Source organism: Tamandua tetradactyla, chromosome 7 (genome assembly GCF_023851605.1).
Source record: "Tamandua tetradactyla isolate mTamTet1 chromosome 7, mTamTet1.pri, whole genome shotgun sequence".
In the NCBI taxonomy this organism is placed as follows: Eukaryota; Metazoa; Chordata; class Mammalia; order Pilosa; family Myrmecophagidae; genus Tamandua; species Tamandua tetradactyla.
Genome location: NC_135333.1, coordinates 75473932 through 75546020, shown reverse-complemented (window position 1 = coordinate 75546020; position 72089 = coordinate 75473932). Strand labels below are relative to the sequence as shown.

Genomic DNA, 72089 nt, shown 5'->3' with positions numbered 1-72089 from the left:
AATATTTTATGTTAATTGGGAATATGAGTTTTAACACATATGTATTTTTCTTTTTCAAAAAAGGATTTGTATTTCCAAGCTCTGTCCAGGGAAAAGGCCTAGCAGTAATGACTACCCAATAGCAATGAGGACCCCTAGTGCCAGAGAGTGACCTCTAGATCCCATTTCCCACTAAGAGGAAACAGGACTCTTTGGAACACTGGATGATTTGGTGTTTGGAGCAGTAATGAGTTCAAAATACCTGGTCATACTAGAAAATGAAGAAGCTCTTAACATCCACCTGGGTCATGTCAAAAAATCATAGGAACCAATTTGAAGGAATTTTCAATGGTCAAAATTGGAACAAGATAAAGGGGCTCTCAACAGCCAAAGATGGAACACTATCGATAAAAATAATGATTGCCATGGAGTAAAACATGAAAAATGTGTTTAAATACCTAAGTTTAGAAGTTTATAATGACAGTTTTAAAAAAATCTTCATTGACCATCTTTAGAGGGTACAAAAGATCAAAATCATTTTTCTAAAAACTAGACATTTAAAGGAGTTAATAGACCATGAGACTGGTGTATTAAAGGAGTTAAAGGATAAATATTCCCTTCTTCATCTTCAAGCAGAAAATTCTTAGTTGTATTCTCCATGACTCCCCAGAGGATCCCTAGCAAGTTTAATCTCCCCACAGTGGTGATCAACTCAGTGAGGTGTCCTAGGATAATCTTTTCCACCTTTCCTGCTTCATTTCCTATGCCTTAGGGTGTCATTTACCAAAATAACTACCTTCATGTAAGCCCTTATCTCAAGCTCTACATTTTTGAAGAACTTAAGCTAATACAGTTGGTAGCAGAAGCAACTTTAAAAAGCAGACTCTCAGAATAAGAGTCTGGGATTGTGTCCAGATATATGTAAAGACCCAACTGCTGGTGATAAATGGGAAACAGATTACTATAAAGACTATAGAGTTGTCTGGCTTTTGTTCATAGTTTTAGTGGTCTTGAAGAAAAGAAAAAACAAGATAGGCTTGGATTAATCAGACAATCCAAGACACACTGTGAAAACCAGAAAGCTTCCATGTCAGTGTTTAAAGAGTTATTTATCCTTTGTAGCCACAGGACATATAGTGCTGAAAAATCAAGCCCAGGATTTAATGCCTGGCTAGCAGAGATCAAAGAATACTGAATGACAACCTCATTAGACTTATGTCAAGATCAGGGATCTGGTAGAAGAATAGTGAGAATGAGAGACATGAGTGAATATGCCTGACATGCTTAAACCCATTTTAGTTTCCTAGGCTGCTCAAAGCAAATGCCATGAAAATGGTTTGGCTTAAATAATGGGAATTTATTCACTCATGGTTAGAGTCCAACAAAATGTCCAAATCAAGACATTATCAATGCAATGCTTCTTCTGCCTGAGATCCTTGACTCCTGTGCCACATGGCAAGGCACATGGAAACATTCCCTGGTCTCTTCTCTTCTGTGTTTCATTGTTTTCAGCTTCTTGCTTCCATGGCTTTCTCTCTGCCTGAATTTCATTCTCTTATAAAGGACTCCAATAATCGGATTAAGACTCATCCTGAATGAGATGTATCATGTCTTAAAAGGCCCTACTTACAATGGGTTCACACCCACAAGAATGGATTAAATTTAATAACATGCCTCCTGGGCTTCAAACCACCACAACCCCTCAGGTACCGCTTAATCCTCCAGATTGACAGAAGCAGGTCCATCCCTCTCATTAGAGGAGAGCATCCTCCGTTCAACTGAAGAAACTGAGGTTTCACCTAAGGCAGGTGCCTTACAAAATGGATCTTGTCCTCCTCCAGATCTGGCTCCATCTTCCCTAATTGCCTCTAAACCAGTGACTAGAGAGATAGGCCACAGCACAGCCCAAGTGGAGAATTCTTCCTCTGGGAACATGTAGTTTGTAGACCCAAAGAATTTATTCTTTTTTTTTGCATGGGCAGGTACCAGGTCTCCAGCATGGCAGGTGAGAACTCTGCCACTGAGCCACCATTGCACTGCCCCAGACCCAAAGAATTTCAAGACCTGGCCAACATTTATTAGCAAGAACTGGGCATGAATGAGAAAGGAACTTAAGGATGTTAGATGAATGAGAGCAGAATAGAAGGCAGATAAGAGAGAAGTTATTGACATGGGAGCACCTTTTCATAACTTGGGGTTTAATGTCCTGTCAAGGACACCTAGAATCAGTCCTAAAATTCTGTTGGGATAACTCCTTGAAGCCTGGACACATTAATGATTTACCATGAGACAGAGATGCTGGCACTGCCTTGATAGAGTGTTGAGGAAAGTGTAAGTAGGTTTAGGGAAGTAGAAATGTTAGAATGATTTATTACATGAATCAGAGAGCCTATCACCTGAATAGGTTCTCCAGGAAGGCCCAGAGGGCACTCCCTTCACAAAAGCAATAAGAAATAAGACTAGTGATGGGGCAACAGCTTCTTTGAAAAGTTCAGCAGTAATCGTTCTCTGCAGTAAAGTTGACATCAAGAGATTCTGCCATGGAACTGAGCTCCCTATTGTTAGTGGGGATGATAGGACTCCAGAATAGCAGAGACCAGATGGTGACACCAGGCATTCTGATATTGGTGTATAATAAACCCTCCTGAAAATTAGTGGCATAAAACTACAACTATTTTATTAAGCTTAGGATTCTATGGACCAAGAATTCAGAATGGGCACAGTGAGATTGGCTTGTTTCTGCTTCATAATATCTGAGGGCCCAGTTGGACATATTTAAACATCTGGGCCCTGGAATAAGCTGTTAGCTTTTCCACTAACAATGTCTGGTACCTAGCCTGGAAAGATTCGAACACTGGGCTCAGCTGGAATTTTCAACGAGAGCTTTTTCTGTAGCCTCTCCATGTGACCTAGGCTTTCTTACAGCACGGCAGCCTCAAGTAGTCAGCCTTCTTACGTGGTGGCTCAGGGGTCCAAGAGCAAGTGTCCCACAAAACAAGACAGAAGCTGCATGCCCTCTCTGACTTAATCTCAGAAGTCCTGCACTACAATTTCTGCACATTCTATTGGTTATAAGGGATTCAGTAAGGCCAGCCCAAAATCAGAGGGGAGAATTAGACTCCACCTTTCAATAGGAAGAATATCAAAGTATGTGTGGCCGTATTTGAAATCATTACACTGAAGGAGTTTTCAAAAATGCAGATTCTAACTTTTGAATTCAAAAGAACAGAATATGGCGCACTCACCTCCCTCCAACTTGGGTTTGGTGAGCTCTGTCCGGGAGCGCAGAAATAACCACCCCTGCCCCACTTTAAATTTCCTGGTCTACCTTTTTTCTTTCTCACCCTTTTGTCTCTTAAACCTCTCAGGAATGTATTAGAGGAGGAAGAAAAAGGGGTCAAGGATGACTCCCAGACTTAACCCTAAAAAAAAAAAGAACAGGATATTAAATATATATATAATACAGCATTTTCTAATCCTCATGTAATACAGTTAGAATTTTAAAATGAGACCAATATTCAAAAATAATTTACCACTTACAAATTTTTATATTCTATCATGAATAACTTTTGGGTCACATAAGAGAAATTATAGCAGAGATTGCAGACTATCTGGACAAAAATGATGTTAAAACACTCCATTTTGGCATCTATGGCATACAGCTTTTATTTACATATAGTAAATAGTATTTTATTTACATATAGTAAATCTTGGTAGAAAATTCATAGCCTTGACTATGTATATAAGCAATAAAAACTAAAAGTAGTTCATTGGAACAGCCTATATGGGACTTCCAGTTTTAGTACCTACCTATAAAGAGTTTGGAAGTCATTACTTCCACCGTTAAAGCAAGAAAAAGCTGCACAAACTAAAAATGATTGACTTTTCTTAGACCCTTCAGAGAACTGAGTTGGCAGGATACAGTGCCACCCCAAAACCTGGAGAGAAAGGAAAATCAGAAAGTCACAATCAAGTAACAGCTCAGATCTGCTTACCTAGAGCAGAAGCTATTAGAACCATATAGTGATAGAACATTTAAACCGTAATTTTGATGAAGTGTTGGAAGCTTCAGTGTAGATTGACATGAGAGAGTGAAACTTCTCAAAGCCACAGTCTTCGGGAAGGCCTCACACTTTCATGGGTTTTATCTCTAGGAACTGCAACATGTTCAAGAAAGACAGCCTCATAATTCTGGCAGGGAAAGGGGGGGAAGTAATCATTGTGAAATATTCCTAGAGTCATCTTCATAACAAACATCTACTTTCTAGGGCTAAAGACTTTACCAGACCTTTGTACCAGAGTTAAGAAGGAAAGCCATTACTCTGGCATTCCTGTGTCACATAAGAGGGATGGGGGAGCTATACAAGAGGAAACACTTGTGAAGGTCATGGGCTAGAGACACAGGTCCACTTTAAAAACTGATATTTAATTGGAAGATTATAGAATGCCCCTCGCATATCTTACCACTACACCAAAAATGGTACAGATAATAATGATGGACTATACAGAAAGAGCTGCAAAAAGATGCTATATGAGGAGGAGTACTTGGGGAAGCCCCAAGTCAAGAGAGGAAATAAAAGCAATGACATGAGAGGAATTTGAATCCTCTGGCATCTATAGCTATAGAAAATATTAAACAGAGTTCAAATCCTAACCAGAGCTGGTACCAGAGAAGTGGGATGCTGCAGTTTGCAAATACCAAACATGTTGCAATGGCTTTTTAAATGTTGATAAGGGGAAGATTCTGGAAGAGTTATGAGGAGCTTGATAGAAAAGGCCTGAATTGCTTTAAAGAGATTGTTGGTAGAAATATGGACTCTAAAGGGACTTCTGATAAGGTCTTAGACAGAGAATTATTCATGTGTTATTGCAAACTGGAAGGAAGGAGATCCTTGTTTTAAAGTGGCAGAGAATCTGGCAAAATTGTGTACTGCTGTTGGATGGAAGTTAGAATTAAAAGGCAACAACCCTGTATATTTAGCTGAGTGAACTTCCAAACTGTGGAAAATGCAGCCTGGCTGTGCCTTGCACCTTAGAGTAAAATGTGACAGGAAACAGATAACCTGAGAACTGAACTCTTGGGTACAAAGAAAACAGAAATTGATGGTCTGGAAAATTCTAGTCTTCCAGAAAGTGAGACCCCAGTGAATAGGGCCCCATGTCAGGATTTAACAAAACATAGAACCAGTCAGTCATTACAGGACAAGTGAGGATTGAAGATGGAGTTATCCAGAAAGGATTTCTGGCAAGTCCTACTGTCTGATGGTTATGATCCCTGCGTACTGCATGGAAAACTGACAATATTATTGTGGGATTTGTATAAATGGAACCACTGCCAATCTAGACTAAAAGGGACAGAAAAGGGACATATTAAAGGAAAAATGACTTCAGAGGCAGAACCATGAAAGTTAAGGTCTGGAGCCAGGAAATCTTAGGCCAGGGAAGTAGACCCATCCATACACAGGGAGAGGGTGAATTTGGCCCAAAAGCAGAGGGCGGGCCTTCTGCTTCAGTGCTCAGGAAGAGTTTTGCTACTCCAGCCCTCAGAGACGGTGGAGTGCATAAATAAGGGATTGGGGGGAGACTGGCTGCCACCCCATTGTTCTAGATGGCTTAAGCATGTACTCCAGAGATGGCAGAGACCCAGGTGCTGCCCTGATGTTTGGAGAGGATGAAGCTGAGAAAAAGGTGGTCCTCTCAACAATCCCCAGTGTTGCAACCCTCACCCTAGCATTTGCAGAAAGCAGGTCTTCTGTGTAACCCCTGGAAAGGGAGGGACTGTCACTTTCTAAAGCCTTAATAATAAATGACTCTCAGACTTCGAAATCCAGTGGAGTTTGCCCTGTAGGATTTTGGAACTGTTTTTGTCTGGTGACCCCTGTTTACCTTTCAATTTCTCCTTATGGCAATGGAAATATGTATTCTATCACTGTTCTCCCTTGTATATTGGTAGCAGATAACTTGTTCAGAACCAGAGAAGAATTTGAACCTTTGAAATAGTTAAAGATTTTGTGATATTGTAATGGAATGAATGTATTCTATATATGGAAAGAACATGTCTTTTGGGGGGTCCAGAGGGTGGAATGTGCTAATTTGAAACTGTTGTGTACCCCAGAAAAGCCAGGTACTTTAATCACGATTCAATACTGATGGGTGGGATATTTTGATTAAGTTCTTTCCATGGAGATGTGACCCACCCAATTGTGGATGGACCTTTTGATGAGGTGGTTTCCATGCAGATGTGTCTCCACCCATTCAAGGTGGAGTTACTGGAGTCCTTTAAGAGAGAATCATTTTGGACAAAGCTTCTAGAGCCAATATGAGGCCCAGACATTTGGAGATGCAGACAGCAAGTCCCCAAGGAAGCTATTTGAAATCAAAGTACCAGCAGATGCCAGCCACATGCTTTCCCAGCTGACAGAAGTGTTCCAGACCCACTGGCCTTCTTGAGTCAAAGCATCTTTCCTTGGATGCTTAATTTGGACATTTTTACAGGCTTAGAACTGTAAACTTGCAACTTAATAACTTCCCTTTTAAAAAGCTACTCCATTTCTGGTATATTGCATTCCGGCAGCTTTAACAAACTAAAACAAATGGTCATACTAGAGTCTGATTTACTTCATTTCTGATTACACAGTACAAAATACATGGCTTTCAAGAAAAAATTAGAAAGAATTCCAAAAGATAAGAAAAATTATAATCTAGAGAGACAAAGAAAATTTCAGGCCCAGACTCAGATATAACACAGGTGTCTGAATTATCATACAGGAAATTTTAAATAACTATGATTAAAATGTTAAGGACTCTAATGAAAAAAGTAGACAACACGCAAGAATAGATGGGTATGGGGGACTTCTGGGGAAGATGACAGAGTAGGGAGCTCCAGGACTTACTCAGTCTTTCCACCAAACCAACTATCAAACAGGAAGAAACTGTCTGAAACAACTATTTTGAAACTCCAGAGGCTAGAACATTGTACAGCATCCAGAAAAGAGCAAGAGGAAGAGGCTAATAAATTATGGTAAAGCACAGTAAATTGCTCTCTCCATGTGACAGCTACCTGCACCCACCCACCCCCACTCTCACTGCAGGCCTCCCTGGAGTCAAGGCCCTGGCCAGCTGCTGGTTACAGAAAAGGACATAAAAATCCTGTTCCCCAAGAACTGGGTAGGCACAGCCAATTGTTGATCATGACTTTTGGTTAGTAAATTCAGATTACTTGGTCCCAGCTCTGAGGGCAGCTATTGTTTCAACCCCATTCCAACAAAGCTGGTGGCAGCCATTGTTTCAGCTCTCCCCAGACAGAGGCAGAGGCAGTAGAGATTTAAAGATGCAATGCTTCCTCAGGGCTCCAGGGGACAGCTGTAGGGCTGCTTTTTCCTGGGCAGGCCAGGAAAGCTCCACTTTGGGGAGCTGAAATCATAGAATATTTTAGAGTCCTTCCTGATCCCCTCTCCAGGTCACTTTGGAGCTGGTCAGTGTCCCCTTCCATGGATCCCTGGCCCTATTTTGCCTGGGAAAGACTGACTTGGGAAAGCCTCCAAAGTAGTCCCAATTAGACCTATTGCCAATTTGTCATCAGAAACTATGGAAGCAAGAAGGCAGTGGAAACTATGGAGGCAAGAAGGCACTTTTAAATACGTAAAAGAGATGAGGGAAAACAACTGCCAGTCAAGAATTTTATATCCGGTGAGACTATCTTTCTGTATAGTGTTTCTATACAGACATTAAGACATTTTCAGATAAACAAAAGCTCTGAAAGTACATCACCACTAAATCGGTCCTACAAACAACATTAAAGGGTAGTATTCAAACTGAAAGGAAAGGACACCAGACAGTGGCTTACAGTGGCATAAAGAAATAAAGAATTGAAGTAAAGGTAACCATTAGGTAATTATAAATGCTAGTATTATTGTAATGCATTGTTTGGCATGTAACTCACTTGATACTTCCTACTGATGTTAAAATGTAAATGCATAAAAAGCAATGAAAAATACAGATTTTTTGACATACAATGTACAAAGATATAAGTAAAATACAAAAAATAATGGGGTGGAGGGTGCAACGATGGCTCAGTGGCAGAATTCTTATCCGCCATGCCAGAGACCCAGGTTCAATTACTGGTGCCTGTCCATTCCAAAAAACAAAAAAAAAAGATAGTGGGGATACAGAGGGTTATAGGAAAAATATATGTGCATGCTATTGAAGTTTAGTTGATATCAAACCATTTTCTTGATAAAAACACTTAGAACACTAGGCATAGAAGGAAATTTCATCAAAGTGATAAAGAACATATACAAAAAGACCATAGCTAATATCCTATTTAATGGTGAAAGACTGAAAGTTTTCCCTCTGGCATCAGGAGCATGTCAAGATTTCCCACTGTCACCACTGTTATTCAACATTGTACTGGAAGGTCTTCCCAGAGCAATTAGGCAAGAAAAAGAAATAAAAGGCACTCAAACTGAAAAGGAAGAAGTAAAACCTTCCCTATTTGCAGATGATATGATCCTATATACAGAAAATCCTGAAAAATCCACAAAAGAGCCCCTAGAGCAAAAAAATGAATTCAGCAGTGATGGGATACAAGATCAACACCAAAAAAAAATCAATAGTGTTTTTATGCACAAGCAATTAACAATGAGAAGATGAAATCAAGAAAAAAATTTCCATTCATAATACCAAATAAAAGAATCAAATATCTAGGAATAAATCTAACCAAGAATGTAAAGGACTTGTACAGAGAAATCTATGAAACATTGCTATAAGAAATTTTAAAAGTAAGGAAATTCCATATTCATGGATTGGAAAAATAAATATTGTTAAGGTGTCAATCTTACCCAAAGCAATTTATAGATTCAATACACTCTCAGTCATAATTCCAACAACTTTTCTTGCAGAAATGGAAAAGCCAGTCATCACATTTATATGGAAGGTTAAGGGGCCCCAAATAGTTAAAGCCACCTTGAAAAGGAAGAACAAAATTGGAGGACTCACACTTATCAATCTGAAAACACATTACAAATCTACATTAATTCAAAAAAGCATGAAAAAAAAATCCAGCATGGTACTGACACAAGGACAGACATATAGATCAATGGAATAGACTTGAGACCTCAGAAATCAACCCTCATATTTATAGCCAGTTGATTTTTACAAGGTGACAAAGACCACTGAATTGTGAAAGAATACCCTCAAACAAATGTGCTGGGAAAGCTGGATCTCCATTTGCAAAGAAAAAGGAGGGAGGGAGGGAGGGAGGGAGAGAGAGAGAGAGAGAGAGAGAGAGAGAGAGAGAGAGAACCCCTACCTCACACCATATACAAAAATCAACTCAAAATGGATCAAAGACCTTAATATGAGAAGTAACTGCCAAACTCTTAGAAGAAACCAGGGATGCATCTTCAGGACCTTGTGTTGGGCAATGGTTTCTTAGACTTTACACCCAAACACAAGAAACAAACAAACAAAAAAAATAGATAAAAGGGACCTCTTCAACATTAAAAACTTTCATGCATCAAAGGATTTTATTACAAAAGTAAACAACAACCTATACAATGGGAGAAAATATTTGGAAACCACATATATGATAAAGGATTAATATCCTGGATATGTAAAGAAATCCCTCAATTTAACAACAAAAAGATAACCCAATTAAAGCATAGGCAAAAGATTTGAACAGACAACTCTCCAAATAAGACATACAAATGGCCACAAAGCATATGAAAAGATGTTCAACATCATTAGCCATCACAGAAATGCAAATTGAAACCAATGAGGTACCATTTCACACCCATTAGAATGGCTGCTAAGAAAAAAATGGAAATAAGTGTTGGAGAGGATGTGGAGAAATAGGAACACTCATTCATTGCTGGGGGCAATATAAAATGGTGAAGTCACTGTGGAAGACAGTTTGGTGGTTCCTCAGAAAGCTAAGTATAAAACTACCATATGACCTGGCAATCCCACTTGTAGGCATATAAACCAAAGAATTGAAAGCAGGGACTCTAACAGATATTTGCAAACAAATGTTCATAGTAGCATTATTCACAATTGCCAAAAGATGAAAGCAACCCAAGTGTCCATCAACTTATGAATGGATAAACAAATGTGGTATATACATTGTTCTAGTTTGCTAGCTGTCAGAACGCAACACACCAGAGACGGATTGACTTTTAATAAAAGGGGATTTATTTCATTAGTTCTTCAGAGGAAAGGCAGCTAACTTTCAACTAAGGTTCTTTCTAATGTGGGAAGGCACAGGGCGATCTCTGCTGGCCTTCTCTCCAGGCCTCTAGGTTCCAACAACTTTCCCCGGGGTGATTTCTTTCTGCATCTCCAAAGGCCTGGGCTGCGCTGCAAGTGATGAGATGAGGTACGCTGAGCTGCTTGGGCTGTGCTGTGTTGAGCTCTCTCATTTAAGCACCAGCCAATTAAATCAAGCATCACTCATTGCAGCAGGCATATGAATGATGCCTAGCCAACTGCAGATGAAATGAGCAACAGATGAGGTTCACATACCATTGGCTCATGTCCACAGCAGCAGAACTAGGTACCTTCACGTGGCCAAGTTGACAACTGAACCTAACTACTACATACATAAAATGGAATACTATTCAACTGTAAAAAAGAACAAGGTCCTGTTACATATGACAATATGAATGAACAGTGAAGACATCACATTGAGTGAAATAAGCTAGATACAAAAGGAGATATAGTGTATGATTTCACTGTTATGAAACAATTAGAGCAAGTAAACTCATAGAGTACGAATCTAGAATACAGGTTACTAGGGGATGAGGTGGGGATAGGGAATGGAAAGTTAAGACTTACAATGTACACAGTTCCTATTTGGACCGATGGAAATGTTTTGGTAATAGATGGTGTGATGGTAGCACAACATTGTGAACTCAATTAACAGCACTGAAATATATATCTGAATATAATTAAAGGGGGAAACAGTAGATTGTATATATGGTAAGAGAATAAAAATTTTAAGAAAGTCCATGGAACTAAGTCCATGGAATCATTAGGAAATGGTAACTGTCAAAACATTGTAATAGAAATGAAAAATGCCTTTTATGGGTACATCAGTAGAGCCAACACGGCCAAGGAGAGTCACTGACTTGATGATAAGTCAATAGGAACTTTCCAAATTGAATTGCAAGGAGAAAAAAAAGAATGGGAAAAGAAAAACAGAAAATATCATTCTAGGACTGTGGGATAATTTTAAAAGATAAACACATAATTGGAATACCAGAAGAGAAAGAGAGAATGGAGAAGAAATATTTGAAGTAATAATAGCCAAGAACTTTCCAAAATTAATGACAGACACCAAACCACATATCCAGGAAGCTAACAGAATAGCAAACAGAATAAATAAACACATATACTAACCCTATACATAGGCATATAATATTCAAGTTGCAGAAAATAAAGAACAAAAAGGAAATCTTGAAAGAGGCAGGGGTGGTGGTAGCAGGGGTGGTGAGGAACCTCATCTATAAACGAATACAGATAAGAATTAAAGTAGACTTTTTGTTGAAAATCATGCAAGCAAGAAAAGAGTGAAATATTCAGCGTTGAAAGAAAAAATACAAACCTAAAATTCCATATTCAGCAAAATTATCTTTCACGAGTAAAGGAGAAATAAAGACTTTCTCAAACAAACCAAAACTAAGGGAATTTATAACCCACAGATCTGCTCTACAAGAAAAGTTAAAAATTTTCTTCAGGCAGGAGAAAAATGATAGAGATTAGAAACTTGGATCTTGGAAAGGGAGCGTATCAGAGAGGAATAAATAAAGATTAAAAAATCTTATTTTTCTGATTCTTAATTGATCTAAAAGATAACTGTTAAAATTAATAATAGTAGCAATGCATTGGGAGATTATAATAAGTGGATTACATAATACTACATAATCTACAAAATAAATAACCTGAACAGCTCCGTCTCTATTAAAGAAATTGAATCAATAGTTAACAATTTTCTGAAAAAAGAAATCAACAGGGCCAGATCATCTCACTGATGGATTCTACTAATCTATATGAAAAATAACTTGGCAATATTAATCAAAATAAAAAATTTATCCTTCATGTACACTTGCACATGTGGGAAATAACATATATAGGAGATTATTCATTACAGTACTATTCCTATTATCAAGAGATTGAAAACAATGTAAATGTCTATTAATAAGTACTTGTTAAGTAAATTATAGCACATCTGTACATAACAATCTATGCGGCTATAGAAAAAAAATGGGAATATTCCTGACACACCAATATGGAATGATTTCTAAGATATACTGGCACATGAAAAAAATATGATGTAGAAACCATGAGTACATTGGTTTGCTAAAACTACCAGAATGCAATATACCAGAAATGGAGTGGCTTTTATAAAGGGAATTTAATATGTTACATGTTTACATTTCTAAGACCGTAAAAATGTCCACAGCAAGGCATCCAGAGAAAGTACCTTGACTCAATAAAGGCCCATGGGTCCAGAGCACCTCCTTCAGCAGGGTACCGCTGGTTTCAAACAGCTTCCCTGGGGGCATTTACTTTCTGCATCTCCAAATGCCTGGGTCTCTTGTTGGCTCCAAGGCAACTGTTCTCCAAGCCTCTGCATCTCTAAAATGTTGCCTTTTTTTAAAGGACTCCAGTAAACTAAACAAGACCCGCAATTAATGTGCGGGGTCACATCTCCATCTAATCAAAAGTCACACCCACAATTGGGCGTGACACATCTCCATGCAAAACGAAAAAATACTCAGGAACTCTTACAAGGCAACATACACTATTTTATCAGTTGCAAACTTATTTCACATTTAATGTCTCTAGATGCAGTCTATAATCAGTAGAGTGCAACTGTTTACTTGGTGGCGCACAAAATAACCGCGTATCATATAATCAATGGCATCTTACAGTCAAGGAAATTGGTAGGAATTAAATGGCAATTTTATAGTAACAAATCTTTTTTCATCAAAAAGCAAATATTTTGTATATATAGTTAATAAAGTTAATATCTGTTACCACAAAAACAAGAGATCTTCCGTATTGCCCTTATTGATTCCCTCTGCCTGGCTCTAGTCCGATATTCCCTTTTTTAAGGGTCAGACAAGGCATGAGAGCCTTCAGTTTTGGTTAAAAGTAGCCTTCACAAGTTAGATTATCAATTTCAAAAGACAATGTAACCAGTAGGTTAAAGTTCATAAATCATTGCCACATATGTAGAAAGAACATTAGAACAAACAAAATGGCACGAGAAGTTCAGACCAAGGACCACACAGAGGTCAGGCTGACATTGTTTGAGGCGCACTTTCGGAGAAGGAGAAAGTGAGTTTGAGGGTGAAAATGTTCTAACGAAGGAATGCGGAATGCACGTGGCACAGAGGCAGGCGCACAGTATTTGGAGAGCGGTGCTAGATGCAGGTTGTAGATAGATCTGGAAAAGGTCCGGGCGGAACAAGGTGGGACAGAAGCTTTACAGACACTAACTGACCTACAAACAAGGACTCACATCCCGGCCAAGCCGCCCATTGGCTTGTGACCCTGGAATTCTTAATTACTGTGAGTCTCGGTTTCCTCCTTTGTAAACTGGCTATAAAAATTAGCTACTTTTAGTTGTATGAGGAGTAGCGAAAATATTTGTAAAATACTTAGCACGAATCGGGCACTCATTAAATGGTAATAAAATTGATTGGTCATAAGGTTTACCATGCTTTGGAAAATTAACGCGGTATCTGTGATTAAAACGCACTGGAAGAAAATAAAGTTGTGAGTAGAAAACTAGTCAAAATGCTTTTACAATCGTCCAAATAACAGATAATGGGTTGGGGGGGTGTCAATTAGGGTATTCGTCGGTGGGGTCCCCAACCAGGAGTGTGTAAAGGTGGGGAAGGGGAGGGAATAATCGAGGAATTGGGAGACCCTGGACTAGGCAGGAACTGCCAGGGACAGAACCTCCAGGTGGAGGCCCGAGAGGCACACCCGGAATCTGGAGGCGCCGAAGTTTGGAACCAGGATACTCTAGAGGACGCAGTGGGAGACAGAAATATAAGGGGCAAAGAATTCTCGTGGGAAATTCTAAACCTTTCCGCGGCCTAAATCCTATCCGCGGAAGAATCTGTTTCACACAGAAAAGACTCGGTGTAAGGAGGCGGAGGACGGGTGCGGGCCGCCCCAGGCTGTCCTGTCCCCACCCCCGTCCTCCCTACCCGCCCGGGAACCGCAGCTGGCAGCCCGCGGGTGGCGGAGCGCGGCAGCTCCTCCCCTCCCTGCTCCCATCTCAGTGGCGGAACTCGCCCGGCCCGGGCCCGCCTCCCCGGCCCAGCCTCCCCAAGCGCGCCATTCCCGGGGCGGAGCCGGGGGCGCCCGGCCGGGCTTTCCCGCCACCCCCGCCGCGCTGCGTACTCCGGTGCGGAGCGCTGCGGTGACATCATGTTGGGTATGATCAAGAACTCGCTGTTCGGAAGCGTAGAGACGTGGCCTTGGCAGGTTCTGAGCACAGGGGGCAAGGTAGGCCGGCCAGGGACTGCCGAGAACCTGAAGGGAGAGCTGCGCCCGCCCCTACCCTGCTCCGGGCTGGACTGGGTTCCGAGGGACCGGTAGGGAAGGAATGTGCCCCCGAGGTCTGCACTGTGGTTTCCGCTTAGGATTGAGCCCTCGGGAATACAGGAAAAAGCCCTCTAATGCCCAGCACTTGGAAAGGGAAGAAGGAAAGAGGTCCGGTGCAGCGGGTCAGAGGGCACAGCTGGGAGGAGGGGGTCATAGAGGTAAAGTTGATTTAAGGGGGAAATCCCAACTTGGCGAGTTGGGCCTCACCTGTTGAATGCATTCTTTCATTTAAATATTCCAAGCATTTGTTTGCTGAGACAGTTGCAGAGTTGACTGACAAAACCCCTTGGCCTCAAGAAACTCCCAACTACTGGAGAACTGAGCATAACAGAACAAGATCTATGATGCCTTAGAGGTAAATGTGCAAAACCAGGAGCACAGAGAGAAGAAGTAAGCAACTCTATTAGGGGACGATGAGGAGGCCTTCCCAGAAGGTAGCTCTAGAGCTGAGCTTGTAGGAGGTGCACAGGTGCACAGGTGTCTTAGTTTCCTAGGGCTGTGGTAAAATGTTGCCACAAACTAGATAGCTGAGAATAACAGAAATTTATTTTCTCATAGTTCTGGATGCTAGAAGTATGAAATGATGGTGTTGTCAGGGCCATGCTCCTCTGAAGACTCAGCGAACTCTTTCTAGCTTCTGGTGGTTGCTGGCAATTCTTGGGGTCCCTTAGCTTATAGCTGCCTCGCAATAATTTCATCTTCACCTGGTCTTCCGTCTATGTCTGTGTCCAAATCTCATTCTCCTTTTTCCCTTATAAAGACCAGTCATGGGATTTAGGGCACATCATAATCTACTATGACTGCATCTTAACTCGATTCCATCTGCAAAGACCCCATTTCCATTTAAGGTCACATCCAGAAGTACTGGGGATTAGGACTTTGAACATATTTTGGGGGGGGGGACACACTTCGACCCATTGCAACAAGAAAAAAGAGCATGTACAAAAGCCCAGAGCTGGGGTGGGCCATGGTGGCTCAGTAGGCAGAGTTCTTAGAGTTCTTGCCTGCCATACTGGAGACCTGGTTCGATTCCCGGTGCCTGCCCATGCGGAAAAAAAAAAAAGTATTGGGTGGACCACGGTGGCTCAGTAGGCAAGAATGCTTGCCTGCCATGCCAGAGGACCCGGGTTTGATTCCCGGTGCCTGCCCATGTTAAAAAAAAAAAAAAAAAAATTGCTTGTTGGCCAATAGAACTCCAAGAGTGTGGTGCCTAAAATATAGGCTAAGTGAGAAGGACATATTGCTGTATTCCCCCAAAATTTACATTAGTGTTAATACTTGCAAATTGGACCACCCCCAAAAACACACTATATAGTGTGTCCCCCCCCCAAAATATGTTCAAGTCCTAATCCCCAGTACTTCTGGATGTGACCTTAAATGGAAATGGGGTTTTTGCAGGTGGAATCAAGTTAAAACGCAGTCATAGTAGATTATGGTGTGCCCTCGTCCATCCTCCTTGCTGGCAGGTCCAGTGACCATATACCTAGCTTCCACCACAGTGTCTCACTTGTGGTAAGGTCTATGTGATGGGGAGCCTAGTTCAGTGGTCCTCTGGACTCTTCCAGCAGCTGTAGCCAGAGACCTGTCACCACATCTGTCTACATCTCAGTTCCCCAGTTGTGTGTAGAATGAGCAGTTTGTCCCTGATCAGAGGTCACAAGTTCAAATGCCTACAGTGGCCAAGCAGGGAGTAGAAATGCGTGAGGCTGGCTGTTTTAGACTATAGAACCTAGTGAGGACTGAGGCAAATTGGAGAGAGAGCTCAGGTCCCCATCTCAAAAGGGCAATTCCAGCCAGGTGCCACCATGCAGCCATGTGAACCATACTGTCAGTTCTGATATTTTTAAGAAAAGCCAAAAATCCAGATTCTTCAGGGAAAATCTCCCCGTTTAATATTAATTCGTTCAACAGAAAACTTTGTTGAGTGCCAGCTATGTACTCCTCCCTATTCTAGGCAACGGGGATAAAGCAGTGGACAAAACCAACAAAAACCCCTGCCCCTGTGGCACTTACATTGTAATGGGTGATTCACAATTAAAAGGTACAACTTATCATGTATCAGATGATAATCAGAGCTGTGAAGAAAACCAAGCAGGGAAGGGAAGTAAGGAATGAAGAATGTTGGCTATGATTTTGAGTAGGGCAGCCATGTCCACTATAGTAACTGGCAGCTAACTAAAAATATTCGTAAATACTTCAGACCAAAAGGTCCTATCTTGGGTCCAGATCACACTTCTGTGCTGTGCCAGTCTGTGACCTCCCACCTGGATGAACTCTAGGGTCCCTGTCCACTCCAGCACTTTCATAATCCACCTGTTGTTACTGGCAGCTCCCGGAGAGCTTTCCTTTCTGCAGTGGAATTGGGCTCAACTAGTCTTTGGGTAAATGACGATTGTGAATGCAGGCCAAGGGTCTGGGTTGGTCCATGGCCTCTTTGCTCTCAGATCCCTCCCTCACCCACCCGCTGTTCTGCCTCTATCCTGGGGGGTGGGAGAGAGCTGGGAGGTATGGAAGGATGCCTCCTGTCATCTCTGTTTCCCAGGCTCCCACATCAACTGGCTCCCAGCTAGGTTTAACCAAGGCACTGGTGGCAGGAGGACAGGAGGTAGGCAGAACCCAGGCTATTTCTCTCCCTCCTTCTCCATCCCTATCCACTTCTCTTCTGTGGTTACAACTCCTGTTGGACAAGCCACATGGTTCTGTTTCTACCAGGTGACCAGGTACCTGAACCCAGGTAATGAGTAATCCTTCCTCCATCCTTCCTAGGGTCCTTACTAACCTCTGGGTTGCCTCACCGACCCCTGTTTGACTTCTTAGATCTTCTATTATCTGTGTAACCAATTCCTTGCACTAAGATGCCTCTGTTCTAAATGCTCTGATGGTTTCTGTTTCCTGTTAGACATTTATTGATACAGTGTTAGCTGCCACTGATTTGGTGCCTCTAGGGATAGATGCAGCTCCCTGATAAACATCTTCTCTCAACGGTTGATGGGATTATGGGGGTCATATGAGATCTTGTTTCTAAACTGGAGCAAACCATTTAACCTGAATGAACCCCAGCTGTAGAATAGGTATAAAAATATCTTACCTGTCTACTCCCAGAATTACTGTAAATTTCAAAGTTTAAAAAAACAGGAAAAGTTTTTATAAACTGTAATACGCTCTACAAATGTATTAATATCATTATGCCAGAACTCGTCTCAGCTCCACTCTTGCTCTCTCTATGGCTACAGGCAACTTATTTAACCTCTCTGAGGCTAATCATGAGAGCAGATAATAATTTGTACTTTATAAGATGGTTTTGAGGTTTAAATGAGATAACAAATTATAAATTGTTCAACAGAATGCATAGTGCTTGGCTTGTCATAGTAATTGTTAGCTCCTTTCCCCTTTGTTTTGCAGGTTACTTTGGTTAATTTACTTACCCTCTCAGCCACTCTGAACCCTCAAATTCTTCAACTGGAAAATGAGAATCATAGTACCTAAGTGACAATTTTATATAGTCAAAGATAATTGTACACCCTTTTTAAAAATATACAAATTCAGAGTGTTAACTATTTTGAAGAAAGTCTCAGAAATTGTCTCTTACCCTAGAAAAAGTCTGGGTCAGAAGCCAGTGCCCACTCTCCTGGGAAAATGAATGCCCTATGGTGTGCCCCACGTGGCTTTGGGGTCACCAGGTGTTCAGGACTGATTCCATGTACTCGGCAGGGAGCCCAGGCTGCTGCTGACCTTATCAAGTACCCTCTGCATTGCTCAGAGAGGGAGAAGGATATCCAGCTCTCTTGGGGTGGGTCTTGCTGATGCTCAAAGCAGGACTGATATTAATAGCTGACATGCTTATGGGATTTGTGTCCAGCCTGTGTATATTAACTAGGACCTGACTGCCTGGGTTTGAATCCTGGCTCCAATGCCTTACCTGCACACATCTTAACCTTTTGTGCTTCATCTGAGAATGGAGATAAAAGCAATCACGTCCTCATAGGGATATTGAATGAATTGAATGATTGAATGCATGTACAGTGATTAAAATAATGCCTAACATATAGGAAGTACTCAGGTTGATTATTATTGATAGGATTTTCTTGTCATGAGAAAACTGGCATTCAGAATCAGCAAGGAGTTCCACCACATGAGGTGTTAGTGGCCAGAGGCCCAAATCCCCATCCTAGCTGACTAGGAGAATGGGGAGAATGAGCTGGCTGGATTTGGGGATGAGGACCCCCATTATCATGTTCCATGTAATAAGCAGGTACGCTGAGGACATTAATTTTTAAAATCAAGACTGTTTTCATTGAGGTGTCTTATTCACTGCAGAAATAGAGAAAACTCTTATTTAAATCCAGCTCCTTAAAGAACTAGGATAGTTTTATAATAACCATCTCTAAAACCTAAATTTTCACAGTGGTTCAAATGAGAGGTTATGGATGTAGATGCTGTGAAAAAGAGATGATGCCTGCAATAGAACTGGTTTAAGACATTTTTACCCAGCTTTTCTCTAGGATAGATGAAAATAGACTAGGTTCTCAGCTCTCTACCCAGCTATGGCTATTGTATTCCTTGTCATTAGAGTTATACCAGGTTTCACTCCCCAGCCCACTTTCCCACTGTATCCAACCATTCAACAAAAAAACTTGAGAGAGTTCCTATTATATGCAAGACAATGCTAGAAGCTGAGAGATGGGTAGGAAAAAAAAAAAAAAACACCCGTCCCTATGCCCTGGGACTTAGGGTTAGGACTGGGGTGGGGATGGGTAAACACATCATTGTTTAATTATAATTGCAGTAAATATTGTTGTGAAAGTGCAAGGGCCTATAAAAAAAATATGGGGAAGCTGTTTTAAATTAGGATCCTCTCTGAGGCAGTGTCTTTAGGGTTTGGACCTATGAAATGAGTAGGAGTTAATCAGTCAAAAACAGGAGACTACTCCAGACAGAGGAAACAGCAGGCGCAGAGGCCTCCATGTGAAAATGACCATGGGTCTTGAAGGAAATAGCAGAAGGCCAGTGGGGAGGTGCTGCAAACCTGGCTAGCAAGGTAGGTAGCTAGCTGCTAGGTAGTGCCTGATCATCTGGGACAGGTTAGAAACATAGCAAATGAAGACTCTTAGGAAGGGGGTTGGTTATGATCAGATTTATATAGAATGCTCTGTGTGTGTTGTCTGGGCAATCTCAGCCTGATTCACAGCTTTAGTCACTCCTTATATTGATGACTCCCAACTTTATAGCTCCTGCTGAGCTCCAGATCCAGGTGGCCAACAGTCCAATGCACAGTTTGCCCATCCGTAACAGGAGGTGGATGAAATGATGGATCTGTAAGGGCCCCTCTGGCTTGAGAGCTCAATGTGATTTTTGGCAATTACTGGAGGGAGTGGGGAGGGGGAGGGGGAGTTGAGCAAAGCCTTAAAGGATGGGAGACTTATCATGGAGGCCTTGGCTGTCTGGATCAAACAGTGCAGCCTTTCCTTACTGTGGACTTTGCTGAGAGCACAGACCGCCTGTACATCTCCCCAGAGCTCTTTTCTGCCCCCGGGGCCATCCCCCTCAGGACTCAGACATACTCTGAAATCCTGTGTTCAGATCACAAAAGTCAGCTGAGCTAATAGAGGATGGATGAAACTGGCCTGCTATTAGATCATCTCCATTAGACTGTACGTCACAAAATCCACCTCCCTATGACAGCTTGTGAGTTTCTCTGGGGTCTGGCCTTTACCAGGCTCTCTGGCCTCCTCTCTTGCTGTGCCTTGCCTGGCAGTCTTCACTTTAGCACTGTGAAGTGCTTGTTTCTTCACCCACCTAGTACTGTTCACCTCTCTTCTTTTACTCCTGTTGTGCATGCAACCTGGAACCCCTTCCGTATACTATCAGTGTATTATATAATAATTTTATTTATGTGGTTCTTCTCATCACCCAACTAGACTGACTTTATCATATTAATCTTCAAAACTTTAGTACTTGGCAGAGGCTTACAAAAAATATTTATTCAATGAATCAATGCATCAGCGGCTGAGTGTCCAGTTGGGTGATCCATAAGCACCCCAAAGCCAGTTTAACCTAACCACACACCTGAGCACTCACACCTGTCCTCCCCAGACCAGCCTGCGTATCCCTCCTCTGTGTTTCCATGCCATCATGGTGCTCATCACCCCTTAAACATATCAAATTATAACCTGCTTTCCTGGCTGCTTCTCCTGTTAGCCATGCACCCCTTCATGCTGGAGACCACATCTTTCGTCTCTATATTGTAGCACCTAGGCACAGCGCTCAGCTTTGAGTAGGTGCTCAGGAGTTATTGCCTGAATGAATAAAAGGAAGAAAAAAGAACCAGCCAACTGAGTAACCTCCATTCTTATTGTTCTTTTTTCCATTTCTCAAGGAAGTAGCTGAATAAAATGATTTCTTACCCCCCTGTTCTGAGTTTGACATGCGCATACCATGTCTGCCCAAAATAAGTAACTCATTGGCTAAAGAGAGATGCTAAAATGTTCACCTCTTCCTCGCTGGCAGTATAATGTCTTGTGAAGAATGAAGGCTGAAGTCATGGGACTTGAATTGTCATTACAACTTCTCTGTTCAGTCACTGTGTGATCTTGGGCAACTCTGTCGCTCTGGGTCTTAGTTCCCTCTTTGATGAAGTCAATTGGAGGACATGAAATCCAATGATTCTGGGTAGCATTTTTAGAATTTAAAACAATACAACTGGCAAAAGACTCAAGGGGGCCTCTGATAAAAAGCAAGTTCTAGAATTCTCTGCTGTGGCACAGCCAGAAAGAGCCAGAAAGAGCAAACCACCCCAAGTTTACATAGCACATTTTACTCTTTGGAAGTGTCAGACTCATGGAATGGAGGACCTCACAGCAGTTCTTGGAATTAGTAGGCACAGTGCCCCGAACTCACATGGCTGAGCTTTATTCTTGGTCTGTTGCAATTTCCCCTACACCACATACGCGGGTGTGTACGGAATTTGCACTCAGGCTTTGCATTCAGATTTCCCTGGCCTCTTTCTCATGCCAGCCTGTTTTGTTTTTATATGGACATGTGTGAATATTAAAAAATTGAAGGATGTTTACAAGTTTCTTAAACCCATGTCCCTTTTTATAAATAAAATCCATTACTCTCCTTTAATTTTGCATTGTAAAAACAATAGGTATATTTGCCTTCCAGATATAAAAGTATAATATGAAATATGCTTTTCCAGACTACATAGACTATTCACATCTCCACAGTCTTACCCTCCTGCAGAGATTCGTTATGGCCGCCTGGGGCAAGGATGTTGGCAGGCGGGGTGGGTGGCACAACCCTATTTGAGAATCCTCAGGATAGAATGTCATAGGAAACTCTGTTTGTCCAGCCTGGCATAGTTAGATCCTCCATTATGTGTCTATTTTCCATAATCATTAGTACAAGAGGCAACTCCTCAACCAATAAATAAATATCTATTAAGGATCTAACATGTATAGCTCTGTGGGATTAGTTCCTGTCCTCAAAGACTTCAGAGTAGATTTTTTTCGAAATGCAGTAGTGTTCCTGTACCGGATTGGAAAATTGGTATAGACAAAACTTTTCTTCTTTTAGTGGGATAGAATAAAATTGACTAGAGTGGAGTAGAAATATAATTAAGTAGGATAGAAGGGAAAGGAAAAGTCATAGAATTCAGCTCAGCCAAAAGGGTAAAGTATTATTTCATGAAACGTAATTTCAGTCATGATGGGTCATGATATTTAAAAAAATGTGTTTCTTGTTGTAGATTGCGGTTTTTTAGAAACTTTTAAAACCACTGCCCAGAACTTCTCGGAATACAGAGTTATTTCATATGAGGTGTCTGATGGCAAGGAGGAGGAATGGGGTGGGGGTGGGAGTCTGTAATAAGTTATTACCTGGGAAAGGATAATGACCTTGGGACAGAGACCCAGAGAGTTGTGATGAAGGAATGGGATCACGGCCAGGGAGGGAGGTTTGTGTAGGAGGAGTAGAGCTGAGCATTAAGGGAACAGGGGATATGATTTGGTGAGTTAAGAGATGGGCACTTAGCATAAACAAAATTATTGCTTCTCGAAGCTCAGCCCTGCTACTAGAATGAGGCTAGTCTTGGAGGCCTTTGAGTTTTATGGGACTTTGTTGTTTTATTTCTTTATTTCCTCCTTACAATTTTTTTCTCTTTTTCTGGAGCTCCTGTTATTCTGATGTTGGCTCTCCCGGCCTGATCCTCTCATGTTCTTTTTCTTTTTCACCCCTTTGTCTTTTTTGATTTTCTGGGAGATTTCCTGCAACTTTCTCTCCCAGCCTGTCTTCAGAACTTTTCATTCTTGCTATCATATTTTTGATTTCCAAGATCACCTTTGATCTCTTGAATGTTCCCTTTTTATAGCATTTTGTTGTTTTGTGGATACAATATCCTCTTTTATTTCTCTGAGCATAATAGTCATATGGAGTTTTCTTCTGCTTCCAATAGGGTCTTTACATTTATAGAAATCCAAGAATCTATTTCTTGGACCCTTCATACTGTACCTGGGTTCTTCCTGGAAGTTCTTTAGCTCTTTGTGCCTCATGTATCTGGAGTCCTCTACCTTCTGGAGACTGCCAGGTTGCTACTTTGTGTCCCTCAAGCACTGCATATTCTCTGTTTCTAGGAAAACGTCTCCTACGAAGAAAGGGCCTGTGAAGGTGGGAAGTTTGCCACAGTAGAAGTGACAGATAAGCCTGTGGACGAGGCCCTGCGGGAAGCAATGCCCAAAGTCATGAAGTATGTGGGAGGTACTAATGACAAGGGTGAGTATCCCTGAAGGATTGGCTTTGGTCTCAGAGGCAAGCGTTGCATGTTTTCCTTCATCAGTAGGGAACCCAAGGGCAGGACCGCAGGCATCCGTCACTACCCATTGCAGTGGCCCATGAAATCCCTGTGCTGGGTGTGCCAGGAGTTCATCACAGTAAGTGCTGGGAACACCATACTGACATCAGCCGGCTCACCCCCTGCTTTGTCGTACCCCTATTCGAACTTTCAAAATGCATACTTCTACCTACTATATTGATATTGCTTTTAGTCTCCAGTGTCTTGGAGCAGCTAGAAGGAAACACCTAAAATTGTTTAATTGTTACCCATTTAAAAAAAAAGCATGCTTCCCGGGAATGGAGCCAAATGCTCTAAACCCTACAGTACTTACTGTGTCTTTGGATTGGTTGACTAGGTGAGGGGTACCACAGTGCACCGAACAGCAGGGCAAAGCCAGCATCCGCCCTGAGACCTCTGCACCCAGGCCGGAAGCCCCCACCGCCAGCCCATCATAGCTCAGATTCTGCCAGGTGTGGGGGCTCAGCGAGCCATGCATGTGGCAGGCCCCAGGCTCTGTTCTGGCAAATGGTCAACAGGAGGGCTCTGAGAGTTCTTAGACTGCCCCTCCCTCAGAGACTTGGCAGTCCATGCTGGCTGCCTCCCCTTTTTAGAAATGATCGGCCTGAAGTTTCATGTAGGTGTGCCTGTTAGCATGTAAACCATATTTAAATATGAGCTTGACTCTTAAGAAGCTCTCTAATTTGGATGGCAGTTTTGGAATCATTACAAACCAAAACTGGGTCAAAAAATAAGGTGACAGAATAGGTGTCATGTGTAATTTTTAGAATATTTCTCGAGCTGATAACGTAGAGAATTAAAAACTGACATTAACCTTAAGAATATATTCTAGCGCCAAAGTAATCAGGCTTTAGTTGACCAGTAGGAGGTCAAAAAGAAATCTTTTCCTTCTCAACTCTTTGTAATAAGATCTTTTTAAGAAAATAAATATAACATATATGATAAAACTCATTAAAGGAAATCTTGAAAATAACAAAACAGTACCTCTAAAGCCCTTCATTCTAATGTAGTCATTGTTGTCTGTTGAATGTATTTCTTTATGGCTTTTTTAATAGCCTTTTTTAATAGCCTTTTTAATTGTTTTTAATAGTTTTTGTTTTTGTTTAATTGTTTTTAATATTTTTTGTGCAATTGTATATCCTGCTTCTGTTATTATTTTATAATAATTTTCTACTGTTGCTAAATAGTATTCTGAAGGATAATTATTTTAATGCAATTTTATTGATATATATTATATATTCACACACCGCATAATCATCCAACATGTACAACCAGTGTTTCACTGTATCATCCTATAGCTGCGTATTCATCATCACAGTTTTTGAACATTTTCATTACTCCAAAAAAATAAAAATAAAATAAAATTTAAAATAAAAGTAAAGAAAGAATACCCAAAACATCCCATACTTTCCATACCCCCCCCATTATTTATATATGTTTTGTCTTTATTTTCTTACTCATCTGACTATACACTGCATAAAGAGTGTCCATCACAAGGTTTTCACAATCACATGGTCACACCTTAAAAGCTCTATAGTTATTCAGTGATCTTCAAGAATCAAGGCTATTGAATTGCAGTTCAACAGTGTCAGGTATTTCCCTCTAGCTACTCCAATATACCAAAAGCTGAAAAGGGATGTCTGTATACTGCATGAGAATAACTTTCAGAGTGACCGCTCAGCTCTGTTTGAAATCTCTCAGCCACTGAAACTTTATTTTGTTTCATTTCTCTTCCTTCTTTTGGTCAAGAAGGCTTTCTCAATCTTACAATACCAGGGCCAGGCCTGTGCCAGGAGTCATGTCCCACGTTGCCAGGGAAATTTAGACCTCTGGGGGTCATAACCCATGTAGGGAGAAGGGCAGTGAGTTCACCTGCGGAGTTGGCTTAGAGAAAGAGGCCACATCTGAGCAACAAAAAGAGGTTCTCTGGGGTGATTCGTAAGCCTAATTATAAATAAGCTTAGCTTGTCCTTTGCTAAGAGGAATAAGTTTCATAAGGGCAAGCCCCAAGATCGAGGGTCTGGCGCATCATATTGGCAGTCCTCAATGATTGTGAGAGTATCAGGTCTTCCCCAGGTGGGGAAGTTTAGTATTTCTTCCTTTCTCCCCAGTCCCTCAAGGGGACTTTGCAAATGCTTTTTTATCTTCTGCCCAAATTACTCTCCAATGTATCAGGGCATTACACTAACCAAGCATAATTATTAATAACTATATTATATTATATCATGTGACTTGATCTTAAATATTCCTATTTTGAACATTTTTGTGACCCCCAGTTTTTCACAATTAAGAATTTTGCTGCAATGAATATCCTTATATCTGTGGCCTTTTCATATTTCATATTATTCCTTTCCAATTGATTTTTAGACATGAGATTTTTGGATACACGTATATACAGTCTTGGTATATATTGCTAAGAATTTTTCCAAAAGAGTTGTGCCATTCCACTTATATCTCTGAAGTTATAAAACTAGAAAGTGTTTGTGTTCTTTCTAGAGAGAACTATATATTCTCTCTAGAAAGAATATATATTCTATACCTGACTATATATTCTATACCTAAAATGTTTATCATTGATTTTAAGAACAAAAAATACTGTCTTGGAAAAAGAGTGAGACTATTAGATATTCCACAGGAAAGTTCTATTGCAAGCACCTCACTCACTCTCTGTGTTTTCATGTTTTCAGGAATTGGAATGGGGATGACAGTCCCTATTTCCTTTGCTGTGTTCCCCAGTGAAGATGGTTCCCTACAGAAGAAATTAAAAGTCTGGTTCCGGATTCCAAACCAGTTTCAGAGCAACCCTCCAGTTCCCACTGATGAAAGCATTAAGATCGAGGAGAGGGAAGGCATCACTGTCTACTCCATGTAAGGAAATGATTTTTTAAGCATCCAAGGGTAGGACTCGATTCCCATAAACATCTCCTGAACCATCTCCAACAAGTTCTGGCCTTGAATGTCTATCATTGATAATTTAATTTAAATCAGAAATACATGTCCTGACAATTTCTCACTTTCATTTCTTTAGGCTTCAGCACATGCAAAAAATGCAAAATTTTTTTTTGCAAAAATTTTCTAAATATTAATGCAAAAAATTTGCATTTTATCTGAATAAATGCTTTTGATAGTTGCCATAGTGACATGGGTAGAGAAAGTATCCCCTCAGCATAAGCGAGCACCTGCATTAGCCACAGCAGGGTTCCAGGAGGCTCAGAGAATATTGAAGTCAAGCTGTGGTTTAGGGCCACAGACACATGGGAAGCCTAAAGGCTGAGAATACCTTTTTCCACCCCCATATTTCCCTTGGATGCCAGAAGAGGGTTCATGGTGTACATTCCCCGGAGCCGAGCACACATCTACCCTGTCGTCGCATCCTGTGTCCAGGCCCTTTTGTGGGGTCACGTTCCCTTGATTGTATGACTGGCAGGTGCAGATGGTCACATGTGTTTATCCTCTGGGGCCTGCCTCCCCTCAGACACCAGGCCTCTCCTAGATGATGGATGACTTCCCATTTGTTAAAAACCTATTATGTGACAGGCACCAGACCACATACTGGGGGCAACCAGGAACGTAACCATTCGTGACCATAGCTGAGGATTTGGTTCCGCTCTCGGACGACCTTGTGAAGAATTTGTATCCAAATGATCTTGCGCAGGAAAAGTGTTGGTCCCCTCCCAGGGTCCTCCAGACTTAAGTATTTGGCTGCCCTTCTCCCTCTCTGCCCCTGAGGGTGGGGCAGCTTCCCCCGGAGCTGAATAGGAGTATTTAGAATAGAGTAGACTAAGAGCTCGGCTACTCTGGCACCTCTCCACTGACCAGGCTTATGTAAAGGCCAGGCCACCGCGGGACCCACAGCTGAGCGACCAGCGCCAGAGCTGCCAGCCCTGTGTCTCTGTCTCCAGTCCTCATTCAGTCTTTCTAATCTTCACTGCAGAGGCACAGAGAAAGCGAAGTATCATTAAAGAACATCTTTTTCCAGGGCAGAGACCAGGAAGAAAATTTAGGGAGGTACTCACTCTCGGGTATTGATCCTGCATTTGCATGATCCTTAAATTCTGTACCCTAGGAGCCTTCCTTGTCTCATCCTAATCTTTTCATTCTCTTTCCTGTTTTGTAAGGCAGCCTGGTGTAATGCAATGACCAAGTGTCTTATAGTTTGAATCCCAGCTCTATGCCAACTAGCAGGGTGATGCTGGGAAAGTGACTCTGCCTCACTGTGACTTAGTTTCCCCATCTAAGTGCTGATAATAAAACTTACCTTAGAAGGTTATTGATCAAGTATCTTTTACTATTTACTAAGATACCATTTATAAGTTAATTAATGATATGACATGTAATAGGTTTCGGTAATTATTCTTTTCCTTTGTGTCTTCTTCATTCACAAGGAGTTAGATTGATATGATTATATCAATTTGCATGAGGCTCCAACCAGATATGGCTAGTTTCTAGTTTATTTTTCCAGAGCTAGAGTAATAAACATGTACATTTTTTCTTTTGTCTTTAACTTTTTATTACGAAAATTTTAAAACTTATAAAAAGATAGGATAAGATCATGAACCCCTATGTACCTGTCATTCACCTTCAACAATGATCAAACTCAAGGGCAATTTTGTGTCATCTGTGCCCTCACTACCCAACCCCACCCCTGGATTATTTTTATGCCAACTCCAGACATTTTATTATCTTATTCATAATTATTTCAGTGTGATTATTGAGTACTTTTTAAAAATATATATAACCATGATGCTTCATACTCCTAAAATATCAATAATTTATTAGCATTATACAATTTCTAGTGTTCACATTTCCCCATTATCTCACGATTTGTTTTTTGTTGTTGTTGGTTTGAGTCTAGATTCAAATAAGGCCCATCTATTGCCATTGGTTGATAAATCTTTTAAGCTTTTGTTAATCTGTACCTTGCCTCACCACCACAACTTTTCAGTTTTCCTTGCCATTCAGGAATCATGTGTCCTGTTGTTCCCACAGCATAGTTTGTTGATTGTATCTCAGTGGAATTTTAATTGGGTCTTCTGTCCCCTGCATTGTCAGTAAATTAGTACCTAGAACTAAAGGCATGATCAGATTCCGGTTTGAGTTTTCAGCAAGAATGCTTTAACATAGCTGGTTTGTGAACTTCCATCAGGATTCATAATTTCTCGTTTCTCTGTTTCTGTGATGTTAGAGACCACAGATCAACATGGCTTAAATGCCTTATTTCCTTAAGGGTTATAAAATGGTGATATTCTCTATTTTTCCTTCTTCATTTATTAACTAGAACATTTCATGAAGAGAAACTTCCCTTCATCTACTATTTGATTTCCTTGAGGTTAAAGGCTCGTGGGAAAGTCAAGATAACTGCTTAAGAATTTCTTTTTATTTACCAGTCTTCAGAATAGCTGCTTTCCTGACATCCTTTAAAGATGGTCTTTGCTTTTCTTTTTTTAAGTATATTATAAACATATGAATTTAAGTACATTTCAGATGTTTTAGCCCTTTACAGTTATTCTTATTGATGCTCAAATTGTTCTATCTTTGGCCAACAGCAGCCTCTTCAAGTTGGCTTTTTAATCCTTTTGACATGTCTCTATCTTTGGTAACTTCTTGCTTTCTGGTATATTCCAAGCACATCTTGACATTTCTTTCCCTAGAGTTGAAATCAGCCATTTCTTTAAGGAACCCTCGTTCCTTATGGTAGGAAAGAGTATCTATTAAAAAGGAATCTATTCCAGAGACCCAGGTTCAATTCCCAGTGCCTGCCCATGCAAAAAAAGGAATCTATTAAGAGCCAGGTCTGTGCCTTTAATTCTGCTTTTTATTCCCTGCAATCTAAACAGATGAAAGTGCTTAATATGGTGTCTAGCCTGGCTCCGTGAATATATTTTTGAGCTTAACATATGGTCCTAATTAGCATATGATCATTCCTCAGGTAGCCACTAGGTGTCACTGCATAGTCAAATGTACATTTAAAAGTTCTCTACAGTACTTTGTGTTTTTCTAATTCTGTCCCAGGCAGAATTAATGAGATGGTAGAAGGCAAAGTATGATTTAAAATATACAGTTAGTGCATTAGATGACAGAATTAATTCTAGAATAAAAACCTTGCCTTTGAAACTTTAATTCATGTACCTTTTTTATGATCTTGTGAAGGGTCAGCCCCAAAAGATAATAAATTAATACATTTTTTAGCAATATTAATTACCATTGCTTTTTAGGTGAATACAATGCTATAGGGGAAAAAATCCTTTCCCCATGCTAAATACTATCAGAATATTTTTAGTATTTTCAAGAAACAAAAGACTTACCTTCATACCTTCATCCTCCCTCTTTGTTCTGTAGAGGCCAGAGCACTGCCTCCTCAGCCCATTTCAACACTGCATTCTCAACAGAGACCAGAGAAGAGGTTTGATGGTTTTAATGAAAACGTCTGGGTATGAAGGAAAGAACAAGGGCTTCCTACTCGGGTGGACCTGTGCTCCAATCCCAGCTCTACCACTTAATGGCCTTAGGATGTTTTATATGGTACAGAGCCTCTTTGTGCCTCAGTTTCCCCATCTGTAAGATGGGGGCAAGAGTACCTAGCTCATGGGATTGTTGTGAGGATGAAATATGATAATATTTGTAGACTGTCTACAATACTGTTAGACATGAGGTAGACACTCAAGAAATGTGATCTCATTCTCCTCTCTTGACCCCACCTCCTCCAAGTATGGGATCACGCTTTAGTGGAGTTAACAAAAAATAAAGTTACTGTAGGTGCACACAAGTTCAAATTTTAACCCTAATAGTTATAAGCTTTATAGCTTTGGGCAAGTTGTTTAATCTTTCTGAGCCTCAGTTTCCTCATCTATAAAATGGGACTTAAATAAGGGGTCCAAGGAGGTTGTGTATATGAAAGGACTTTGTCAACTGTAAGTCACCTAGGATTGCAGCTGTCATTTCTCTCTCTAGATGACCATGCCCCGACTGAAGCCACTAGCAGCTTCGGAAGTTTGGCATTGAGATGGAAAAATTGGGAGGAAGGAGCCCAACCACTAACCCTCTAGGGTGGAAACCTACAGACCACTCGTAGCCCAAGTTTCTAGATAATTACAACACTCATCTGTAATAACTGGAGGTTTGGGCTTAGGATTGATGTGGGACTGCTTTACCTCCTCAGCCTGCTTAGCACCCACTTGTTTTACTCCCTCATTTCAATTTAGGTCCCCATTCAAAAGGTCATCTCCTTACAGTAGGCTTACCTGGCCATTCCATCAAAAGTAGCAGCAGTTCTTTCCTATCCCCTTACCTTGCTTTATTTTTCTTTGCACCACTTGTCAGCACTTACATTATATATCTATTTGTTCATTTATTCATTGTCCTCTTTCCCATTAAAATATAAACTTCCTGGGGCAGGGCCTTTGTCTGGAGTCTAATCATGCTGAATAAGAAGTTGGTAAATGGATAAATGAATGAAAACTTTGCACCTCTCTTTTTCTGCTCTCTTCCCTGAAGACCTTAGTCTCCTATCACAGCTTTAGCTGTCACCTTCCTGTCAGGAACTCTCCAACCAGACCTCAGTCCAACTCCTTTGAATGTCCTTTCTTCCCATGAGACTCATCATGGGCACAAGGCAAGGCCATTCACCCATCCATTCATACATTAAATATATGTATATAGTCATTGTTCCCTTAATACTATACCAGGAGCTATTTTAAATGCTGAACATATAGCAAGGAAAGAGAAAAGTCCCTGTCCTTGGGAGTGAGAGAAATAAACAAAAAACAAATATCTGAAGCTATTTAAGGACTGCCATTGCTGAAAGATTATGATTTTTCATCTCCTTGGACCAAACCCCTTCCTCTGTTAGCCTTGCTCGCTGACAAATGCATCAGCTTCCAGTCCTTTCTGACTCTTCCAGTTCCTTTTAGTCAGTTCCTTTTGTGTTTCTGGAATCCGGGCCACATGTGTCATTCCACAGTTGCCATGGTAACCAAATTCTTTTTTTTTTTTTTTTTTTTTTTTTTGCCGATGCTGGGCTCTGACGTTGGGGGAGACGAAATACAGTGCCCTAGAGGAAAGCTTCTTTGAAGTTGTTGATTTATAGACTTGTTAACAAGCTTACAAAAATAATGTATATACTTCCTGTTTATTTCCTCTGAGATGCTCAGAACACTTTACAAGCATTACTGAACTCGCCCTCAGACACGCTCCTGAATTGGGAGCGCTGCGGGCCCTAGGCTCTTATGCTGGGTGCACAGCCTGGGAGCTGAGGCAGGGAGGAATGCGACGGGTCTGTGAAGAGAAGCCGCACCAGGCCGAGCTGGGCTTCCTTCTCAGTCCAGGGCTGTGTGCCTGGAATGGGTTTTCCAGCTCCAGGCCGAGCTGGAATGGGTTTTCCAGCGTGTTTGTGGGATTCTGTGGTTGGGCATGGGGTGAAGGGTTAAATTGGCAATAAGCGCATGTGTCCGTTTCCACAGCCATCCCTGCTTTGCTTGTTTTCTAGTAGAGTGCTTCCAGGGTGAAGCACTGGGGGAAGTCATATCCTCATTACAAGCATCTCAGTCAACCTGGGAATAAACATAAATAGTGAATTTAAGCATCTCCAGTTGATTGCAGAGGCCCCCACGTGGCTTCCCACCGCTACCTTCTGGTCTCCTTCTTCTCTGAGAGCTGTCAGTGACCTTTGCTGAATCCCCCTCCTCCACTTAAGTTCGTTAATATCGCTGGGAGCAACCTTTGTTCGACATCCATGTCTCACCAGCCTCCTTCCCATGGCATTCACCAGTACCTCCTCATGGGGGCTCCCAATTTCTGTCAGTAGACCCTTCTCTTTCCCAGATTACTCTCTCTGACTCCCATACTTTCCTGAGTCTAAGGAGCCTTTGGCAGTGCCAGACATGCCTGTAGGCCCTCAGCGTTGTATGAATGTATGTCTCAGAGACACCTGGATAGCAGCATGCTCCAATCAAATGATGAACTCTTCCCGCCTTTCCTGTCCACAGGGACTCTGCAGCCTGTATGCCCAGCCGGAATTCCCTGCCAGAGCCTTCACGGGAGCCCTGGAGAAGCCTCCCTCCTCCCTCTCCCCCATCCAGTCCCTTCTCCAATCTGCCTTGGTCCGGGTTCGTCATCTCCCCCTTGGTAAACCGGACCTCCAGCCCCGTTCCCCTGCCCCCACCCTCCACCCTCCACCCCCACTGCCAACCGAGGGTTCTCTCTGGTAGTCCCATCAGGTCGGCCCCATACTTTATAATCCGTTCCCAGGCCCCCTTTGCATCAGGTCTGAGCTCCTTAGTGCAACCTTCAGGGCCCTTGCCCGCCTGGCTCTGGTCAGTCCCCTCTTCTGTTTTGATTCTCACCACTGGCCCCTTAGTTTGTGGTTAGGTGTTTATTATGTGAATGAGTGAGTGAAATGGGGGTAAATAGACTTATTTAAATACCTAACTTGCTGTTAGGTCATCAACCTGAAGACAGTAACTTTTATTGCTTATCCCAGAATTGCTTATTTATTCTAGGGGTCTCTCAGGGTCAGGCATTGTCTTAGGTGCTCAGGATGCATCAGTGGACAAAAAGTGACATAGAAATATAGGAATTTTTTATTTTTATAATAAAAAATGTATAAGCTCCACCCTTCCCTTATGAAACTTACGTTCTAACAGAGGACACAGTCATAAACAATATGCATAATAGGAGAATTATATAGTATGTTAGAAGGTGATAAGTTTTGTTTAAGAAAAAAAAGGAAAGAAAAATCCAAACAAAGGAAGAAGTTGGGAATGGGAGGGGGCGTAGGAAGTGGAGTGGTATTCAGGTTGCAGTATTAAAACAAATAGGTCAGGTGGGCAATGGTGGCTCAGGGGCAGAGTTCTAGCCTGCCATACTGGAGACCCAGGTTTGTTTCCCAGAACCTGCGCATGTAAAAAGTAAAATAAATAGGTTTTGAGATTACACTTAATGGGGAAGTGAGAATTGTTCATTAAGCAGATTCATTATTATTAGACTGTCTTCCTGAACTTTAGTTTATTCCTTTAGTTTTTCACCACGTTCCTCTCCTTGGTAGTCAAGGAATTGATAGGCTTTTCAGGGTGAATTGCAAAGGGTCAATAATAGCTACTGCTTGTGAGTTTACTGCATGGCAGGGGTGGGGCTGAGCATTGGGTGTCACCTTTTCTCCTTTCATCTTTGCAATGCCTTCTGCTCTTGATGCAATCATCCCTGTTTAACAGATGAAGGACCTGAAGCTGAAAGCATGTAAAGAATTTGCCCAAGACCATGAACTAGAAAGTGGCAGAGCTAGAGTTTGAGCACACCCACTAGCATTTTTACCTCCAGCTGGTGAATGAAGGCATTTGAAAGCCATTCTTTTGGACCTTTCCCAAACTAATAATGTAAGGAGCCAACACCATCCATTTTCACCGAGAACAATTAGCATCAAAGCATTAGCAAGCTGTGAGCCATTGATTGTATACTTTGGATGGATTCTATGGTGTGTGACTCTATCTCAAAATTGCATTAAAAAAAAAAAAGCATTAGCAAGGGCTGCCGAGAGGACCCAGCACCTGCTCCCACATCCAGCTTCTCATTCATTTCACGCAGGTGGTTTTCAAGAAGTTCCTGGTAAATAATTCCTTTTATTGCCAGAAAAATCCTCCCTTAATGTTCGTCTTCTGCCTATTAATCTGGCTTCCTCTCCTTTGATGCTCAGTGAAGCTAGAGCTCAACTTTTTTTTATCTGCCTTATAATTTTTCTTCAGTATTTTTGAAGAAATGAGCCTCCTCTACTCCAAATAGGTCTCAGTTTTGTCAGTATTCAGTAACTGTTGTCTAGACATTAGGACAACCAAGTACTTTAAATATGAAACCCTGGGTGTTTTCATGCCAGTAACCCTGTAATCAATGTGCAGAATGCTTGCTGAGCATGACTAACCACTTATAAAAGAGCCAAGCATGATTCAGAGAACCCCACCAAAAATAATACATTTGGCCTAAAACTGGTCTAGTGCAAATTGAGACTTTTGAGTCATAAAGCTCATTAGAAATAAGGATATATTTGACTCTAATAAAACTTCTAGTGCCAACAGATCCGGAGTGCTGTGTTTAGGGTGGGCCTCACAATGAGTTTTGGAGCAAAGGCTGATGACCTAAGGGAGAAAATAATAATCTTGAGAACTTTCTTGCTTCTCTAGCCCTACCTTCTACCATGAAGAGAAAAGCCTGATCTAGGAAGTCTCTTCACTAGAAAAAGAGAAGGCTCTTGTGATTCAAACAGAAGAGATTTATTAGAAGTAATTTCATTACTGGGGGCATGCTTACAGCCTGCACAGAGCCCTTTCCTGAGACTCCCTGAGCCCTGCCTTTGGTACCTGTTGTTGTTTTTTTTCTTTTTTCTTTTTTTCTTTGTTAGAGAAGTTGTATGTTTACAGAATAATCAGGCATAAAAGTACGGGATTTCTGTATGCCACCCTACCACCAACCTTGCATTGGTGTGAAGCATTTGTTACAATTGATGATGGCACATTTTTATAATTGTACTGTTAACTAAAGGCTGTGGTTTAACTTAGGGTTCAATGTTTGTAGTTCCGTGGGCTTTTTTAAAAAGCTTTATTGTTACTATTTATATAATCTAAAATTTCCCCTATTAATCATATTCATATATATATATATATATATATATACATATTTCAATACTATTAATTGCATTCACAATGCTGTGCTACCATCACCACCATCCATTACAAAAACATTTCCATCAGTCCAAATAGGAACCCTGTAAATTTTAAGCCTTAACTTCCCATTCCATTTCCCCAACCCATCCCTTGGTAACCTATGTTCAAGATTCTGACTTATTCTAGTGGTTTCAAATCAGTAGGATGGCAGCTTTTTTTAACAAAACTGCTGCATGTCACTGCTGTGGTGTGCTCAGTCATTAGAGCCTCAGCTCTGGGAGAAACGTTAGCTTCCAAACTCAGAGCTGCAGCTCCACCCTAATCCTCCATATCCTCCCTCCTTCCCCTGCTGGCAGCTGGTGACAGAGAGGGACAAGGCAGCTGGGGTGGTAGAGGGAGCTAGAGAAAAGGGTGACAGCCAGCCTCGGGGACAGTCAGGTGAGCAGAATCCCATTTCTTTGGGAAGTTTCAGAAAGGAAAGGGAAGTTCCCGTTTAGTAAATGACTATTGTGTTTCAGACCCTGCGTAAGAGCTTATCACATCCATTATTACATTTAACACTCATAGTGTCCTTAAAGGAAAAAGAAAATATATCCTATTTTGTAAATGAGAAAACTGAGACTCAGAGTTCAGGTGTAACTGAGACCAAATCCATCCACAAGGAAGGTGGTGAATGCACAGGCTTACCACTGCACCGTGCTTGCCTCAGTGTGAGTGGTGTGTGACTGCTTTTGGTTTAAAGAGTCTCCCCCCACCTCTTGGAGGTCATGCCTTCCTGACCAGGCCCTTGTGGTGTATCCTCAGGCAATTTGGTGGTTATGCCAAGGAAGCTGATTACACAGCTCAAGCCGCCCTGCTGCACACTGCCCTGGAGGGCACGGCCACCTGCCAGCACGACATGTACTTCTGTACTGGCTACGACCCTCCCATGAAGCCCTTCGGGCGTCGCAACGAGGTCTGGCTGCTGAAGACGTGAGGGGCTCGCTGAGCCAAGAACCTCAGGACCCGTGGCCTCGCTGGGGCAATGCTCCTCAGGTTCCACCTCCAGCTGCAGCTCAACCCACATCCCTCCAGAGTCACTTACCGCCAGTTTTCTGAAATAAGCATGTTAACATTGAAGTCCTTTTTCTCGTGGTCAAAAATCATATGGCAGCAAAGACAGTGTCGTTTTGATTGATTTAGGAATTTCTGTGGTAGGCCAAAAAAAAAAATAAAAAAAACAGCTTTCCCTGCTCTTTGAGTCACTAAAACTGATTTTTTTTAATGAACTTGTATTTTGTTATTAAGGGGAATATGTGATTGGTTTGTGATTTTTGTCTGTACTTTTTATAAGAGCTTTGTCTAAAGAGAAACTGGTAATAAAGATCTTGGGCTTACAAAGCTGAGACAAGTCTTAAGTATGATTATTTCAAAGGTTCTACAGACTTATAGATGATATGGTTAGGAGTGATATTGATGGTGTTTTATCCTATATTTAGTGCTCCACACTCCTTTAGACTCTAAACCCACAGATCCTAGAGTAGGAGAGCATGTATCGCATGAACTTCCCTAAATCATAGACATTTCATCTGATTCCTGTTTTGTAGGATCATGTGTGTTTGCAGCTTCAGTCCATGAAGAGTTCCAGGGGCTGCAACAGCAAACTGGGGAGAAAATTATCACACAGACCACCACGGAGATAAGAGCTTTACCAGAAGTATTTATTGAGTGATGAGATGAGATTGGGAATAGATGGGGCCCAGTTTCATTACCTGAAGAGGATAAAAATAAAATAAACCATCTGCAGTTTGGCCTGCCGAGAAGGAAAGGGGCCCCAAGGCTGTGAGCAGGAGGTGGGGAAAGGGGCAGTAGCCAAACTGGGATGGAGTGTGAAGAGTGAGGATGGAGGGGCCTGGGGGCGTCACAGGGAAAGTGTGGTGGGCGCCCCAGTTCTCACAGTGCTCACCAGGGCCCTAGTCCTGCCTAGGACAACTGAAAGGTGACTCTGTGGGAAACCCCCCTTGACCCCCACCAGCACACCTTCTCTGGGTAGGTGCTACATGCGGTAGTGCAGTAGGGCAAGGAAGAAACAGAAAAGCGGGCTTTAATCCTCACCACGAAGGGTTCTTATTGAATATATAGTAAGGCTTGCGGCAGAGGGCAAGGATAGCTATTTGATCACCTTTGCTGGAGGCCTTTTGGAATCTGAAGATGGGCCATTTCCAAAGTTCGGTGGTAAAAACCAGCCCCTGCCAAGCCTTGGCTGTGTGTCAGGCACATGCTGCATGCATCACCCACTTCCTCCATGTACAGACTCAATGAGGGAGGCACTGTTAATACCCTCATGCATGGATGAAGAGCCTGAGGTTCCCCTAGGCTCACCCACTAAACAAGACAAAAGTGCGTGGCCTTGTCTTTGGCCAAGATGAAAGTGTAGCTACAGGGGTGGCCTTAGGGGCCTTACGTCATGCCAAAAAGTTTTTATTTATCCTAAGGAGAATGAAGTCAAGGGCTTTGAGCAAGAACATGATACCATCATGTTAGAAAATTCTGTCCTCTGTGTAGAAAGTGGTCTGGAAAGGGACGTGACTGGTACTAAGTGAAGCAATCACAAGATTCTAAAAGAAAAACCATGATGGCTAAACAGGGTCATGGTGGTAGAGATTGAGAGAAGTGGACAGTTTAGAGAGAGAGAGAAGTTCAACAGCACTGGTGACTAGCAGGTGAGTGAGATAAGGGAGGAGGGGGTCTATTACAGTGCCCAGGATTTGTGTTTGGACAAGTGAGTGGGTGGGGCTGCCACTCACTGAGGGGGCACAGAAACAGGTTGCTTGGGGTCAGTACCCACAAAGGGGTACGTGGGCCTATAGAGCTAGCTAGTGGACATCTCGTCAGATGTTAGGACAGGATGCTGAAACAAGAAATCTAATCTGGAGATAAGTGTTTGGATGTCACCAGTATATATAGAGGGAGTGAATGAATTATGAACTCACCCAAGGAAAGGCTGTAGGGTAAGGAGAGAGAAAACCTAAGTAAGCGCTCAGAAGAACCCCAATATTTATGAGAAGAGCAGAAGAAAAGAACTTGACAAAGATCAAAAAGAAGTGGCTAGTGATATGGAAGAAAAATTGGAGAATCAAAAGAGAAGAGGTCATTGGGGAGAGCTAAGCACTTATAACAAGTACTGTTGAGATGGTATGTCCTAAATAACTCTTTAGTCCATCTCTATTAAAACCACCCTAAGACAGGGCACCATTCATTTTTATCTGAACTACAGCAACAGACTCCTAACTGGCCTCCACATTTCCACTCTCACCTTCCTTTGGTTCATTTTTTACACAACATCAAGAGAGATCTTTGCATCCCCTTCGGGAAATGGTGAGAACGGGGAGAAATTCAACTTCCCCAAGTTGAATTGTTGATATTCTCACAAGCAGTGTGGACAACCAAAGCTATAGGCTGAGCCCCCAGTCTTGGGGTTCATTCATATGAAACTTAACCCCACAAAGGATAGGTCAAGTCTACTTAAAATTTAGGCCTAAGAGTCACCCCCAAGAGAGCCTCTTTTGTTGCTCAGATGTGGCCTCTCTCTCTAGCCAACACAACAAGCAAACTCACCACCCTCCCCCTGTCTACATGGGACATGACTCCCAGGGGTGTGGACCTCCCTGGCAACGTGGGACAGAAATCCTAGAATGAGCTGAGACTCAGCATCAAGGGATTGAGAAAAACCCTAGAATGAGCTGAGACTCAGCTTCAAGGGATTGAGAAAAACCCTAGAATGAGTTGAGACTCAGCATCAAGGGATTGAGAAAACCTTCTCAACCAAAAGGGGGAAGAGTGAAATGAGACAAACTGTCAATGGCTGAGAGATTCCAGACAGAGTCAAGAGGTTATCCTGGAGGTTAGTCTTATGCATTGAGTAGATGTCACCATGTTATCCAAGATGTAATGGAGAGGCTGGAGGGATCTGCCTGAAAATGTAGAGCTGTGTTCCAGTAGCCATGTTTCTTGATGATGATAGATAATGATATAGCTTTCACAATGTGACTGTGTGATTGTGAAAACCTTGTGTCTGATGCTCCTTTTATCTACCTTGTCAACAGACGAGTAGAACATATGGAATAAAAATAAATAATAGGGGGAACAAATGTTAAAATAAATTTAGTTTGAAATGCTAGTGATCAATGAAGGCGAGGGGTAAGGAGTATGGTATGAAATCTTTTTTTTTTCCTGTTTTAATTTTATTTCTTTTTCTGCTGTCTTTTTATTTCTTTTTCTGAATTGATGCAAATTTTCTAAGAAATGATGAATATGCAACTAAGTGATGATATTGTGAATTACTGATTATATATGTAGAACGGAATGATCACATATTAATGTTTTAGTTCATTTGTTAAATTTTTTTAATTAATAAATAAATAAAATTTAAAAAAAGAGAGATCTTTCCATTAAAACTCTCTTTGCAATTAAATTAAGATTCAGACGCCATTGCATTGACCTACAAGAACTGTGTGAATTGGCCCCTGACTACTTCTCCACTTTCCTTCCATTCTATTCTCTCCCTTACTGTCCTCTAGCCACACTGAACTTCTAATTTTTTTAACACACCACGCTTTTTCTTGCCTTAGGGCCCTTTCAGTAGCAGTTATATCTGCCTGAAACTCTCTCCTCCTCCTTTTCAAATGGCTCACAACTCCCTCCTTCTTTGAGAAGCCTTCCACAACCCCTCTAGCTAAGTAAAGTAGGGCCCCTCCTATAGTTCTCTACCATAGCTTCATGTTTTGGTTTTCCTTCATGACACAAACTACCATTTGTAATTATTGGATTTATTCATTTACTTTTCTTTCTGTCTCACACTAGATTGTAAATTAGATAAGGAGGAAGCCCATACCTCTTTTATCCTCCATTATATTCACAGCGCTTAGCTCAGGGATATAATGCTTAGGAATGCATTAGGCTGTAAGTAACAGAAAACTAAACCAATAAGTAGGAAGCAAAAACTTTCCCAGAAGTTGCCCCAGCAGATTTCCACCAACATCTCATGGGCCACACCTGGCACACAGAGTCACTTGCAACTGCAAGAGAAATGGGGAAGGTGTGTGTTTGACTTTCAGTCTCTGTAGTGGAAAGTAGCAAGGGAGAAAGGTGTAGATAATGACTTTGGGGTAGATAATCTGCATTGTTTCCAATAAAGTTTCTGTGTAGGTGTGTGTATCTAGACTAAAATCTGGGGGAAGGTGAGAGATCGGAGATAGTGGGAAAAACAGGTCAAGGTCGGGTTGCAGAAGACCTTAAAGATTTTAATGGTATATCCTCACTTCAGAACCAGTGCAGACAGCTCGAGAGCATTGTACTACCTCTCTCCCCAGTTCTTCCTACTTCCCTCATCTCTCCTCTCTTCCCCTTTGAAAATCCAAAAGAGTGGAGCATGGCCATGATGAAGAAGGAATGAATGGTTTTCAGTCCCTTTTCCCCACAGTGAGGATATAGGGGCCGACAGGATTATGGTAATAGAGCGAATTAAGAGAAAAGAGGGACAGGAACTAAGGAAATAGAATACATTTATCCTCATTCTAAATTTAATAATGTAAAACGGAACCACAGAGTCCAAGGTTTCTACTTGCCAATACATGGACTGGTAAAGCAGTTTTTTTCCTGACTCCCACTCATTCTCTTGCCTAAAAGAGAAGTTGTTGAAAAGACCCACTGGCCCATCCCACTCTTCATCTCCCTAGGGTCTGGAACAAAGAATATTACTAATATTCTAGACTGTTGTTATACTCAAGTTGGGAAACAGGAGGCATGTGTAAGGACGCTTTGTTGTCCCTCAGAAGCCATTTGCCTGCTGAAGTAATATTATGCATTTTATGAATACCACCCCATAAAATTTGCTCTGTACTATACTACATTCCTATGCTTCAGTGAGTGTTTTAGGGGCATCAAGTGTGTATAAATACAGTTGAATACTTGACCAAGGTCAGGGAGTTGATCATCACTTGTTAAAGGAAGACCTTCTGCATTTACACACTTTAATTCACACTTGGCTTCTCTACTCTTGAATAATGCTGCTTTGATCTTGAGCACAGCAATTAAGCTTCATAGCTTGCCACGGGTATTTATATGGTTGAATGCCATGATTTTGCCTTTGAATTTATATTCTTAACTAGCTCTAGGCTTTTTCTTTAGAAACATTTTTGTTTCTATAGCAACCAATATGCTATAAGAATTTGGGGGCAGACCCAAGCAATATCCACAAATACAGAATCAAGAATCAATCCACGTGAGGTGGAAGTGCCAAAGTGGTTGAAGATGAGAAATGTCATAATTAAGCTTCAGGCAAAACGCCCTGGTCTTTCCTTAGCAATGATTTAATTCAACACTATCAAAAAGTCATTTTATGAACTGGCTGAAACCCCAGCCCTTTCTCATGTCATTCCTCATGTTTCTCCTGGTCTCCTGATCCTCCAGTAGCCCTGAAATAATCGCTAGTTCCCCTAGGAAGCTCCCTGCTTTCCTTCCTCTGTGCCTTTGCTCACACTGCACCCCAAACCCAGAATCATCCCATCTCTCCCTATCAATCTTCTATCCGTACCTCGACTCAAGAGTCTGAATTCTTCCTCAATCTCTCCAGTAACCCTTCTTCCTTTGCAATTTATAGGGCCCCACTTCCACCCCCCAGCACAGTTATGTTAAAAAGATGAGCAGTTTTATTAATGTAGTGGTTTGAATGAGAAAAAAATAAGAGCCATTGATAGTTAACATTTCTTGAGCATTCACTGTGTCCCAGGGCACTGTGTTAAACTTGTCACCTGAATTACATTTTTAATCTATGCAACCATCCTGAAAAGTGGTTGTTAGCAACTCCAGCTACAAATGAGGAACTGGGGCCACTCAGAGAAGTTCATGAACATGCTCCAGGCTACATAGATGATACGTGGCAGAGCCAGAACTTGTAAACAGGCAGTTTAAAACCAGAGCCCATGCTCTTGTCCACTCTGCAATGCAACACTATTCAGTGCAAAGTTTGGTTTCCCTGGCTGGCAAGAAAGGAAATGAGGCAGGATGTGAATCTACAAGTGAGGACTCTGGCTGGATGCTCCTCCATGTATAATTTACTCCGTGGTTCAGCAAAGTGGCAGTGATAAAATCCCTGTGTCCCTAGGGTATATGCTGTGACCTGAAATTTAGATGAACAAGCTCCATGAGCTTGAAACTCCAGAAACAGCACGGGACCCAGCAGCATTGCATTTCCTGCTTGTCGGGTTAGCAGCCTTTGTCTTCTCTCCCCCTCCTTCTAGAGAACTCAGCTAAGTAAAGTTCTTATGCAGGTAATGCAAGCACAGGCCCATGACCACCCCCCCTTAAATAATGTATATAGGTGCATGTTCCCAATCACATTGTCTCTGCTCTCTTTTACGAGTCCTTTCTTGAGGGCTACCAGGTTGTGGCCTCACAACAGATTTTGCTGTGGGAGCAGGATGTGTTTTATGGATAGAGGACCCTAAACTGGAGACAGAGCCCGATGAAGACATGACCATGCCAAGAATCAGAAGGAACCTCCAGCACTTGGATGTATCTGCAAAGGCTGCATGGAGGAAGTGGTGTTATGGGAATCAGTTCAGCTCTTCAGAGAGGAGGTCTAGTGCTTCTTAGAGAACACCGTCCTTGACTCTCCTCTGTCTCAGAGGATTAAATATCCCACCTTCTATGCAAGGTTCATTCCGTCATCTGTGGTCAGCGTCAGTCTCCACTTCCCAAGGTATCTTCTCCAAGGGGGGTTATGTGTAGGGGTGTGTACCTGGACTTAAGATTTTGGGAAGGTGAGAGATTCTATCATCTATTCTATCCCTTGTCATTTCAATCTCTTCCTCTTCCCTGCCTCCTTCTTCTTAATCAAGCTCAAGTCTCTCCCATCAAAACAACTCTTCCCTCAACCCTGTCTTGCTTTCCAGGGCCCACCCCAACTCTCATTTCCTTCACAAATTGCCTTACCCATTAATTTATACCTAAATTGAACACATTTCCTCTCCTCTCATCCCCTCCATTTCATTTCTCTGAAATGGGTCATCATTTGCAAAGAGGCACATTATGTTCTCTATCAGGCTAGATGGCCCCACCACACCACTGGGCACTGTGGCCTTTCCTTCTCTGTCACTCCCCCTTTGGCACCTGTGATCTGTCATTCTCTCTGTGCACCTACCTGGGATGATTCCCCTTCTTCTTTCACAAGCTCCTATTTCCCTGCCCAGCTTCGGTCTTGGTGTTCTCCCAGGGCCTCTCTCCTGTTAGTTCCACTTCCTATCACCCTGACCCCCCGAGATGTGCTCATCCTGGGCCATGCAGACCCTGCTCTGTCCCTCAGTTCTGGGACTGTCCATGTCCTGGTGACTCCCAAGTATTCATTTCCAGCCCTTCTCCCTCCCTGACTTAACTTTTTCTTCTCATCTCCTTTCTCAGGCACGTGGACACATGAGTGGGTCCATTGCTGAGACACACATTGAACACCCTCTCTTGGTGAAACAAACACACAACAAAAGTTTTGAAATAATCCCTTGTAAGGACCTATAAGGAATGGATAACATCCATCCTCTTTTTGGGTCTCTTTCTGTTAGAAAGAGTGATGGGGGCCAGCAAAGTAGTGGTTTATTTTTCAAGACACACACACTTCTTAGTGCACATAAATCACAGCAACATATTAGCATATCTTCCCAATTATATGTGATATTCTTGAATACCGATAGTTATTATTATTCATTTTTGTACTCTCTGTTCCCAGCAGGGTGTCAATACACAGCAAAAACTGGGTATATGATTTGGAATAAATAAATGAGTAAACAAGTCTCGGTTCATGAAAGTGCCAAAAGAAAGCTGGGAAATGAGGAGGGCTGGGAAAGCTACCAGCTCAGTCCATGTTTGCAGTGCCAACGGGAAATTGGCATGTGAAGAAAAATACAAAAATGCAGAAATAAATAAGCTCCAGATGCATATATCCAATGACCCACTTGACATAGTCATACAAATAAAGCACAGATAGATCAAACCAGACATGTCTGAACCTGAACTCTTGGCTCAGACCTTTTAGCCTCCAAAACGTTTTCTTCCCTCCATCTTCCTCATCTCCCTAAATGGCACCACCGTTCACCAACTTGTTCAAGACAGAAAAATGGAAATCATCCTGAGGAGAGCAAATCTCCTTGTTTGCTGGGTGGGTCTCAGGCAGCACCTATCTCCCCAATGCAACTGATAATTGAGAATGTTCCTCTGGGCAACAAGGCCATTTCTCAGTTGGAAAGGTCCCATTTTTACTTGATCACGTGGTCAGTTGCTTCCTTGTCTCCTCCCAGCTTCTCTTATGTAAAATGGAGGGACGGGGTGGGGAGGAGCAGGTTCCCTCCCCGGAGCACAAACCCACAGATCCTCCAGCCATACCTGGCCCAGCGCTGGAGATGGGGAGATCAGGTGCTTTCTGTGGAACCTCTGCCTCTAAGTCTTCCCTATTAACTATGCTTGTTGTTTGTGACTTGTGACTCTACCCTCTGGTTTAACGCATTCTTGATTTCTTCTCATCATTCATTCATTTCACCAATGTTTGTTGAGCATCTACTATATGCCAAGCATTAGATAGGCCAGTGAACAAAACAAAAATCTTGCCCTTGCGGAGTTAATGTTCAGGTAGGGGATAAAGATAATAAACAATAGACATAATAAATCAGTGCACTGCACAGTGTATGTTACAAAATAATAAATGCTATGGGAAAAATAGAAGGAGCAAGATAAAGTGAATAGGCAGTGATAGGGAGTTAAGACAGATGGGAGCACACAGGGGCTGAGCAAAGGAAAGAGTGGAGAAAGCTAGGTCCAAGAGGTAAGGAGAAGTGGCAGGTCCTTTAAGCCTCACAGGCCATTTTAAAGACTAACTTCACCTCCATATGAAATGGAGAGTCCATGACAGGATTTTAAGCAGAGGAGTGACATAATAAAAGAAATTTGAAAGATTCCCTCTGGCTGCTGTGTTGCTTATATCCTGCCAGATGAGTAAAGGCAGAAGCAGACCAGGCGGGAGTCCACTGCAGTGATGCAGGCAAGAGAAGAAAATGACTTGGACCCTGATGGCAACGGTGGAGGGGTGAGACACGGTCAGAGTCTGCGTGTACTTTGAAGGTAGAGCCAACAGGATTTCTCCTGACGGATGAAATATGGGGTGTAAAAGAAAGAGAGAAGTTTAGATGATGCCAAGATTTTTGGTTCGAACAACTAAAAGAATGAATTTACCATCAACTGAGATGTGGAAGGCTGCTGATGGACCAGGTTTGAGGACATCAAAAGCTCCGTTTTCCTTCATTTTCCGCCTCCAAAACACCAGCGAGACAGAGACTCCACCTGCAAAGTGTCTCTTGAATCTTACTGATTTTCCATCACCGGCACCCAAATCTGGGGAACCGATGGCCACCATCATGTCTCGTCTGCACTCTTGATATGGTCTCCTGCTTCCTAACTAATCTGGTCGTCTCTAGCACTTCCTCAAATGCCTAATGTTCCTGAGAAGGTTAGAAAGTCTGCAGCCAGGTTGATCTTTTTACAACACCCACTGGATTATGCCATTGCCCTGCTTAATACACTGTTGTGGTTTCCTATTGTGTCAGACTCATTTGCCTGGGTCATATGTCTCCAAAGCATAGGATGCCCACTTCCTATCCCACTCCCACCCTTTGTTACACCCCTTCTTGCCGTAAGGAGACATGCTGAGCCCTGTGACCCTGGCTTCTGCTTATCCTGGCCTCTCTGCTGAGATGGTCTCCATCCCATCCTTCATGGCATACCTGGCTCTTTCCTAGCCTTCAAGTCTCTGCTTGAATGATGCCCTCAGAGAAGCCTTCCTAGCCCACCCTCACACATATTTGATCTTCTCTATCACAGCAGTCTATTTAATTCATTCTTTTATAGCATGTTCTCCAGTTAGTAATTCTACATGTATATGGTGGTGGTGGTGTTTTATTGTCCTATTGCAGCATAACTATAAGCCTAATGAGGGCAAGGACCACATCTGATTTGTTTACTTTACCCGCAGCATTTAGCACAATAAATAGTTAAGGATATGTGTTGAAAGAATGAATGACATTAAATGGAATCCAATTTATAGTTTTAAAAGAATGAATGAAATCACTCTTGGGATAACAGACCAACCCAGCCTTCAAGGCCTTGGGCGACCAAGCCCTGTGACCCCCCCACCTCCCTTCTCACCCAGCCGCGCTCCCACCATGCTCACCGATAGCCTTTGGAAGAATAAGCCGTTGTCTTCCTCACCGCTGCCTTTGTGCAGACAGTTCCCTCAATCTGAAGCACTCTTACTTCTCACTTCAAGTAGCTTAACTCTGCTTAAACATCTCTTCTCCTTACGGCCTTCCCTGAACCCTCCTCATGAACCCACAGAATACTTATTGCACGTCTACTGATGTTTTCATTACCTGCCTACCCTCCATCCCACCCCAGTCTGAAGCTCCTTGAAGACAATGACAGGTCCTAAATCCTGTCCACTGCGATATCTCAAGCACAAGCACAGAACCTGGCACAAAACAGACGCTCAAAAAGTCATCAAAAGAATGAATGAATTAATCCTAACAGTATATTTCTAGGGAGAGGCTCTAGGACTGAGTAGATGGGCTACTTTAATATATAGACCTAGCTTTTGACCTACGCATTATAGTTTTCATGTTGGTAATTAAGTTATAAACAAACCCCTTAAACTTGTTGGTATTCTTCCTTAGGTTAAACCGTCTTGCTTAACCTTAAGTTTATGGTTTATATCATCACTTTGCCTTCAAAACTCTCTAGCTCAGCCCAGAGGAAATTATTGCCAAGATCTTTTATGTTTTTCCTTTCTATAAAATATACCATGGGGAAGAGGAAATGAAACACTTGCTTAATTTCAGAGAGATCAAGAAACTTGCCCAAGATCAGAGAGCTAACTAGCCGTAGACATTTAAACAGACTCCAAGACAGTGGCCATTTGATGAGACTAGTAGTTTTCAAACTTTTTTTTTCCCCAACCCCCAGTCAGAAGCACATCTTACATTTCAACCCAAGACAAACACACACACTCTGCCCTGAAATAAAAGTTTTATGAAACAGTATTTACCATTACTACCAATAGCAATAAAAGTATGGCAAAGTTAGGGGTGGTGTGACAGTGGCTCAGTGGCAGAATTCTTCCCTGCCATGCCAGAGACCCGGCTTCGATTCTGGATGCCTGCCCATGCAAAAAAAGAAGCATAGCAAAATTAATATAATATACTATTTTATTGGTAATTATATACAATATTAAATCCAAAATATAAAACAAAAATGTAGTCATAATTTTGATTTAATCAACAGGTGTGTCTATTTATAAATTCATTCCAATGAAATACATGAGGACAAGATTATGTGTATATCTGATACACTGTTGAATCTGGTTTTTCACATTTTTCAAATGAAAGTTCATCAAGGTTGAAAGCCCTAAAAATTCATAAAGCAGGTTGTTGCAAAAGTCAGTAACTGTGTTTAGCATTGGAAATTTTTCTTTAATCTTAATCTAAATAATAAATAACCATTCTTCAGTACAAGAATTAAAGACAACCATTCTCTTTTTTGATTACCAAGTTTAATCGAGAGTTTTGAAAGCAAATACCTTTTTCATTCAACTATAATCCTTTCAAGCTTTAGCTTTTCTTCTGGAAAGTAAAAATTGTGACTTGGAGAGAAAAGCGAGATGTAACAGTATCTCTACTTTTATTTCATTCCAACATTGTATAATATTCCTTTCTATGTGTTGTAACAATGTTGGGGACATACAGCAGCTAGTATTATTATATTTATAAGGAAACAATTTAAGATTTTGGAATGAGTATCCTTCCAATGGAATGTTAGTGCTTCTGGGATTTTCTGATCCTTTAGGTATCCGTGCCTTTGGCTTCGACTAGGCTATTTTACAACTCTGTATAGATAAAAGTTTACTTGTAGGAAACTTATAGCAAGACATAATTCTTGCACAGAAACATGGACATAAATTCTGTTCAGTGAAGATTCAGATGAATATCTGAAAGAAGAGGATCCATTTCCAAGATAGCTTCTTCATTCACCTGTCTGGTGCTTGGTTAAGCACGGTTGGAAGGCTGGGCTCAGCTGGTACCACTGACCAGGGCATCTGCATATGATCTCTCTGGGTGGTCTCTCAGAGCATAGCAACTGTGTCCCAGAAAAGGCCAAGTCTTCCAAGAAACCAAAGAGGAAGCTTATAGGCTTCTTTTGACTTAGCCCTCTGAATTCATGCATCATCATTTCCACCATATTTTATTTGTTACAAGAGATCATTCAGGAGGGGAATCGGATCTCACCTCTTGATGGGAGGAGTTTCAAATAAATGCAGTCATGTCTTTTGGAATCCTTGAATGTGTTTGACTTGCTAAAATATCTCTTAATTTCTTCCCAAATGTAAACTTTGGTTAAGAACGCCAAAAAAATGTCAACTAAATATTCACCTTTATTATCTAAATATTATGCCCCCAAATATTTGCCAGATGAGTTAATTTTTCAATTCAAAATATTTAAATCTTACTTCCAAGTTTGGGTACCATGCTCACCTTCACAGTTTCCCTCATGGCAGCCGGAACACTGGCTATGCGATAGCAAATGGGAATGGCCAGCTCCAATGTGTGGACAAAGCATTTCTAAAAGTTTTGTCATGTATCACTTTTTATTTCAATAAATCCATGAGGTTCAGTTATATCTCTTTAGATGTTGAAGTTCCATGATGAATTAAACTTGATTGGTAGTAATTTTTAACAAATTCTAATCATTCTGCCATATTTCCTGTTCATGTTTGTGGTCTACACTTGTCATTCCTTTACAGTTTTTTCCAGTTTGAAGCATATTGAATCAACAATGTACTTTTCCAATCCAGAGATTATGTCTAATGCAGTTTTGAGTGAAACTACATTCAAACAACACAAATCCTTCATAAAATTGTCTTGTCACTTGTATCTGATCCAATTGAAAACACTGACAACTTGAAACATCAGTGCTTTTATCAAGCTGCATCACAAAATCTGTACCAGACTATTAATGCATGGAAAACTTTGCCTCCCTATGTGCTACAGAAATACAGATTTGATGAGATATTATGGTATTCAAAGAGGTATAATTTCTAATTTATCCACTGATTTAACATTTTATCACCAAAAATCACATATACTGTTCCCTGCATCCCAGAAGAATAATTTTTATCAGCTGTGTGATCTGTTTTCTCCTTGTCACTCTATATACTAATAAATAGATGATGCTAAGGCTTTTTCATTGACAGTAGTTGAACAACTAACAAATTGTGATAAATGTATGTATTTTTCCCTTGGAAATATTTGAGGGACTTATTGATGACATATCATGTTATTTTCCCAGGCACATTTTTAATTTTAAAGATTTTAAGGTTCCATCTGTCAGATTACTATTATAAATAATATATAGTCTATTGTTTTTGTTAGGCTTTGCATATTTCATAAAATCACATTAAATAATATTCATTATAAAATCTTGTACCTATTCTTTCCTTTTCCAAATGCAGCTCAGATAAAATAAAAAATGTTATTAGAGTCAACCTTTTTTTAAGTATTGTCAGATTTATACTTCCAGATCCAGCATTTGAACTTGAGCATGACTCTGTATTTTTCACATCATCTGTTTTCTTCTCCTGATAATAAAGTAACCCAGAGTAAGAGCAGTATTCACTAGTTCAATTAAAACAGTATAGCTACAAAGTGAAAAAAAAAAATGTTGGCTAACTTCCTTTCCAAAAAATGCTCTGAGCACTCATAAATGATACTCAGTTTTAGCAGTTTGCCAATCCAGATAAAATGCTCCTGTACTTCACAACTAATTACACATTATATTAATATTCAATTAAAGTATACAATGTTATCTCTCCTATTATAGAGCCAATCAGATTAAGCACCCTATACAAGAATATCATAGGAAATGCCCAGGGTCAGCTACATAATTGGCAGGATCCAGTTCAAAATGAAAATGAGGGAGCCTGGGTAGGTGTGAGTAAATCAATCCCCTCTTCCATGGCGGGCAGGTGACTCCAGGCAGAGGGAAGCAGGGGTCACAGGGCAGGGGCAGAAAGGGAAGGGAGCACCCAGGGCGCTGGGATGGTGCAGAGAGGGTGGCTGTGAATTCATTCCAGAGAGTCCGGGAGGCAGTGGGATGCAGGATCACATGTGAGCCGAGGCTTCAGGTCCCCAGCGCGTGCTCCACTGTCACATCCAACTTCACTTACAAAACATACCTTCAAAGATAAAACTACTAAGAATTTCAATACAGCAATCACAGAGCATTGAACTCCAAGTGCAGGGTCCCTCGGAGTGTGGGACTCTATGTGACTGCACATTTGCACACCCATGAAGCCAGCCAGGGCCGATAAGCCAAAGGCAAATGATTCATTCCTGGCCAGTGTAACCCACCACGTGGCCAGTCCTCAGCCAGCCAGCCAGTTATAATGGCTGCAGTATTTGTCGCAAGATGAAAAATATTTGACACACTCTCATATTCTATTCTCTCTCTCTCTCTCTCCCTCTCTTTCTTTCCCATTATGACTGTGCTGGTTTGAAATGATGTATGTACCCTAGAAAAGCCATGCTTTAATCCTAATCCCATTTTGTAAAGTCAACTGTTTCTTTTAATCCCTATTCAGTATTGTATGTTTGAAACTGTAATCAGATCATCTCCCTGGAGATGTGATTTAATCAAGAGTGGTTGTTAAGCTGAATTAGGTAAAGGCGTGTATTCCACCCATTTGGGTGGGTCTTGATTAGTTTCTGAAGTTCTATAAAAGAGGAAATGTTTTGGAAAATGGGAGATTCAGAGAGAACAGAGAATGCTGCAGCACCAAGAAGCAGAAAGTCCGCGAGCCAGCGACCTTTGGAGATGAAGAAGGAAAACGCCTCCCAGGGAGCTTCATGAAACCAGAAGCCAGGGGAGAAGCTAGCAGATGACGCCGTGTTTGCCATGCGCCCTTCCAAGTGAGAGAGAAGCCCTGACTGTGTTCACCATGTGCCTTCTCACTTGAGAGAGAGAGACCTTGAACTTCATCGGCCTTCTTGAACCAAGGTATCTTTCCCTGGATGCCTTTGATTGGACATTTCTATAGACTTGCTTTAACGGGGACATTTTCTCAGCCTTAGAGCTGTAAACTAGCAACTTATTAAATTCCCCTTTTTAAAAGCCATTCTATTTCCGGTATATTACATCCCGGCAGCTAGCAAACTAGAACAATGACCCACCAAATTGTTGTCCAACATTACACCACATGACCTTCCAAGGTGCTCGATCCCAGCAGGGACAGGTGGAACCCACACATCCTCTTGGGCTGAGGAGGTAAGGCCAGCCTATCCTTTCTGTGTTAACAGGCCCTAGGCTTTCTCTAACCAAGAAGTAACTGTGTCTGAGCCAGGCAAGCCCAACACTCCCTATACCTTGTCTCTCTAAGGTGTTTGTCCTTCTGAGCTGGAAGCATCAGGAAAGACAGTCTGGTATAGCAGCAAGAATGCTTTCCAAGTCATTGCAATATGAGTGCCAGAAATAAGAAGATAATCCAGCTTAGAATATTATTGGGTAGAATTGAAAAAATTTACAGGCCAAAATTCCATTTTTTATAAAAGTGTATGCACATATATAGAGCTGTGGGGGTGGGGGGAGGGTGAATTTAAAGGGAAAAAATGGAAATGAACACAAAATTGTTAACAATGGTTACCCTCTAGGTTCGAATCTCTCTCTCTCTCTTTCTCTCTCTCTCTCTTTATCTATCTATCTATACATACACTCACAATGTGGTAGTGGAGATTTTAAAGTTTTTTTTCAAGCTTTTTTTAGCAGTTGTCCAATAAAATTATTTTTTAAAAAGATCACAGTAAATCTATAATATCAATAGAGATGAAAAGATATACTATAAAATGATAGATATAGTTTGAGCTCATTTTGTAAAATATTAATTATTACAATAGCAAATAAAGAATTGTATGTGTATTAAAAAGGTTTGAAAGATTATGCACCAGTATTAGAGAGATTATGTGAGACTTTTATTATTATTTTCATTCTGTTTTAATACATAGTTTGAAAATTTTTACCATGTATATATATTGCTTTTACATTTAGGAAAATATATATATATTTTGAAATACATTTTTTAAAAAAAGAATGCTTTCCACAGGTCAGTCACCCCTGGTTGCTTCCTAGAACATTCTGTGGCCTTAGGTATATCCTTCATCTCTCTGGGCCTCCCCTTTCTTACTATTAAATTCCTCCTATTATTATATTAGCTTCCTTATTGTGAAGTATTAATGAAAGGGTAGGACTAGGTGACCTTCAACATTCCCTCCAGCTTTGTTTCTACAAGTTGAAGGAAACAATGCAAAAAGATATTTGGCAAAAGGCATTTGGCTTCTTGACTCTTTTATCTCATTTTTAATGAACTTCTTGCAATCAATATATTTTGATTCATCAAAGTCATATCCGAGCTGTTTGGTCTGAGATTGTCGCTGCATAAAAGGCAAAAGAAATGAGGTGTGAGTAATTTGCATTTTGTGTAGACAAAAGGTCTAGCAGTAGATGGGTTTATTCTATAACCCCAGATTTTAAAATAACAGTAATTAATACCTAGGACGGGTCTTTTTATCTAAGGTGCTCAAAGGGCTTTGTGGTCATTAACCCATTAATTCGCTGACCTCAAGCCACTTGGAGAGTCAGGAAGAATCTGCTTAGAAGACTAGCACGCCAGAAACCAAGCGTTACGGCACCCAGCAATGTCCATGACTAACCAACTGAAGGGGATGGGGACAGGGTCTCTTTCACTCTTCTGAAGATGGGGTCACCAAAATTGTTCTCCTGGAAGAAATAAATGGAAAATCCTCCTATTGTTTTAATAACAGCTGTCTAACCACTCACTAGTTTCTTTGAGTGCATTCTCATGGGTGTCAACTCTCATCATCTGGAGAACCCCTTTACCCCAAACTCAAACTTTAGATTAGTATTTACAGTTCCACGGGACCATAACGATGCCCAGAGCAAGTAAAGGAGAGGGCACACATTGGCGTATATAGGTAGAGGGAAGAGGTAGTCTCCCCTAAATTCACATACACACACCCTTCAGAACTGCCCTAAGGCCAAGCTTCCTCTAGGAAACAGACGAGTGAAAAATTATTGTTCGCACTTAAGAAATCTGTGGAGAAAAGTTGCTGTGAAACTGGAATTCCCTAGGATTTTCTTCTCTCAAAGGAGAAAATGGCTTTTAAGGGTTTGAGGTCTCTTAAATAGAACAACACTTCAGAATGAAATTTTCAAGGGCTTGTTACAGTCTCAACTTATTTGCAGGTGATTTACATTTTAAAACATCTGTAAACAACCATACTGCTAAGAAGTACCTTTCTCAAAGTCTGGACTTCTATCATTAAAAGCACCCAATCCATCCATCCGTCACCTCAGGAACTGTTCCACACTGAGCCAGATGCTCTGGGGTCATAAGATGTGGAACCTGACCCCCAAGAAACTATAAATCTAATCAAGGGAATGAGATGAATGCAAACAAAGGAGCAGTGAGTGATACAAGGCAGAAACGGCAATTTTCAAAGGTACATGCACTAAGTGTTGTAGAGTTCAAGGCTGAAGGTGATCAGTGAGGAAGAGAATGATCAGAAAAGGTTTCATTGAGGGGATAAAGATGAACCAAGCCAGATCTTAGAGGTAGAGAAAGTATCTGAATAGGTAAGCAGGATGGATGGGAATAAAGCAAGAGGCAGTTCATGACAGGGGCATCTCCTAAGGGAAGGCAAACAGGTGGGAGCTTGCTTCTCCATGAAGCAGCAGAAAAAACAACCCGGCTAAACCACAGGACCTGAAGATCTGAAGAAGGTAAGATTGGATGGACAAGGTAAGGCCTTGAAACCAGACTAACAAGCTTAAAGTTGAGGTCTTCAAAAGTCCTCTGTTGAAATGCAAGTATCCAGGGAAAGAATCAAGGAGCAAATTTGGAGGTGGGGAATTAGTATTAGCCAGACACTGTATTGTGTGCTTTATTATATGCCACCACAGGAGAAAAGTAATACCTTATACCAATGTCAGCTAGTGACTTATAATTGAAGGAATTCTTGTATCTAGGAATCTAGGAAGGCCCTGATGGAATAAGGCCAGACCAGGTGCATTCTGATGGGAGTAGGAAGGGATAGGATAGAGGAAAATGATAGCCAACGCCTTGGACAGTACCAGAAATGGCTGGTCCAGTAAGGGCACACTCTTGATGGATAGTAAGGGGCTGAGGAAGGATTTCCAAAACAGAGTAGTAGCATGAAGAAAGATTGCTGGCCCATTTAATGCACATAACCCTACCTTATAGCTCAGTGAAACTCATTGCTTTATTCAATTGGGTTGCTCTTCTGGATCTTGCAATTAAAATCAAGATATGGAAAAGCTTCTGGAGGTGGCTTCTCTAGGGAGTAGATCAGAAAAAGAATGAAGTGTCTTCCTGTGAGGCCAACTGAACACATTGGCATATACAGGGAAGAAGCAGTCTTTCCTAAATCCACACCTGCCTTCAGAACTGCCCTAAGGCCAAGGTTCCTCTAGTAAACAGATGAATGAAAAATTATTATTCACACTGAAGAAATCTCTGGAGAACAGTCGCTGTGAAACTGGAATAGGTGTGTCTTTCTGTCCTTCCGGTTCTTTTTATTGACACTGCAGGAATCTGAGTGAGGGCCTACAGTCCTTCCGCCCATTTGGGGAGAGATTAAAGAAGGCAAGGTTGTCTCCTTCTTACTCATTGGCAGTTACAACCTCACCGCCACTACAGCCTCAGCTTCCAGAGAGGACACAGAGGAGGTAAGTTGAATCCAAGGGTCCAAGCCCTCAGCTATAAACCTGGAGCCCTCCATGGCTGAAGGGGAGTAGAGCTGGGGTACTTAATTGTGAGATACTTTTTTCCAAATGTATATGTGGGATTTTTTTCCAGGCTATCTCTGTCAAGACGAGGACTTTAAGTGCTAAACTATCCAAAAAGTTACTCGAAGGCAGGGTCAATTTTTTATTACTTTTTGATGGACAGGTAATAGATGTGTAATAATAATTGTTGCATTCTGTTGACTTGAACTGAATTCAAAGAAGGAGCAGACATTAGAATTACTGGGAATACTCATCTACCTGCGTACTGTAGGAGCAGAACAACAGAGACTAAAGTGATCCATTAGTGTCTGCCAACCTTATTCAAGAGCCTGGTATAACCAGAATCCCATCGATCGTGCATACATTTTCATGCCCACTTTATGAAAAAGGTTCTGCATTGGCCTTCAAAAGATTTGGTGGGGATTGTGACATATACATGGATGAATTGACTGGCGCCAAATAGAGTTTGTTCTGCTTTTTCTCAGAATGGAGCTCAGATAGTTTTCAGAGATTTAGATTTTCTTTCTCATTTCCTTTTCTGACACCCCGTGGTCAACAGTTTTGAATGTGGTGGGGTAATATATATGATGGCATTTCCTATCCCCTTGGATCACGTTTATATATACCTTTGATTTTTTTCCCCTAGGAAAGCATAGCTTTTAGAATACTATTAGGTGTCAGACCAACTAAACTGCAGCTCTCGCACATGTTTAGTGACACTTTAGGGAAAGCCATTTCATTCAGTATACTCAGGTGTCTACATTTAGGAATGAGCCACATTATAGTGTCCTGTCAAGAGCTACCCAACAGATGGGTGGGTGCAAAGTGATGTTTCTCTCACCTTTTCTCTGCAGGGGATCAGAAGATCATTGTTGTGAGCCCCACCTATACATCACCATGTATGAGGACTGCACCAAGTCCGCTGGGGAGGAGTATTATCTCTTCTGTTACACTGAGGGAGTATGGAGCATTGTGATGGAGTCCTTGGCAGTGATTGGCATAGTGGTTACAATTCTGTTGCTTTTGGCATTTCTCTTCCTCATGCGAAAAGTTCAGGACTGCTGCCAGTGGAACGTCCTCCCCACCCAATTCCTCTTCCTCCTGGGTGTGCTAGGGCTCTTTGGACTTGCTTTTGCCTTCATCACCCAGCTCAATGAACAAACTGCCCCTGTACGCTTCTTCCTCTTTGGGGTACTCTTTGCTCTCTGTTTCTCATGTCTCTTGGCTCATGCCTCCAACCTGGTGAGGCTAGTCCGGGGTAGAGTCTCTTTCTGTTGGACCACAATTCTGTGCATTGCTATCGGTGTCAGCCTGCTGCAGACGATCATTGCTATTGAGTACGTGACTCTCATGATGACCAAATGTTCGATGTTTATGCACATGACACCCTATCAGTTCAATGTGGACTTCGTTGCACTCCTGGTCTATGTCCTCTTACTGATGGCCCTCACGTTATTTGTCTCCAAAACCGCCTTCTGTGGCCCATGTGAGAACTGGAAGCAGCATGGAAGGTTCATCTTCATCACCGTGCTCATCTCCATCATCATCTGGGTGGTGTGGATCACCATGCTCATGAGAGGCAACCCCCAGTTCCAGCGGCAGCCCCAGTGGGACGACCCCGTCATCTGTATTGCCCTGGTCACCAACGCTTGGGTTTTCCTGCTGCTGTACATCATACCTGAGCTCTGCATTCTCTACAGATCATGCAAGCAGGATAGCCCTTTACAAGGCAACGCTTGCTCAGTCCCAGCCTACCAACACGGCTTCAGAGTGGAGAACCAGGAGCTCTCAAGAGGTACTTTCCCAGGGGGTAAAGATACAAGGAAGCTGTCCTTTGGAAGAAAGAAGGGGGAAATAGGGCGGCAGAATGAACCAAGAGGGAACAAAAAGGGAATGATCAGATTTTAGTTGAGTGACAGTAATTCAAGCATGGGGACGAAGACATCTAAAATCAAGGGTAAACTTTTATTAAAACTTGGTTCTTCCAACACATAGAAATTTGTTGGGAAAGACCAAGACAGAAATGAATCAAAGGCCCCAAATAAACAGGATGTGGCTCTGAGTATTCATGTTGGGTAAAAGCACCCACTGTAAAATGAGTTAACCAGCCCAAAATTAGGCTTGAATCATGTGACTGCATGACCTATAAGTCCAGATGCTTTGGCCACCAAGTACAGAAATCAATCCTGGCAAAAGGATTGACATTTAAAAATTGTAGTCCCAGAGATGGTTTGCCCAAACAGTAATAATAGATTGGTTCATAGAGTTCACCACCTTGTTAAAGTCATAAGCCCAATAGCTTCCAGATTTTCAAACCATTCACTGCTTAAAACCCTTCAATATTTATTAAAAAAAAAAAGAAAAGACAGGAAACATCATTAAATCAGAATCCTGAGTAAAAGTTCAGCTGTGTACTCATTAGCAGATGAATACAATTGGCACAAAGCAATTTGCATATGTGGCATTTTTATAATAATTTCAAGAGCATATTTTTATGCTACTATGTAAGACCAAGCCACCTGACTATACTTTGTTAGGAAATAAAATATATTATCCATGATGACAAGGATGCTTGGATCCCAACAAGTTGGGGAAAATAGTGGCTAATTTCAGTTATCTGGAAATATGTCAAAACTCATTAACTCATTTCTGAAACATCTGGCCCATTATAGCTCCAGATCATAGTTTCACATCAATTTTTGTGTCTTAATAGGCATCTGATTTCTCACAATTCTGATGTGCAAAGATGATATTTTATTTATTATATAGCACATATGATGTTCACCGGGCTCAAAAATTAATAGAAGCCTTCCTTTTAAGTACAAGCATTTTTTTGAGCTGTGATCTACAGCTAATTACACATTCAAATTAAATTCTATGTTGATAAGTGCATCCATTCATACTTTTCAGTTCAGCTGACCGAGAGTCAGAAATTGAAATTGTACATCCTTCCTATAAAAGTTTTAACTGCTTGTTGATGATGTGTAACTGACGTGTGTGGTAGAATTGCAGACTCACTGTTTTCTTGAAACTACTCACAGTTCTTACCAGAAGATAGGATAAAACTTCTTGCGTTTTTTTTCTGTTAAGTTTGTTACCAAGAAACAAATCCAGAGAAAGACGTTTTTGGAGTTTCATAATATCTCAATGCATACTGGGACTTTTAATGAGCCATATACCATGTCCCCCAAATATTAAACAAGTGTTTAAAACTTTCTAAGGGGTGTCCTAGTTGAAAAACCAGAGCTTGCAAAACTATACTATTTCCTGTTTTGACCAGAAATATCTTTATTATCTAAGCATAGTTATAAAATCCACTTCTGAGCAGGAAATGTTCAACCAGTGGTAGTGATTGTCAATGGAGTTTGACAGTTTGTGAAAAAAAAATCAACAATGTAGCAAGGAATGCAAAGATGGCTCCAAGATTGGGCAGAATAACCAGAAACTTAAAATCAGGGAATGGAAATGGAATTTAGGTAAACTAGAAAAAGTAAAAATATTTTTTACAACAATAGAAGAATGGACAAAACTTTAAAAGGGAAGGATTACAACCAGGTGGGAAAAACATATGCATAGATACAAACTAGGTAAGGGATGGACAAGAACAGTATATTGAAAATCCTAAGTGTTACTGTAAATCATGAGCTGACAGTCAGAAAACGGCCTAAGAGGTCTTTGTTTTTGTTACTCAAGACACAAGCCCAATACTACATACACAGACATGTGATCAGCATTAATAATTGAGCCATTGCACTCGACACTGGTCAGTCTGTAGCCAGACTAGCGCTGCCAGTTTTGGGACCCACTAATGAGAAGGGGGGGCAGGAGGATGGGACTTGAAGAGGATCAGTGGAAAACCACAAAGATGATTAACAAGTTGTAATATCAGAGCTATGTGCAAAGGTTAAGACAGTGACTCTAAGACGGTAGTTCTTAAGCTGTACGTGCTTTTCTCATAAACTATTGAAGTTCTTTCTCTACATTCTGTACTACATTTTGTTTGAGTCCATGCATTTGTTATGTGAGTCATCTGATCAATTGTTTGTAGTTGTGATGCTGGTCAGATAATTATCTGATTATCACCAGGTTGTAGCAACCAGAATTACTCAGCTGAGAAAAGAGTAAGGCAAGGGGTGATTAGCAGGGAATTTCACAACTGTGAAGACCTCACTCCAAGGGGCAGTTGTCCTGTTGTTTTCCATCTCCAACTAAAGATAATGGATGAAAATGGACTCAAAACAAAGCATGAGGGATTCAAATTAAATATGAAAATAGGAATTGATAAACACTGAAACAGATCAGCAAAGGTAACTAAGACTCCATTTCCCTGAAGTCTTTATAGAAGTTTAGGTTTTATTCCTCTTAAGTGGCTTCAGGACTTAATTCCAAGATCCAAAAACATCTGGTTAGAGAATGAAAATGCAATTAAGCACAGGACCCCAAACAAAAGGGTATAAATATTCTTTGCCCCATGTTAAAAATGTGTTCCTCTGAAAATCTGTATTGTAATTGAAATTTTTAAATTGGCAGCTCTTTTAAATGAGTATTTAAAATGTGACATAATTTACAGAGATTTTAAATATAGTAGAAAATCAGCCATGGATTTTTTTTTTATGGATGCAAAGTTCCTCTTACTTATTGCCTACTTGATCTGTTTTAGATTAATTAGAATTCTTTATAACAAATTTGCTAAAGCAAGAACCATATATATTTGAAATTATTACATTACTGTCTGCATTTTTCTGTCAAGTGTTTGAATTCATACAAACCTACTCTGACTTTTTTGAAGGTAAAATAACCAATGAACTACATAATGTAAGAATGGGTCAGTGAGTATAAAATGAGGTAAACCAAGAGAAAAATGTTTCTGCAAACATAAACCCTTCAGGTTGTTTTCCTTAGCAAATACCAACTTTGCTTAGACTAGCCTATTTTGACAATTCTCGACATTTTTTGCTCTTCAAGGCACCCATCTTATTAGGGGACACTCAATTCAAATGGTTCCAGGCAGCACATAATTTTTGTTTGTTCTTTCATATGAAGTTTTGTTGTTGTTGTTGTTGTTGTTTGCTCTCAAGAGCATAGGGCACAGAGAGAGGATTGGCATAAAGCAGGGAAGAAGGCAGTGAGTCACAGTCAGGATTTGTTTAGTTTGAGGACAGATAAAATGAGGATAATGACATTAATAAAGATTCAGGAAGCATTGACATAATCGGACAGCCTGGGGCAGAGAAAAGAGTGCTTTGCAACTCAGCTCTCCTTGTACCAATGCTAAGATACAACAAAGATCCTCAACCCCTAAAACCTTCACACTCCTTGTCTTTAAATGATGATGATGATGTCCCTTTCTCCTCCACATATAAATGTTGGGTCTTACTTATTCAACTGAGATTTCTTACCATGAGGCTGATAAAGTATTAATACATAGGAACCCTCAGCCTTTTGGTAAATTCGTGAATAATAACTGAAGCTGGAAGAAATAGGCAGCTTCGATTTATGATCTTGTCTGATGCGACAGAATGTTGAGTAAAAGTTAGTTACCAAGGGGTTGTGTCATGAGAAACAGAGTGAAACCAAGGATTCAGTTCATTCTGCATGAAGCAAAGATGAACATTTCATATTTCACAGGTTCCAATTCCTTTTAAAAATTCCCATAAGAGGGGCGGGCCGCGGTGGCTCAGCGGGCAAAGTGCTTGCCTGCTATGCCGGAGGACCTCGGTTCGATTCCCGGCCCCAGCCCATGTACCAAAAACGGAGAAACAGAATACAATAAAACAAGAAAATGTTTAAAAAAGATGTTTCCCTTTCTTCCTTCCTTCCTTCCTTCTATCCTTCCTTCCTTCTCTCTGTCTTTCCTTTAAAAAAAAAAAAAAAAAAAAAAAAAAAATTCCCATAAGAGGACTATGGAAGAGCATCAATTGTAACTATACCCCACCGTCACCAAGAATAATAATGGTAACTTACAAGGTTAGCATATAAGGGATTCTAAGAGTGTGCCCCCTTCTGAGGTCTTCACATATATTTATTCACTTAATCTCAAAACAACCCTATAAAATAATTTTGCTTTATGATCCTCATTATCCCTCTTTCATTTCCATCAGGAAACAAAGACAACGAAAGGTTAAGTAACTTGGCCCTAGGTAACATGGTTAACAAGTGAGAGAACCAAGCAGGATCCTTGCACTCAGCACTATAAGGCTATAGGTGTGAACATTCGTGATACAGCCATGTCTGTGATCATCAAACAACAAAGAAATATTGAGCAAGTGCCTAGCCTTAGAGATGCAGCAGCAGAAAAGACACAGTTCCTGTCTTCATGGAGTTTACAGTCTGGTTGAAGACACACACTAAACAAATATCTGTGTTTGTGTGTGTATGTGATTGTTCTTGACACGGTAAAATTGTCTCTAGGAATATTTGTTGTCCAGTTTTAAAAATTAAACCAAAGCACCGATAGTATGGAGCCTAAAGGGGACTTAGGGATGATCTAGTTGAGCCTTTCATTTTACATTGAAGGAGATGCCCAACATCACACATGTAGAAGGACTCTGACCCACTGTTAGCATATTTTCTCTAGAAAGTGATTAGGGTTCTTCAGCCTCTTCCATTATTGAATATAGATGTTCTTCTCCTAAGAACAACCTTCTCCTAAGAACAACCTTCTCCATTACAATCTTCCTCATAGACTTTAAAAATATTTTTTTTTAAAAATAATGGATCTTTTTTAAACAGCCTAAACTAAGAATTTCTTTTGTAGTAGTTTCTTGCCATAAAGTGTCAGGGATCTCTTTGCAAGCCATTGAGTCTTCTCCTAGTCCTCATGTGCTATTTCCATGTGAATCTCTGACACTAACGCAGCCCTTCCCTCCTTTGGCTTTCAGCCCGAGACAGTGATGGAGCTGAGGAGGATGTAGCATTAACTTCATATGGTACCCCCATTCAGCTGCAGGTAAATGTGCTCCTCTACCTTTACCAAGGAGGGACATAGCAAGCACTCCTTAGTTAAGAGAGCCTTCAGGCTTCATTTCCAATGGTGTTTACTGAATTGAGAGAGGAGAAGTAGGGCTGGGTTATGCCTAAAGGCATGTGGAGCTTGAGCCATCCAGATTTAAATGGTAGCAAAGCTGGATAATAGTGGTAAGTCCTCCACCCAAACTCCTCCTGGGCCCTACTGCCACCACTTTCAACAATAATATTTGATGCAGGTGAATGTCCATGGAAAGAAAGGCGATTTGAAGAGTTTGTGTGGAGCAGGCCTAGTACTTTTGCCTTTGGGACAATAAGGGATTATAAATATGAGCGTCATACCTTTTTTTAGCATCAGTTGTCTAAATCTGTCCCCTGAGCCCCACTGACTGAGTCTCTGAGTCATTGTCTAGCTCCAGCAACCCAGACTGACCCAAGAACTGAGCTAAGTCTGTCACTATCATCTGGATGCCCAGATGGGTGTACCCATTTTAATCCTTTCAGACCAAAACAGGGGGAGTACTGCTGAATAGAACTGGAGGTAGCTTACATTTGTGCTATGATGGCTTGAAAACATATATATATCCAAAGCCAAAAATACCTTATTGAGATCCAATTCTTATATAATGGGAATCAAAAGAAACTAAAATCTGAGAGTCAAAAGTTATGTTCAGATCTTTTGTTCTATGAACTTTATTATATAATTCTAATTTAGGCTAATTCCTCTGGCATATTGTCTGAGATCTTGCCTTTTCCAGGAAAAATAAATGAACAAGGACATAGCTATATCATATATTGTAACTAACCCTCTTGACAGCATTTATGCAATGAGAAAATCTTTATTATCCTCTAAGAATTTCTTGGATTAATTTCAATTTCCAGCGACCAACTCTATTCAAGAACCTTGCAAAAAAGTTTTCTTAAGAGGGGAAATGGTAAAAAAGTTCTGATGTGGGCATGAGCAGGCTCAATATTTTCTTCTTTTTTTAACAAAGGATTAGTTGATGGTGAAATGATACTAATTCAAAGATAGTTCCGGAGAGTATTATACGTTATGTTCGCTCAGAAAGTTGATGATGCCACTTTTTCCTTTACAGACTGTTGATCCCACACAAGAATATCTCATCCCACGGGCTCAACAATGCCCCCAGCAAGATGCAGGATTATAAAGTCAACAGGAAGCATGAGTAATGAAGACCCAGAAGATGATCCTGGTCCGTGTAGCCCTGATGGGCCACTGGGAAGGCCAGAGTTAAATGGCCAATGAGGTATTAGCCCATATGTCCTTTCCGGTTTCCCTGACCTTTTCGTCTGTCTGGAATGTTCCACAGAAGAATGCTCTTTCAAATATAATTACTATCTTGTTGGCCACCCTACCTTGACTGTGTGTCCTTTCTTCATTCATATAATTGAAAAATTCCCTTCCTTAGCAATGCTGGAAAGAATCGGTGTCTCTTATTAATGGGCCCAAAGGATCCTGGTCTAAAGAAAATAGGATCATGCTAATGTGACTAAGTACAGAGGTTAGTAATAACTTACTAATGCATAGCTCCTCTTTTCATCTTTTTTTATAAAGAGTTCTTAAAATGAGTGACCTAGAATTTGAGATAAAAGCTATTGCAGGATCCTAACAATCCCCACAACTGAGCAATTGAAATGACGTGGACATTTACGTGGACTTGCAAGTCGGCAGGCTTTCTCCCATGGTGTCACCTCCTCATGGCAGCAGACATGGCTGAGGTCAATGACTTGCTTTGATGAGCCAGTACAGCAAAGGAAGAGCTACCCCAGCTGATGCTCATAAAGGACTTTGAGTGGTGAGCATAAAGCACAGCCTGCCTGTCTTGATGTTTCTAATGAGCCCATGCCTCTGCATCAATTACCTTGCCTTCATTCCCCAGGTAGCCCCTCATCCTTCCCAAAGGATTCATCTATATTTAACATTTGTTATATATAACAATACTAGAGTCAGAGGCATGTTGCCAGAAAGGATTTCAAGGTCTGTGTAGATGAGAAAACAGAACCTTGGAGAAATGAACAGCTTGCCCAAATCACACAGTAGTTATTGGTGGACCAGGTCTTCTGACTCCCGAGTCTGTTCTTTTCCCACCCTTCTAGGCTTCCCCAGGCCTATATTTCTGAATGGAGATATCATAATGCAGAGAATTTCAGGCTTGTTTTATGGATAAGGAAAAGGGATAACATGGTTTGTCAGTGGCAGAACTGACCCATCCTCTACACGATATTCCAAGATTCTCATATACTTTCTGCTACATTATAATTAGATGCTCTTTTTTTGAAATCCTCACCCTGAACAATATTATCAGCACAAACCAGTACTCTGTAAATGACTGATGAGTTTGACCTTTTGCTCTTATCAGTAATGAAAAACTGAGAGTAACTGCTTAAACAATAAATACAACTCTGACCTATGGATATGTTTAACAACATATCAAAAACCTGATCTGAGTATTTGAAGTAAGCCATGCAACCTGACATTTGTTCTGGAAGGAAACCGTTACGCTGAACCTCTAAGTTTTTATCCTAATAATGGTGATGACACTTTCAACACAATTTTGTTTTGCTTTGTCAGCAGGAAATATTTCTGTAGCGTCCATACTGGCAAATTTTATTAAACTCATTGAAGTCATACACAATGGCTAATATTGTGTCCCAAAATGTTTTCCTAAAATTAATGAAAAGGTAAAATTGAACCTCTTTATATTAAATTGCCTCTCAATTTTTCAGCACAATTTTACCAAATATTGGACTCTATGCATTAGATTTCTGAGGTTGTAACGTTTTGTTCAAGCTATTTCAGGAATGGAGTTTTATTGCAAATTTAAGTTTGGAAATAAAAGAGACAAAACTCTTCCAGGGATCCCTGCACAGCCCTTCAGCTGACCACAGGGAGATGAAATGTAGTCAGGCACTGGGAGAACCTTGCTGTCCCGCCCCACAGTCCCCCCTTAGCAAATGTGCCACTTTTCTCATTCTCTCTGCTGCTTTTGCGGGTGTCTGCACTCACCTACCGACTACCGGCTGACTGACCCTCTCCCCAGACACTCGGGTTCAGATTCCTTAGAGAGCCACCGATTGGCCCAGCTGATCCTCATTGTCCCTGATGAGCTGGCACCCGGGCCTTGTTTCAGTGGTAAAACGCTGCTGAAATGTAGATACCATAAAACAGGCTGGCTTTTACAATGGGAATTTATTAGCGTACAAGCCTACAGTTCTGAGGCCATGAAAATGTCCAAATCGAGGCATCATCAAGACAATAACTTCTTCCTGCTGCAGGCGATCTTGAGGTTCTCTGCCACACGGCAAGGCACGGGGCAATGACTGCCGATCTCTCCCTTCTCTTTCAGGTTTTGTTGCTTTCACCTTCTAGCTCTCCGGGTTTTCTGTCTCAGCTTCTATGGATTTTTCCCTCTGTCTTCTGTCTCTTTCTCTCCAGTTTTCATCCTCTTATAAAGAACTCCAGTGAGAGGATTAAGATCCACCTGGGGCAAGCCTCAGCTGAAATAACCTAATCAAAATGTCCCACCCACCACAGGTTTATAGCGGCAAAGAATAGATTGGTTGTAAGAACATGATCTGTTCTGGGGTCCATGAAGCCTCTCAACTATCACAGGCTTTCTTGCTGGTGACAGCAGCCTGGCTGGCTGCCCTTGGGGCAGGTACCCACTGTGGGTCCATTTTGTTGTGACTGCCTTGGTCATGTGGTGCAAAACTTGGTCACTTCTGTCTGCTCCCTCTGTGGGAAGCTGTGGGTGGAGAAATGTCCTCAGCGCAGCGGGGGAAAGCATAGTAAGCACCAGGAGTGATCAATACAAGAGAGATGAATCTAGGAAAGTATTGTATTATGAAATTATACTATTTTTATGACAATACAATTTCATTCCTTCACGTTTATGCAGCATTGATCTAAAACCAAGCACCCTAAGAGTCTGCTAAGTAGCACCCTAGAGATTTACGAGGAACCTGCTTGAAAGAATAGATAAAAAAAATTAGCACATTGTGCTCAATTTAAGTATTACTTGAAGATCTCAACTCATTTATTTATATGGAATGAGTTATATCGTTTGAAAATGCTCATTTTCAAATATTTTAGATCGTCCCCTTCTGGTTTTATTTATTTTATCCAAAAGAAAGAGCATCAATTAAAAATTTTATTTTAAAATAGCTTACTGGGTAGAGTTATTAATGTATCCTTCATCTTGATGTTTTTTTTTCCTGATTCAAAAACTATCAGAGATCTGTTTCCCTCCATGTTAAATTTCATGATCTCCCATAAGCTTCAAGAACCTTCGATTTTATTTCAGTCTGTGGGCTGGACAAACTAAACTTTTCTCATTCTATCTATTCTTTTTTCTTTCTTCTTTTAAATACACTTGCCCTTTTCCTATGATAATATTCACTTTATACTTGTCAGATTCATGCCTTCTTATCTTTTTTTTTCTCCTTTCACATTCAGTTCAAAACCTACCTTTTCCTAGAACATTCTCTGATTGTGTAGAGACATGGGATTGTTGCACACCAAACCCAACTTAAATCGTGGCATAATGAAATTCACTTATTCTCCTAACTCAGATGATATAAAGGATACTCCTGTACTGTCCTCTTCAGAATATGTTTAATCATCTATTTAAAGCACACAATTAATGAGAAATAAACTAAAAATCTCATTTTTGCTTCCTTGGTACAAAACCTCTGTGTTTTGCACTTGGGGGAGATATTTCTCAAAGTTAAATGGTAGTGATCATTGACTTCTGAGAAGACATGCTTGACATCTGAATAAAGAAAGACGTTTTCCTGGCATTATTAAAAATGTCTTAATGATAGGGGACTATGGAACTTTGTATTGTCTGCATGCATTTTGTGTAACTGTACAACTTCTCTAATGAAAAAAACGCTTTAAAAAATTGTTAATGGCTTTTTAGCTTTAAGCTGCTGCTTCCTTGTGATGCTCTTCAAAGCTAGAGAAGATTAATTAGAATATAGTTTGATTTTTGATATTTATCAGGACTTATTTATAAAAAGGACCTCAAAATGGCTACCTCATGCAGTGTAAAGTTGTTACCATTGCTTAAAATTTTATGGGCTAATAATAAAGGAAAGAATGCCCAAAGGACACTATAGAGAAAATGGAAAACATTGGAGTTTGGACTACAGGCTTTATATCAATGTTAAAAGACTTTAATTTGATAGCTGTACTAGGTAGTCACATTAAAAAGTGTCCTTGTTTTCAGGAAATGTACTTGGAAGTAGCAAGTGTTCGAGGATCATGATGTATGCAATCTACTCTAAATGTTTAGAAAATGATAGATAGAAGATAGGTAGGTAGGTCGATATATATATAGATAGACAGACAGACTGATATAACAAATGTTACAAAATACTAATAGTTGGTACTTCTGGGTATCTGGGTGGGGGGATGCATTGGAGTTCTGTGTATTGTTTCTGTCTTATTTTTGCAACTTTCTTGTAAGCTTGAGATAATTTCAAAATAAAAAGTTATATATATAATTATAATGCCTTTCTTGGAACTGCCTTCAAGAACATCTCAAGAAATCAGTATGATTGAATTGCCGTGATTGTCAAAGTTCTTCTGGATCAGAGAGGTGAGTTCTATTGTGAATTTTCAATTTGATCTGCTCCATCACTAGGAAGCACACTTTGGAGATGCCACTGTATATCTTTCTGGATTTTTCTAAATTTAGTGGAACTATTGGAACTTGATCTATCATTAGTATTCTGGTTAAATCAAGCCTGGGTTTGGCAAATGGTCTGATGCTTGAGGTAACTGTGCATCATAGGATTCAAGATGAACTGGTAGAACTTTCAGTTGCATCTTTCACTCTCCACTAACAGTAGGACAGTAAAGCAGATGTGGTAAAGCAGATACAGAGGACGCTATGCAAACACAGGTAAAGAAAATATTGAATTAAAGTGTTGTACCTATATTTCAATTTATGGAACTTATATCCTTTAATACACTAACATGATCTTTAGATGATATAAACACACTGAGAGCACACAATTGCTTTTGAAAGTGAAATTCAATCCTTAATTATTCTGTTTTAAGAGTTTGAGGATTTGCACATCCTCCTAAAGCAGGTCCCACCTGGATCTACTAGGTGGGACTGGATTTTTTTTTTAATATATGCTACAAACGAAATATTTTCTTTTAGCTTCCCCCTGGATTTTGTTTGTATGTAGAAATTAAGTTGTGTAGACTTCATCTGCTATTCATTTTTAAATTCCTTAAGGTTTAATTCAGTGGCATTTTTCCCAGAGCAATTTGTTCTGGAAAACTGGGCTTTTTTATTTTTGTTTTGTATATATAGCTGGTTCAGATTAAAAGAGTGTGTTGCTTTATTTGTGTTATTACAGTTTTGTTTCAAAAGCAAATGAGGGTGGGCCATGGTGGTTCAGCAGGCAGAGTTCTTACCTGCCATGCCGGAGACCCGGATTCATCTCCCAGTGTCTGCCCATGCAAAAAAAAGCAAATGAAATTTGCAGAAAATAAATGAGGAAATGTCTATAATAGGATAACATCTTAGAACATATGAATCTTTGAGATGCCTGGTCCTCCAGGCTAATAATAATGATAAATTAGACTTTTAAATAGCACTTTACAATTTTGCAAGTGATTGTCATGTCCACCATCTCATTTGACCCACTGGATGGATTAGTTGATGCTTTTCAAAGATAGAGTAAAAAAAACAGTAATAAAAACTCCCTTCAACTTATAATTTAATGTAGATTCTGGCTTAATTCTCATTATTTCTTCTCAAACACTTGCTATCTAAGAATTAGGAAAGCCTACCTTTAAAGGCTAAAATACTTACAAGATATTAAGAATCTCACCTAAAACACTGCACTTAGGCCACTATCTCTCTGGTGATTCTTGTGGCATAATCTAAATTACCTCTGTAAATTATAGGCAGAGATGTCACTGAAAGATCTCAAAAAAAGACTGTGCTTTTGATTTGTTGCAATAGTTGTTATTGCCATGTCCTGCTAGTGATAACCCATTTTTCTAAACATCAAAACAAGTGATAGAATTGGCTATTTAGGAAAATACATCAATTTTATGCAAAGTGTCACCATCATAAGTGGTGTTTGCCAAATATTTCAAAACTCTCCTGCCTTCTGGTACATGGTGGGATGGTGTTTTGTTTTTTTTTTGTTGTTGTTGTTGTTTTTACCTTTTGTGATTGAGCAGAACTGTGACACTAATGCTGGCTGAAAAATGTAAGCAGGAATGATATCTCTTCCAAGATTACATCCATTGCTAAATTGCTAAAGCAATTAATTGTTGGTACAAAACTCATAAGAGCGCTTTACTTTCTACCATGGTAGAAAACAATGCTTCAAATCATGGCTACTGCATCAAACTAGGTTCCACATTGAAGATGACCTATACCAGAGCTCCCAGACAACCCACTGTGGACATGTCATGCAAATGAGAAATAAGCTTTGTGGTTTGAAGCCACCAAGAATTAGGGCTGTTGCTTACCTCAGCTAGCCCAGCCCATCCTGACGGACACAGCCACTGCACTAGATATTTGGCATCCTGAAGTGAAACAAGGAGTTACTTATATGAACAATTTGTTTTACCACCTGTTATGCTTGTGTCCTTCAAAGACATCCTTAGATTAAAGAAGAACCACTCTGGTTTTGATTGATACATTCCAGACTCATCTGCCAGTCATCTGGCTCCACAGTTGTCCACATAATTACAATTTAATGAGATAGCTGCCACCATAAAAGTGTGTAAAAGGTGAAGTGGTGACTGAAAACAATGAGTAACTCTGTCTAGGAGACAGAGGGCAAGAAAGACTTTGCAGAGGAGGTCAAAGCTTAAGCTCTGTCTTATATCAAGGGTGGGAATTCACTGGCAGATGATGTAGAGAATGACAATCAGAGCAACAATTAACAGGGAGTCTTTGTACAAGTTAGAAAAATGTGTCCCCTCTGGACAGATAATTTTAAAATGTGCCCCCATCCTGAAGAATGAGCCCTGTTTTAGTCTGCTAGGCTGTCAAAAATGTAATACACCAGAAATGGGCTGGCTTTTAACAGTGGGAATTTATTAGTTGACAAGCTTACAGTTCTGAGGCTGTGAAAATGTCCAAATCAAGGCATCATCAAGACGATACCTTCTTCCTGAAGACAGGCTTACAGAGATCCTGGGCTCCTCTGTCAGATGGCAAGGCACATGGCGGCATCTGCTAGTCTCTCCCTTCTCTCTCGGATTCATTGCTTCCAGTTTCTGGCCTCAGTGGCTTCCTGTCTATTTCTACGGCTTTCTCTCTCATCTTCTTCCTCTGAATTTTACCCTCTTATAAAGGATTCTAGTAAAAGGATTAAAACCCAACCTGAAAGAAGCGGGGCCCATTTACATTAAGATCCTGCTCATCAAAAGGTTCTACTTACCAATGGTTCCACACCCACAGGAATGGTTAACATCGAGTACATGCTTTTCTGGGGTACATACAGCTTCAAACCATCACAAGCTGCAAACCAGGACACAGGGATGGCAAGTGAAGTGAGGCTGGACACCAATGCCACATCTCAGCTAGATGTGGCTGTGCATTAGAAAATTGGACAGCTGAATGCCATGGCCTAGATATGCAGCACAGAAAAAAAAATGCCTGTGTAAAGAGGCAACTGCAAGGAAAACCAAACCATATTCAGAGAACTGCAAGGCATTCATAATTGCTAGAGTGTAAATGCACAAAAGGGAAAGCAATAGGGGATGAGACTGAAGCTGAAGAGCTGGCAGGAGTCTGATCACAAAGAGCTTTGTATACCAAGAGAAGGAACTTGGACATCGATCTCAGTCAGTGTGAAGAGTGTGGAAAAATCGTCAGTGTTGGCTGAGCTATTTTGGAGCCTGAGACAAAAGGAAAACTGTGCATCTTTTCCTATATATGCTTATCAAAATATCTTCCCATATTGGAAATCAAGTGAAAAAACTTAATACAAAACTCTCCAATCAAAAAACATACAGGACCTCATTGTCCAAACTGTCTGCATGCCATTGTCAAACCTCATAAACCCACAGGAGGGACATGACAGTTTCCAGGAACTGATTGGAAACAATTCTTTCTATTGCACAATAATGCAGAGTTATAAAACAAATTACAACAACCTGGAGTTATTTAAATTTTTTATTCTTTGTAACTTGGACTTTTTGCATTGATATTCATTTTTTAATATTGCATCAAATATTCATCTTGATTACTGAATTTTGGGGCACTCTCCTAAACCAAGGTGATTGCCTCACTCTTCTCATCCTAATCCCAGCTCTGCTGATGGGATTTGCCTCATGTGAAAGACTATACTTGGGGGGAGGCGGGTGGAGAGGGAACCGTGACTGCACAATAGGACCACCTGGTAAGTTTTAAATGTTATCTGTGGTCTGGCCTCAATTCAGATTAATTAAATCAGAATTTCTGGGAGTGGAGCCCAGGCATGGATATGTTTAAAAATCTTTCTGGGTGATTCTATTTTGCATTTAGCATCACAAACCACTGCCTTAAAGAGATATTTAGGATGAGATGTAAGGAATGAGGAAGAGGGCGAAGTCAGGCTCCTGGCATGGGTGCCTAAGTGGATGATTATTTCATTTTCTATAAGAAGTAACCAGAGAGGAAGGGTGAAGAGAAGAAACACATTTGGAGGTGGAGAGGACAGCAAATGACTACAGTTTTGAATAAGCTGAATTTGAAGTACCCATGTGACATCGAAGTGGAGATACTCAAAGGTAGATGGATATAAGGGTCTGAAGTTCCAGTAGAGATAGATTAGGGAATAGTCAGCTCAGAAAGGGTGGAGATGAGATTGTACAAGGAGAGTTAAGAAGAGGGCCCCAAGAATGCCTGGTGGTGAAGGAGGTTGCCCCACCCCTAGAAAGGACTCTCTTTTGCTGCCCCTGCCTCCGCACCAGTTCCACCTCCAACACAGAGTGATTCCCAACAAGGATTCAACAGAGGGGAATCTGAGGACTGTTTGCTGAACCACACCATACCTCTAAATGACTGAACCCAGGGAACATACTAAGATTCTTC

General features: G+C 40.9%; 2 protein-coding genes and 1 long non-coding RNA gene across 3 annotated transcripts; 2 read left to right on the top strand and 1 right to left on the bottom strand.

Moving 5' to 3' along the window:
* Positions 1–14301: 14301 nt before the first annotated feature.
* On the top strand, positions 14302–36500 carry HEBP1 (heme binding protein 1). Its single transcript, XM_077170123.1, has 4 exons — positions 14302–14502; positions 23232–23370; positions 26137–26317; positions 35902–36500. The coding sequence occupies exons 1-4, from the start codon at positions 14425–14427 to the stop codon at positions 36071–36073; spliced, it is 570 nt and encodes a 189-aa protein (XP_077026238.1). The 5' UTR covers positions 14302–14424; the 3' UTR covers positions 36074–36500.
* LOC143689797 (uncharacterized) lies at positions 28116–31372 on the bottom strand. Its single transcript, XR_013178916.1, has 3 exons — positions 30691–31372; positions 29755–29823; positions 28116–29205 (listed from the first exon to the last, which is right to left on the bottom strand). It is a non-coding gene; the product is annotated as an uncharacterized LOC143689797 (long non-coding RNA).
* Positions 36501–55938: 19438 nt separating the features above from the next.
* On the top strand, positions 55939–63176 carry GPRC5D (G protein-coupled receptor class C group 5 member D). Its single transcript, XM_077167926.1, has 3 exons — positions 55939–56836; positions 61923–61990; positions 63105–63176. Exons 1-3 carry the CDS (start codon positions 55939–55941, stop codon positions 63174–63176), a joined length of 1038 nt encoding a protein of 345 aa, XP_077024041.1.
* The last annotated feature ends 8913 nt before the right edge of the window (positions 63177–72089 follow it).

Bases quoted from the DNA above. Each gene is read 5' to 3' on its own strand.
- GPRC5D (XM_077167926.1), top strand. From the start codon at position 55,939: ATGTATGAGGACTGCACCAAGTCCGCTGGGGAGGAGTATTATCTCTTC. The intron at 56,837-61,922 runs GTACTTTCCCAG...TTTGGCTTTCAG, and splicing joins GAACCAGGAGCTCTCAAGAG to CCCGAGACAGTGATGGAGCT. The intron at 61,991-63,104 runs GTAAATGTGCTC...TTTCCTTTACAG, and splicing joins GTACCCCCATTCAGCTGCAG to ACTGTTGATCCCACACAAGA.
- HEBP1 (XM_077170123.1), top strand. From the start codon at position 14,425: ATGTTGGGTATGATCAAGAACTCGCTGTTCGGAAGCGTAGAGACGTGG. The intron at 14,503-23,231 runs GTAGGCCGGCCA...CTCTGTTTCTAG, and splicing joins TTCTGAGCACAGGGGGCAAG to GAAAACGTCTCCTACGAAGA. The intron at 26,318-35,901 runs GTAAGGAAATGA...GTGTATCCTCAG, and splicing joins GGCATCACTGTCTACTCCAT to GCAATTTGGTGGTTATGCCA.